Source organism: Coregonus lavaretus, assembly GCF_964263955.1.
Source record: "Coregonus lavaretus genome assembly, chromosome: 28".
NCBI classification, from domain to species: domain Eukaryota; kingdom Metazoa; phylum Chordata; class Actinopteri; order Salmoniformes; family Salmonidae; genus Coregonus; species Coregonus lavaretus.
This window is the reverse complement of record NC_140015.1, coordinates 23599710-23660524: the sequence shown is the minus strand read 5'-3', so window position 1 is coordinate 23660524 and position 60815 is coordinate 23599710. Positions and strand designations below refer to the sequence as shown.

The 60815-nt window shown below is 41.0% G+C and overlaps 4 protein-coding genes and 1 pseudogene across 8 annotated transcripts; 2 read left to right on the top strand and 3 right to left on the bottom strand.

Annotated features, from left to right (window-relative positions):
* Positions 1-7058: 7058 nt before the first annotated feature.
* LOC311103184 (myosin-3-like) lies at positions 7059-18288 on the bottom strand (annotated as a pseudogene). The gene is made up of 35 exons (XR_014615806.1): positions 18088-18288; positions 17404-17547; positions 17195-17260; positions 17049-17112; positions 16854-16952; positions 16255-16358; positions 15945-16083; positions 15722-15840; positions 15473-15622; positions 15214-15384; positions 14742-14999; positions 14583-14643; positions 14353-14440; positions 14152-14269; positions 13939-14062; positions 13665-13801; positions 13313-13569; positions 12462-12704; positions 12192-12368; positions 11948-12093; positions 11719-11809; positions 11249-11636; positions 10607-10733; positions 10158-10276; positions 9870-10066; positions 9567-9750; positions 9300-9465; positions 9063-9187; positions 8651-8959; positions 8344-8541; positions 8125-8250; positions 7863-8039; positions 7493-7592; positions 7314-7409; positions 7059-7203 (listed from the first exon to the last, which is right to left on the bottom strand). The product of XR_014615806.1 is annotated as a myosin-3-like (transcript).
* Positions 18289-21783: 3495 nt separating this feature from the next.
* Positions 21784-24994, bottom strand: LOC311104210 (protein SCO1 homolog, mitochondrial-like). The gene is made up of 7 exons (XM_084145945.1): positions 24611-24994; positions 24352-24471; positions 24034-24124; positions 23658-23855; positions 23360-23452; positions 23135-23250; positions 21784-23011 (listed from the first exon to the last, which is right to left on the bottom strand). Exons 1-7 carry the CDS (start codon positions 24770-24772, stop codon positions 22877-22879), a joined length of 915 nt encoding a protein of 304 aa, XP_084002071.1. The 5' UTR covers positions 24773-24994; the 3' UTR covers positions 21784-22876.
* A 543-nt stretch (positions 24995-25537) lies between these two features.
* tmem220 (transmembrane protein 220) lies at positions 25538-27126 on the bottom strand. Its single transcript, XM_084145946.1, has 6 exons — positions 26883-27126; positions 26642-26671; positions 26474-26534; positions 26125-26248; positions 25974-26033; positions 25538-25854 (listed from the first exon to the last, which is right to left on the bottom strand). The coding sequence occupies exons 1-6, from the start codon at positions 26991-26993 to the stop codon at positions 25725-25727; spliced, it is 516 nt and encodes a 171-aa protein (XP_084002072.1). The 5' UTR covers positions 26994-27126; the 3' UTR covers positions 25538-25724.
* A 680-nt stretch (positions 27127-27806) lies between these two features.
* Positions 27807-44415, top strand: LOC311103940 (dual specificity mitogen-activated protein kinase kinase 4-like). 3 transcript variants are annotated; one of them, XM_084145572.1, is made up of 13 exons: positions 27807-28165; positions 29413-29448; positions 32475-32507; positions 34450-34552; positions 35736-35907; positions 36314-36433; positions 36591-36710; positions 36811-36862; positions 37034-37161; positions 41893-41970; positions 42145-42293; positions 42631-42676; positions 42906-44415. In XM_084145572.1, the coding sequence occupies exons 1-13, from the start codon at positions 28021-28023 to the stop codon at positions 43017-43019; spliced, it is 1296 nt and encodes a 431-aa protein (XP_084001698.1). In that variant the 5' UTR covers positions 27807-28020; the 3' UTR covers positions 43020-44415. The 3 variants fall into 3 exon arrangements, with proteins under 3 accessions (XP_084001698.1, XP_084001699.1, XP_084001700.1); XM_084145573.1 differs by lacking the exon at positions 32475-32507; XM_084145574.1 differs by lacking the exons at positions 29413-29448; positions 32475-32507 and having other exon boundaries at positions 27927-28165.
* Positions 44416-45191: 776 nt separating this feature from the next.
* LOC311103690 (zinc phosphodiesterase ELAC protein 2-like) lies at positions 45192-54487 on the top strand. 2 transcript variants are annotated; one of them, XM_084145306.1, is made up of 23 exons: positions 45192-45700; positions 45827-45877; positions 45966-46036; positions 47801-47865; positions 47965-48091; positions 48263-48409; positions 48991-49046; positions 49123-49181; positions 49269-49341; positions 49457-49569; positions 49694-49792; positions 49912-50050; positions 50207-50292; positions 50521-50642; positions 50902-50998; positions 51124-51262; positions 51373-51411; positions 51494-51603; positions 51706-51805; positions 51937-52057; positions 52696-52774; positions 53424-53568; positions 53955-54487. In XM_084145306.1, exons 1-23 carry the CDS (start codon positions 45357-45359, stop codon positions 54198-54200), a joined length of 2628 nt encoding a protein of 875 aa, XP_084001432.1. In that variant the 5' UTR covers positions 45192-45356; the 3' UTR covers positions 54201-54487. The 2 variants fall into 2 exon arrangements, with proteins under 2 accessions (XP_084001432.1, XP_084001431.1); XM_084145305.1 differs by having other exon boundaries at positions 45312-45700; positions 50521-50663; positions 53955-54298.
* Positions 54488-60815: the final 6328 nt, after the last annotated feature.

Below are 60815 nucleotides of genomic sequence, written 5' to 3'. Positions count from 1 at the left end.
ACTTTGTTATTAGCAGTGTTGATTTGGAGGGTGAAGGTGTCATTGTGTGTATTTCTGGCTGTAAAAGGTGTACCTTATATCACCTAATCAACACTACCCACTGGGTACACACTGGTTGAATCAACATTGTTTCCACGTCACGTGAACCAACGTGGACTAGACAGTGAATTGACGTCTGTGCCCAGTGGGTAGTGACTTCAAAATCCCTCTTCACCTAGTTGTATATCCTTGAGGAACACATGACCTTTAGTCACCTTCACGTTCAGCGACTTGGATACATGTGGGTTCCTTCAGCAATTTCACAAAATGTTTATTAGTTTGAGCAAACTCAAATCGCTCAATCATCTGTGTCACTAATTAAATCAACTCATCTTTATTCAATTACATCTCATTTGTTTGCTAGTTTCCTTGTGCGTGTAAACTGTAGTGAACCTTTGTTTCGGCAGTGTCCTATGGCTTGAGAGGGGATTCCCACAAATCCTTCTCCATCAGCTGCTTCTGTTGGAGGGGGCAGATGTGGCCCCCAGCTGGTAGTTTCTGTGGCTGGTCACATCCAAACTGCCTCTCCAGACCAATATATCACTGTCAAAGCTCTCTTGACATAATGTCTAATTTTTGAATCGTGATAAGCTGGAAGAAGCTTGGTTTGACATTCTACATCTTCTGTGGAGGACACTGTAGGTTGTTTACTGCTACATATGTAGGATCTTAATTTGATCACCCTGTTGCAGGAGAACGTTCCTGCAATGCAGGAATCTTTAAACTTGTAGTGTATTTGAGGTTTAAAAAGGCTTCTTAAGTTTGTAATTTCCATGTAGAAAAATGTCCCTTACAAAAAATGTATTAAGCCCTACAAAAATGTAAGTTAATTATAATCCACATAAAACACTACATGACCAAAAGTATGTGGATACCTGCTCGTCGAACATCTCATTCCAAAATCATGGGCATTAATATGGAGTTTGTCCCTCCTTTGCTGCTATAACAGCCTCCACTCTTCCGGGAAGGCTTTCCACCAGATGTTGGAACGTTGCTGCGGGGACCTGCTTCCATTCAGCCACAAGAGCGTTAGTGAGGTCAGGCACTGATGTTGGGCGATTAGGCCTGGCTTGCAGTTGGTGTTCCAATTCATCCCAAAGGTGTTTGATGGGGTTGAGGTCAGGGCTCTGTGCAGGCCAGTCAAGTTCTTCCAAACCGATCTCAACAAACAATTTCTGTATGGACCTTACTTTGTGCACAGGGGCATTGTCATACTGAAACAGGAAAGGGCCTTCCCCAAACTGTTGCCACAAAGTTGGAAGCACAGAATCGTCTAGAATGTCATTGTATGCTGTAGCGTTAAGATTTCCCTTCACTGGAGCTGAGGGGCCTAGCCCGAACCATGAAAAACAGCCCCAGACCATTATTCCTCCTCCACCAAACTTTAAATTTGGCACTATGCATTGGGGCAGGTAGCATTCTCCTGGCATCCGCCAAACCAAGATTTGTCCGTTGGACTGCCAGATGGTGAAGCATGATTTATCACTCAAGAGAACGCGTTTCCACTGCTCCAGAGTCCAATGGCGGCGAGCTTTACACCACTCCAGCCAACGTTTGGCATTGCGCATGGTGATCTTAGGCTTGTGTGCGCTGCTCGGTCATTGAAACCCATTTCATGAAGCTCCCGACTAACAGTTCTTGTACTGACGTTGCTTCCAGAGGCAGTTTGGGACTCGGTAGTGTGTTGCAACCGAGGACCCTTTCTGTGAGCTTGTGTGGCCTACCACTTTGCGGCTGAGCCGTTGTTGCTTGTAGACGTTTCCACTTCACAATAACAGCACTTACAGTTGACCGTGGCATCTCTAGCAGGGCAGAAATTTGACGAACTGACTTGTTGGAAAGGTGGCATCCTATGACGGTGCCACATTGAAAGTCACTGAGCACTTCAGTAAGGCCATTCTACTGCCAATGTTTGTCTATGGAGTTGCATGGCTGTGTGCTCAATTTTATACACCTGTCAGCAACGGGTGTGGCTGAAATAGCCAAATCCACTAATTCGAAGGGGTGTCCACATACTTTTGTATATATAGTGTAATTCACATTTTCTGTTACTGCATGATTATTTTCCTGCTGTAGCAAGCTAGCTCAAATTAAGATCCTACATCTGTAGTCAAACAATTGATTTAGCTATGACATAAGCTTTCATATTTAGTGGATGTACCTCATAAATTGCAAGGTTACCAGTTTTGAAATCAAAGGTCCTGTAATGGTTCTCTAGCTGGTTTTCAGATTAACACATTATGGTATCAAGTTTCTAGATTTCCATATTCAAGGTTGCTGAGATACATGAAAGGAACATTTAGAACAAGCATGGGGAGTCTCACAGTGTTAAGTGAGGAGTGTGAAAGGCGGACTGAGGAGTGACAGTTTGAAAACACATAACAGCATTTAAAAAAAATGTAAGATGGTTGAATGATTACACACTCACAGTAGCTCTTTTGGGGTCAATTAGAAAGAGCCAGACCCATTACATGATGAGTTTGACCTTAGGTCCTTGTGGAGAAATATCACCTTGCTTATGTCTCGGGAGTGCTCCTGCTAACTAGTGGAACACGTTCACAGCATTCTGCTGAGGCCAGAGGGCAGGGTTGCACAACAACAGTCACAGAGGGCTGTGGTGTGTGATGGTTTTGGTCCTCATCTTTTGATCAGAGACAATTTTATATCTGGGCGGAGAGAGAGTTGTTCATCCCTTCCATTGACGTTCTATTAAATCAAGCCGGCTTAGGGCTAAAGTGTTTACACTGATTTAAGAAAGGATATCAATTATGTTTATGTAGCCTATAGTTTTCTAATATAAAATAAAATCCACTAACAGAAACCTTGAGTGCATTGTGTTATGTACTGTACTGTAATGAGACACTGCAGCTGTCATTTAATGCTGCTAAGCACCTGTCTGAACTGAGTGTCCAGTTCCTCAAGTACAGGGCTTCCCCATCATGTCCCCCCCATTGCCTTTAAGTGTTTATCGTCACACTTGTTGCCTCAGCCTGTGTCAATGTGACCCAGAGTGAAAGTCACACAGCAGTAATTAACTAACCCTTCCTCAACAGGGTCAAGGACAGCTACAAATGTCATGTAAATGACAGCTGCTGCCAATTAGTGGAACTGAACGTGATGAGGGCTGTTCAAAACCAAGCTTTCAATAATCCACGCGGTACCTCGTACCTACAATGCTCACAAAATGTTGCGGCGTCATCATCTGTGCGTTAGTTAGGTGCATCAGAGAGTTACTTTTCTGGTGAGTATTTCCTCTTGATTCTTCCTTATACAGTGAGGGAAAAAAGTATTTGATCCCCTGCTGATTTTGTACGTTTGCCCACTGACAAAGACATGATCAGTCTATAATTTTAATGGTAGGTTTATTTGAACAGTGAGAGACAGAATAACAACAACAAAAATCCAGAAAAACGTATGTCAAAAATGTTAGGAATTGATTTGCATTTTAATGAGGGAAATAAGTATTTGACCCCTCTGCAAAACATGACTTAGTACTTGGTGGCAAAACCCTTGTTGGCAATCACAGAGGTCAGACGTTTCTTGTAGTTGGCCACCAGGTTTGCACACATCTCAGGAGGGATTTTGTCCCACTCTTCTTTGCAGATCTTCTCCAAGTCATTAAGGTTTCGAGGCTGATGTTTGGCAACTCGAACCTTCAGCTCCCTCCACAGATGTTCTATGGGATTAAGGTCTGGAGACTGGCTAGGCCACTCCAGGACCTTAATGTGCTTCTTCTTGAGCCACTCCTTTGTTGCCTTGGCCGTGTGTTTTGGGTCGTTGTCATGCTGGAATACCCATCCACGACCCATTTTCAATGCCCTGGCTGAGGGAAGGAGGTTCTCACCCAAGATTTGACGGTACATGGCCCCGTCCATCGTCCCTTTGATGCGGTGAAGTTGTCCTGTCCCCTTAGCAGAAAAACACCCCCAAAGAATAATGTTTCCACCTCCATGTTTGACGGTGGGGATGGTGTTCTTGGGGTCATAGGCAGCATTCCTCCTCCTCCAAACACGGCGATTTGAGTTGATGCCAAAGAGCTCCATTTTGGTCTCATCTGACCACAACACTTTCACCCAGTTCTCCTCTGAATCATTCAGATGTTCATTGGCAAACTTCAGACGGGCATGTATATGTGCTTTCTTGAGCAGGGGGACCTTGTGGGCGCTGCAGGATTTCAGTCCTTCACGGCGTAGTGTGTTACCAATTGTTTTCTTGGTGACTATGGTCCCAGCTGCCTTGAGATCATTGACAAGATCCTCCCGTGTAGTTCTGGGCTGATTCCTCACCGTTCTCATGATCATTGCAACTCCACGAGGTGAGATCTTTTATGGAGCCCCAGGCCGAGGGAGATTGACAGTTATTTTGTGTTTCTTCCATTTGCGAATAATCGCACCAACTGTTGTCACCTTCTCACCAAGCTGCTTGGCGATGGTCTTGTAGCCCATTCCAGCCTTGTGTAGGTCTGCAATCTTGTCCCTGACATCCTTGGAGAGCTCTTTTGTCTTGGCCATGGTGGAGATTTTGGAATCTGATTGATTGATTGCTTTTGTGGACAGGTGTCTTTTTTACAGGTAACAAGCTGAGATTAGGAGCACTCCCTTTAAGAGTATGCTCCTAATCTCAGCTCGTTACCTGTATAAAAGACACCTGGGAGCCAGAAATCCTTCTGATTGAGAGGGGGTCAAATACTTATTTCCCTCATTAAAATGCTAATCAATTTATAACATTATTGACATGCGTTTTTCTGGATTTTTTTGTTGTTATTCTGTCTCTCACTGTTCAAATAAACCTACCATTAAAATTATAAACGGATCATTTCTTTGTCAGTGGGCAAACGTACAAAATCAGCAGGGGATCAAATACTTTTTTCCCTCACTGTAGGTGCACTGTGCAGCCGTTTACTTCTAATTTACATTTCTCAGTTTTTTTTTTAAGAATACAACTTAGCATTACAAATCTTAGTACTATGCTATAACACAATATAGGATCCTAATTCAAATAGGATTATAGGATGTCTATGGTTATTACCTTATCATAATCCAACAAAACCCATTTTTTGCAGGGATGTGAAGTAGTGTTGTATTGTTTTTGTTCAACTGCAGAGAATGAGAACCAACAGTGTAACAGGAAGACACTGTTTGTGTACACTGAAGTGGCTGGTTGACCAATCACCAGTAAATAGAGCACTTTATAGCTTCAAACCATCCTACAAAATTATATTTTTATTCCTCCACTGCTACATATATACATGATAAGTTATCTGCAGGTGTCACGATCGTTGAGAGACGGGTCAGACCAAGGTGCAGCGTGATATGCGTACATCTTTAATTATACGAATAAACACTTGACAAAATAACAAAACAACTAAAACGTGAAGTCCTATGGGCTATACACACAACAAGCCTAACAGGAACACAAACAAGATCCCACAACTAAGGTAGGCAACCAGGCTACTTAAGTATGATCCCCAATCAGAGACAACAAGCGACAGCTGCCTCTGATTGGGAATCACACCCGGCCAAACATAGAAATGCAATGACATAGAATGTCCACATAGAAATTCCCACACATAGAATATTCACACCCTGACTCACCAACTAGCCAACTCTATGTCAGGGCATGACAGCAGGTGAAACTGTTGTGTTAACTTGTAAGAATATTTGTGTGCAGCAATAGGATAGCAATGGGTAATAAGTTGGTGTGATTCAATTAAGCATGATTTTTGTTGCCTGCCACATTACAGAATAGCTTGATTATTGTAGCTTGATGTCACTTGTTTACGCATTCACTCATTCTCTCTCTCCCGCTGTGTGGGGATGTGTGTTGGGTGGGAGTGTTGAAGACAAAGGAAGTGTCTCCATCTGTTGGTCGTTGAACAATACTACATCAAGGGAGCCAATGCAAGCAGTGAGCAACTCTTTTTGCAATCATATGAATATCTGTCATGAGTTCCATCCTTAAGGATCTCATGTTAACAGCATGTATGTCAGATTAACAAGACAGTGTTCCTTGATCTCTGTGCTTCACACATTGTACCCATCAAAACCAATGTTTTTTTCTGTCGTTAGTAAGCTCTGAGTTTGGATGTTTTAACGAGATAGGATGCATTTTATGATTAGAGTGAGCTGGGGGAGAGGTTCAGGAATTCACACAGTGATTCTGGTATGCACAGTATCTATATGTGGAGAGTAAGTGGACAATGTGTTTGCATTCTCAACGTCCTAATATCTTTTCATCTTCTAAAGTCATTGCGTATTCATGATCGTTACTGATAAAAGCAGTGGATGATTTTGATGTACTGTAGCTTCTGACAGATGTCTCTTTGATAAATGAGAGATGAGTTATTGTTTGAAGTGGACACCTCTGACATAACTCTGTATGAGGGGAAGCTAATCTCCTGGAGTATAAGTGTATCTCCAAAGATGCCTGGCATTTTAATCAAATGCTTTTGGATTTTATTTTTCTGCACTGTCTTGCCTAGAATCAAGCTGTATGTCTCCTACAGTCTAGGTCAGCTGTTGTCCAATAACTATTCCTGGAATCAGCAAGTTGAGCTGTCAATATTCACTCAAAGTTGGATCCAGAGCTGTCTCCAACATACTACAGAATGTAATTTTGCTTTTAAACTATTGTTAAAATATAGTGTCTTAACATGTCCATCTATTTGAATATAAGATAACTAAAACCCATTTGCTATATCATCTATGCTAAAAGTGTTACCTCTAATGAAACAAAGATAATAGACCAGTATGATACTGCTTTGCAGTATTTAATTATAGTTTTATAAGTAAAATTGATTTGTACTGTATTTCATTGTAATGCCATTTTCTGCTTTTAAGCAGAACATCTAAGCATGGTGGTCAAACTATAGCACAGGGAATGCTAACATACAGGTACGTACAATAGTGTAAGCAGGCATGTATCTTTGCAACAATAATAATTACTGTATCTACATTCTATGCCTGAGTTATTGTAATTCTAAACATGAATTACAGCACCATCAGCAGAAGATGCCCATATCTCTATTCTTCTCTCTTGCCACCAACATCACGACTCTTAGCTCTTAATTTGTTAACTTGGGATTCTGCTATGTCTGCCCGCTGCCCGCTGCTATGTCTGCCCGCTGCTATGTCAATTGGCCAAATTGATACTGGTCTGCTCCTCCTGTAGTTCACAGAAAAATAAAGAGACAGATAAATTAGAAGTGGTGAACAGTTGTCCTATTTATCTAATAATAAAATGTACAGTCGTTGCCAATAATATATTGTACTCACCGCCTCCTCACACTGCCTTTTGTAAGCTTTCACCCTCAGCTGCAGCTTGTTGACCAAGTCCTGCAGTCTGTCTGCATTCTTCTTGTCTTCCTCACCCTACAAACCCAGAGTTATTCATTACTCTCATATTTTATCATGATTTGGTGCAATTCAGGAATAAGCAACCAAACATATTTTACCTGATATGCGAGCTCCTTGACCTTTCTCTCATATTTCCGCACACCCTTCATGGCTTCCACACCACGTTTCTGCTCTGCCTCCAGTTCATTCTACACCTCTCTAACCTTGAGTGTAAATAATTGATTAAGAATGAATCACAAACTAAGAGAGTGTGAACTGGAAATAAAACATTTATCTTTATCCTTACATTTACATTTTAGTCATTTAGCAGACGCTCTTATCCAGAGCGACTTACATGAGCAATTAGGGTTAAGTGCCTTGCTCAAGGTCACATCGACAGATTTTTCACCTAGTCGGCTCGGGGATTAGAACCAGCGACCTTTCGGTTACTGGCACAACGGTCTTAACCACTAAGCTACCTGCCGCTACCTTACCCTGGTCTCTAGTTTCTGGAGCTCTTTTTTTTCCACCTTTCATGGCTAACTGCTCAGTCTCATCCAGAAGCTGCTGCAAGTCTTTAACAGTGACCTCCAGGTTCTTCTTCATTCTCTCCATGTGAGCGCTGGTATCCTGCTCCTTCTTCAGCTCCTCAGCCATCATGGCAGCCTATCGATAAATCATTTGTAATCGATCGAGACATTGTTTGAACGGACTTCATTTGGACTGAGATTTACACTGAGTTCGGACTTACATCTATAATAGCCTTTTTAGCTTTCTCATCTGCATTTCTGGCTTCTTGGACTACATCTTCCACCTCTGATTGCAGCTGAGTTATGTCAGACTCCATCTTCTTTTTTGTGCTGATGAGACTAGTGCTCTGTTAAATGAGTAAAGAGAGAGGGTAACAGAATAAATTAAATTCATACATTTCACTTAAGGCCACATTTTTTATTTGCTTATGGGGCCTCACCTGAGAGTGCAACAGGTGCATCCTCTCGCTCACGTCGACCAGCTCCTGCTCGGCCAGTTTACGGCACCTCTCGGACTGCTCTAGTGCTGCCTTCATCTCCTCAATCTCTGCCATCATCAGTGTATTGCGGCGTTCTACAATGGCCAGCTGTTCCTTCAGGTCCTCCTGCCCATGGAGGGCATCGTCCAAATGAGAGTCCTGAAACAGAAAGGTCATGAATAAGTCCAATACCTACAGATTAGAACTTTGATAGAGATGGTGAGTGTTATGGTTTTTATAAAATGAGTTTCTGGAGTCAAACACTAACTTTGAGCTGGCCCTGGATGTTTCTGAGCTGCTTGGTAGCATCAGCTGCTTGGTGGTTGGCATGGCACAGCTGAATCTCCATCTCATTTAGGTCCCCTTCCATCTTCTTCTTGACTCTGATGGCATTGTTTCTGCTGTGGGTCTTAGAATCTAGAGCACTCTGCAGGGTGTCCACAGTCCTCTGATGGTTCCTCTTCAGCTGGTCTATTTCCTCATCTTTCTCTGCCACCTTTCTGTCAACCTCTGACATGATCTGGTTCAACTCCAGTTGAAGGTGGAGCATCTTGGCCTCTTCATGTTCAAGGGAGGACTAGAAGAAGACAGGTGCACAGAACAGAAACATTTGCGGTCATATTCAAATTTCAAATAATACATGTGGGGGAATGCACAATATGTGTGAGAAAAGGGCGAACCTCAGCTTTTTCAAGAGCTGTTTGGGTGTCCATCTTGTCCTGTTCAGCTTGTTTCGCTGCCTTTTCCAGTTCATGGAAGGTCTTTGCAGATTGTCCCACTTGTTCAGTGATATCTGTTATCTCCTCTGAAAATTGACAAAACAATATGTTTGTTACATGCAGGCCTATAAGCTAAAACACATCATATATTCTATGAGGATATGTTGTTTTGATTTTCAAGGGTGATGACTATCATACGTTGAAGGTTCTTATTCTCTCTCTTCATGTTCTCTAAGTGATCCAGGGATTCTTCAAATGAGTTTTTTATCTTGAATAGCTCTGTGCTCAGAGACCTGAACTCCCTTTGTGAGCCGTCCAGCTCAGACTGGGTCTCTTCATACTTCTGTTTCCATTCAGCAAGAACCTGATGTTAAAAAAGATCACATGAAAGTCAATCCAATTGTTGAGACTGAACCACACCACAGTCTTTAGTCATTGAGACACTAAATAAGTCAATAGGATTACTTTGTCAAAGATCCTCTGTTTCTTGTCCAGGGTGACAATGGCTGAATTGGACCTCTCCATCTCGACCATGAGGTCCTCCAGCTCTGCTTGTAGTCTCTGCTTGGTCTTCTCCAGTGAGGCACACTTTCCGTTCATTGCCTCTGTCTGCTCTTCAGAATCCTGGAGGCGCTGGGCAAGCTTCCTCCTTAAAAGGGAACACACAATAGTAAATCAATCAATTACTGTATGTTGCAAAATAATATATGTTTTACCCATCAGCGCACTTATGTGTTATTAGGATATATTTGCTGTGGTAGTTCTTACTTAGCATCCTCAAGTTCCTCAGTGCGCTGGATGGCATCAGTCTCATACTTGGTTCTCCACAGAGCTACCTCACTGATGGCCTTGGACATGCTCCTCTGCAGCTCAGCCTTGGACTCCTGCTCCTCTTCATACTGCTCCCGGAGCAGATCACAGTCATGGCGGGTTGATTATAAACCATGGGCCAGGGCATTCTTAGCCTAAAGCCAGAGACAATTCATAAATTTAGTCTTAGCTTATATTGTCATGGTGAAATTACCATGGCTTGTAATTGGCAAGAGTTTGTATAACCTTAACTTCCTCCTCCAAAAGTCTCTTTAGCTCTTCAATCTGTTGACTGCACACTAGTTTCACTCTGGTCAGCTGGGACACAGTTAACTCCTTCTCCTCAAGCTGGCGTGTGAGCTCACCTATTCAAGGTATACAGTAAATGTAGCACATTAGCAGCGTAGTTCTCAAACTATGTATTACATTTACATTTACATTTTAGTCATTTAGCAGACGCTCTTAACCAGAGCGACTTACAGGAGCAATTAGGGTTAAGTGCCTTGCTCAAGGGCACATTTACGTCATTTAGCAGACGCTCTTATCCAGAGCGACTCACAAATTGGTGCATTTACCCTATAGCCAGTGGGATAACCACTTTACAATTTTTTTGGGGGGGGGGGGGGGGGGGGGGGGGGGGGGGGGATCAAGTCCTTGGTGTCCTTCATGTACACAGGAATTTACCTGAAACTTACAATTTTCTGTTTGCAAGCGAGCATTCAGGGCAGTGTAATAATTTAGAGACTCATGGGCCTCGTCACATTTGTTCTTGTACTCATTACTTTGGTCTTCAAGAGTTCTGCACAGTTTCTCAAGGTTAGCCTAAAATATAAAAAATTAAAAGCTAATGTTAGCCACAACAAATTGGAATTCGTAACATATCACAATTCTAGGCTAGGGGTTAAGGTTAGGGTTAGGTTAAAGGGTTAAGGTTAGGGGAAGGGTTATCTATCATGCTAAGTAGTTGCAAAGTAGCTCAAAGGTTGCAGAGTTGCTAATTAGCAAAATGCAACCTTTGGATTGCTAGATGTTCGCATTATACGCCCACTCGCCCCCAACCACCCATCCACCCACCCACATAATCTACGGATTGCTAGACGTTCGCATTATACACCCACCCGCCCCGACCAACCACCCACCCAACCTACTTTTGTTTTTTGCCTTAAACAACCTTCTGTCTTATGTAACCATACCAATCGAAACATATCATCCTAATTTGAACGTCCCGGATTTACGTTTACTATATTACCGCTAGTCTATGAGACCAGGCTGGTGAATCGTGAATTAGTTTATTTTGTATGTTGAATATCAATATGGTCAACATATGTTGAACCTACCTTGCTTTTGAGGACACTCTCCACGTTGCTGGCCAAGTCATCAATTTCCATCTTGTATTCACTTTTCTCCTTCTCCAGTTTCTGCTTAACTCTGTGGAGGTTGTATATTTGTTCTCCCAGTTCTGCCACGCTATCTGCCTGATTCTTGCGGAGAGCAGCAGTGATTGACTCATGCTGCAGGGTTGACTCTTCGAGAGCACGACGCAGCCTCAAACTCACTTTTGCACTTCTTGTTTGCCTCAATCTGGGAAGCAGTGGCACCACCAGCTTCTTCCAGTCTCTCACTGATCTCCTCAAGTTCCCTGGAGAAATCAGACCTTTGCTTCTCTATCTTGGCCCGAGCAGAGCGCTCAGCTTCGATTTCCTCTTCGAGTTCCTCAATGCGAGCCTGTGGTAAAAATAATAATTCCATCAGAATTTTGACAAAAGTTACAATGTATGCATTTAATTTATTTTCACAAACCACATACCTGAAACTCCTTTATTTTCTTCTGAAGTTGAGTGCTCAGTATTTGTTCATCCTCAAATCTACCTTGCAGGTAACTGAACTCTAAATCCTTCCTGAATTTGATTATTCATTATATGAAAATTAGTTGATGCTCCATTGTTTGTGCTGTTTCTATCACTTTCAACTACTACTCTATAAAATGTGAATCAAGAGTTTAATCTCCATAAACTCAATGATCATTTCTAAATTACTTTTTTAATCGTTCATCCATTTGTTGTCTTTCATTCTCCAGGTCCATAACATTTTCCTGTGACAGCTTGAGATCTCCCTCAAGTTTTCTTTTGTCTCTTTCCAAATCCGCACGCACCTTCTTCTCCTGCTCTAGAGATCCCTCAAGCTGGAAGGAGATCATAGTCCAGAACAATCAATGACTGTGGGAAAATCTTGAAAGAATGCTAACAAAAGACAAAAGTGTATAAGTCACTCGATGCTTACATCATCAACCTGTTGCTCTAGCTTGACCTTTGTCTTAGTCAGAGTGTTGACTTTGTCCTCCTCTGCCTGGAGGTCATCCAGGGTCTGCTGATGCACCTCTTGCAATGCCTTGATCTCCTTTGAAGACTTCAGAAGATTTTCCTCTAATGTGGTCAACTCCTCTGTCAAATTTTTCACCTGTGTTAAAATAACGCACACAAAGTTACCGTCCATTCATTGTGGTTATGACATTTAAAGGCATGGGGTGATGTGCTTATCAGATGCCCTCACCTTATTTTCTGTGGCATATTTCTCCTTCTCAACCTTGGCAATAGTGAGCTCCAGGTCATCTATATCCCTTTTGAGCTCGGAGCATTCATCCTCCAGTTTCCTCTTCCTGGCAGTGATCTCTGCATTGATCTCCTCCTCTTCCTCAATTCTCTCAGAGAACTCCTTGGTTTTTGCCTCTAGGTGGATCTTGCTCTTGATCAACCCCTCACATCTCTCTTCTGCATCAGAGAGGTTCTCTCTTTCCTGTTGAAATATGAACAAGTAGCATACCTTAGACAATAAACCAATAGTAACAGGGTTGCTGCTACTGCTTATTATCTATAATGTTGCCTGGTCATTTTATCCTTACTATATGTACATATCTACCTCAATTACCTCGTACCCCTGCACATCGACTCGGTACTGGTACCCTGTGTGGTCCCGTGTAGCTCAGTTGGTAGAGCATGGCGCTTATAACGCCAGGGTTGTGGGTTCGATTCCCACGGCGGACCAGTATGAAAACATTTATGCACTCACTAACTGTAAGTCACTCTGGATAAGAGTGTCTGCTAAATGACTAAAATTTAAAAATTTAAATGTATATAGCCAAGTTATCGTTACTCATTGTGTATTTATTCCTTGTGTTATTATTTTGTAAGTAAGCATTTCACTGTTAGTCTACACCTGATGTTTACGAAGTATGGGACAGATACAATTTGATTTGAGTTCATTGGATTCAATTAAAGTTTGGTACTTCTTGAAATGTTAATATGTAATCCTCATAGAAAGTGCTATATATGTATAAGAACCATGCAACATCTACACACATATCTAATATAAAGCATGTTCTTAAAAACTTGATAGAAACCCACCTCTTGAATCTGGAGGTAAAGGTCCATTCTTCTCCTGAGCAAGGACCACCATCTTCTCCTCAAGTTCCTTCCTCCTGGCGTCTGACTTTGCAAACTCATCTTTGACCTTTGAGAACTCCTCTTTCATGTTCTGCATCTCCTTCTCAGCCTCTGCACTTCGCAACAGGGGCTTGATCTTGAAGTAGAGCCTCATCCAAGGCCAGTTCTTCACGTTCATGAATGACCGGATGTTATATTGAATTATGAAAATGGATTCCCTATGTAGTGGCAAAAGAAAGATCCCGTCATTTATTGAAGTTCATAGGACCTGTACTGTATGCATTTTTCAATTACAGAAATATGTTTTTTAGACCTTTTCTTTGACATCTCCTTGAACCTCTGCCTCGTGATGTAGCCCCTGGAGACAGCCTGGATGCGAGTCAATAACACTGCCAGGCGCTCATCTTTCATCTCCTCCAGCAGACCTAACAGGCCAGCTTTAAAGAACACCTAATATACACATACAAACACAAGCAATGCAAGTGTTATTCTGAGTTGGTGCACCACTGTCTGAATGTACACTACATATCACTCGATAACGTCATGCCTATAGGTCAGACCATAACATTGTTTTGCCTTCACAATACCTTAGTGTATCCAAATTTGTACTGGGCGTGGTCCACATCGATGGAGGACAGTAGCTTCTCTGATGCCTTTTTGCTGTCGATAAACTGCCCCTCGGAGATAGCACTGGCATTCAGGATTCTGTATCTGTTGGGGAAACAGTCCACATTTATCCTTGAGCTCATGTTTGTTGAATCATTTTTCTTATAGGTAACAGAGATCAATGAAGGATTTACCTCTGCTTGAAGTCAGCATATATAATCCTGCTTGGGAATCCCTTCCTGCAGATTCTGATACCCTCCAGCACACCGTTACAGCGCAGCTGATGCAAAACGAGGTAGTGTTCCATGGCCCCTACATGGAAAGGCATAATTCTGTCAGGTCAGGCAGCCTTGAGAGCAAACAACCAACATTACATGTTTCAAACTTTTATATACCTGGTGTTTTGGTCTCGTTTAGGATGATGCATCTCACAAAATGGGGATGTGTGGACCTCAGGTTAGACATCAGCTTCTTGAGATTTTCCTGAGGGAAGGTTATGAAGTGATAAAAGAGCATGAACAAGCAAAACAATGCTCACTGAATTGTGCATAGAAATGTTCTAAAGTCTACATACGATCATTAGATCGATATACATTTTCATAAGAGTAGGGGGAAACAGTTTTACCCTGAAAAGTGCAGAGACAGTCTGGAAAAAGGACCCCTTCTTTTTTGCTCCTTTTTGGTTTCTATCAGCTACAGAAAGAGAAAAATAAAACAATTGTATTTCTACTCAAGATAATTTTTCACTGATGTCTTAAAATGCTGATGTAAACTCACCATCAACTAAGACAACTGAGACAATAGCTTCAGGGCAGCTTTTTGGTACAGTTGTACCACAGTGTCATTCAGCGGGTCCTTGTTCTTCTCCAGCCAGCCACCGATGTTGTAGTCCACAGTGCCAGCGTAGTGAACCAGGGTGAAGTGGGCCTCTGCTTTGGCTGTTCTTCCCAAGATGCTGGTCATAGAGTTTGTTCTTGCAGGAGCAGTCTGTTGCCTTTGGAAACATGCACTCTTCTTCAAGGATGGAGAAAATACCCATTGGCTGTGGAAGATTTACAGTGTAAAATGTGTTTATAAGAACCAAGGTATAGAACTTCATTGTTTTGATCATGTCTGTCTACTGGATTTCAATATTATGCTTATAAACTTTTTAATTACTGTCAATAAATATGTTTTTCAACTCTGTCCTGTTGATCCTAACTTATTTAATCAATTTAACAGTTAGACTGTAAAGAGTGACTTAAAGGTCACAGTACCTTCTCAATAAGCTCAATGCAGGCAGCCAAGTCCATTCCAAAGTCAATGAACTCCCACTCTATCCCTTCCTTCTTGTATTCCTCTTGTTCCAACACAAACATGTGATGATTGAAAAACTGTTGCAGTTTCTCATTAGTGAAATTGATGCAGAGCTGTTCCAGGCTGTTTATCTGCATGGTTTACAAAATATAATTAAATAACATACAATAAAGGATTACATTGTTGTAAATGTGTTTCAAATGAGGAGTCCACTCATACCTCAAAGATCTCAAAGCCTGCTATGTGCAGAACGCCAATAAAATGCTGCCTGGGCAATTTGGTGTCTAGCTGCTGGTTTATTCTGGACACCATCCACAAGAACAGTTTTTCATACACTGCCTTAGACAGGGCACCCATGGAGTTATTCACCTGCAAATGAGACAAAACACATTTTAAGGACAATGAAAATTGGTGAGAGTTGGGCGAGGGTCACTCATGTCTGTACACACTCTAATGTAGTTTGCATACCTGCTGAACTGTCTGTCCTTTGGTGACATATTCATTCCCGACCTTCACTCTGGGATAGCACACAGCTTTCAGTAGATTAGCAGAGTTCAGGCCCATGAGGTAGGCAACTTTGTCAGCTACTATTGAATACATGAGACAAAAAAGATGATGAGTGGATTCTGGCTGTGGATAAGTGAAGATTTAATTAGAATTTCAAAATAAGTAAAAATCAAAGACTGCTCACCCTCAGTGCCATCAGGCTCTGCCTGTTCCTCACACTGCTTCTGCTTGAACTTCATGTTCCCATGATGCATCACAGCACCAGTCAGTTGGTAGATCCCAAGTTTTTCCTCTGCATTGAAGCCTAGGATATCAATGGCACTCTATTGGGACAGATATTGGAGCTCAGTCAAACATATATAAACATTTCATCAGTCCCTAAGACAATCTTATACAGTACAGTTGAGGGTTTTCTATTATGTTTTCGATGTATTTATTTTCCAATCTGTGTGGGTAATTTACACATATGAGATATAGGGTACAGGTGGACTCACATCTGTGGCCATGAGCTCTTCTGTGTCATTGATGCTTTGCACCTTTATTTCCCCCTGACTGATGAAAGGGTAGTGATATGGGTTGGTGGTGATGAGCAGCATCTCTGGTGAACATGATAGAGAAGGTGTATATTTACCAGTGGGGGGTTACATTGGTGTTGGAGGCTGAACTCACAGTACATCACTTTTTTTTTTTTTTGCAGTTCAAACAACAACAAAGTGGCAACCTACCACTGTTTTTGGTAAACAGTTGAGGGATGGGGCTGGAGAAATATAACCACTCTCAAATTCATAGACAGAGCTACGGATGTGAGGACTGACTAGGCTATACAGTTTTTATTTACAATTACATTGTTTACAAACAATGGAGTAAAACAATTTTATATTTGGGGTTCTGATGGGGTAAGACAGTTGACCTAAGCTCATGAGTCATTTATTCTTCAAGAACCAATGGGTACATATCATTAATTTTAAAGTACACAAATGGATGTAGCAATCTCAGATTGCCCCCTTAAAGTAACCAATACCTTTGTAGTCCAAAACTACAATTACTGTGTATGGCTTTATATAGATCCACCAGGCAGCATTACTCAACCTACCAATTAATTCAGGCTTCTTATTGGACATGATCTGATAGAAGATGTGATAACTCCTTTCTGCCAGGAGCTGAAACGTTACCCTGGATTTTTCCAGAAGGTCTAAAGAAGAAAATCAGAGAAATAATCAAATTACATTTTGTTCCAATCCACAGCAATGGCCTTGCATATTTAAAGAAAATAGACAAGCAAACTCACATGTCTCAATATCAGCTGAGGACAGCTTCCCCTTTGTGCCAAAGTGGATGCGGATGAATTTGCCCTGTAAGTTTTCCAAATATTACATTGTTTTTAAAAGGTCACATTTCAGCTAAGGTGTTTGGTTTATAATAGCCAGCCACCACCTCTGGGTTGTAGACTGGGAGCCACTTATAGGGGTTCACAGTCACACAGAACAGCCCAGAGTAGGTCTGCAATAGGGGAACAACTCAGGTTATGTCATTGATGATCTAATTGAACCCATGAAACTAGTTTGTAGATGTTTCACTGACAATGCAATTAGAAGATGTACGTATGACTGAGTTGAAATGTAATCTGATCTGTGTCTGCTTACATAGATCATCCAGGCAGTGTAGCGCTCCTTGAGGTTGAACAGCACGGCTGGCTCATGGAGATGGGTCAACATGGCCATGTCCTCGATCTTGTCAAATTTAGGAGGGTTCATGGGGCTGATGTCATCCGGATTCACCGTGACAACCTGCAACATAATCAAATAAAGGGGAGGGCAGTTAGGGGAGGCAAGTTTCCATTCAAATAAGGAACCAGTTGTATTGATTACATGCTAGAATAATAACTGGATGAAACTGCATTGAAATCATGCCACGGTGGCATAATGAACTTTTTATTTAGCATCCAAAAAGGCTTAGAAATGACATGCACTCTGAATTTCAGTCACTCTCATATAGTAAGTAAAATATATCATGCTTTCCCACTGGGCAAAAACTGGTTGAATGTTGTTTCCATGTCATTTCAACAAAAAACGTCAATGTGATGAAGTTGAATCAATGTGGAGAACTGATTGGATTTGAAAAAAGTAATCAACGTAAGTGATTATCGTTTTTTTTAACCCAACTTTTAACCATGGTGGAATGTTTTGTTGTTTTCACTTTGAATTCCCGTTAGCTGATAACTCAACCAAATGTAAATCAAAACTAGACGTTGAACTAACGTCTGTGTCCAGTGGGTTAGAACAGAGCTACTATGGTCAAACATTCTAGAACATTTTATATGTACTCACCCTCCCATCCTCAGTCTCCATTGTGACCTTGGAGATGTCTTGGCTCTTGATTTTGCCTTTCACATACTCTACCTTTAGATCTGCCACAAAGCAGGCCGTTTTGGCATCAAATGGTTTGACCTGTGCCGCAATCCTCTCCCGCTCCGGCTTGCGGAGGTACGAGGCAGCCACCCCAAATACTTCCATCTCAGCATCACTCATTTTCTAAAGCTGTGTAGCATGGAGACAATTGATTATACATCATATGCTTCATATTGATCTGTAGGTCATAGATTATACAATAAAAACAAATAATTGCAGAAATTCTCTATATTCCTTGAGAAGATCCAATGAACATCAAAGGCCTAAATATATGATTTGGTCCATTCTTACCTGAGTGTTGCAGCTACAGGGAAAAATCTATGATCACAGTAGGATGGCAGAGACTGTATTGATGCTATCTCTCTATGGATGCACCCTCTATTGTTGTTAAATGTTTGCTGTCTCAACAGTACGCCAAAGACATACCTCAAATGCCCTGCTATCATCACACTAAGAATACTTTTTATAAGGGATGTTTTTTTCTATTTGCTTGACAGCTTCTCTATATTTGGATAGAGATCAAATCTGGCTCAAACGCCACCGTGGAAAAGTCAAGTATGTCCATTTCGTATTTTCAACTGTCTATCTATAGCTGTATTGTGTCACATTTAAATGTTTTCAATTGTAATCCTGTAGCCTGTCCATTAAAAAGCAATGATGGCTGAGGACGGCAGCTTAGAGGGCTTTGGGTTCAGACACGACATTCCTCATTTTCTGGGATCAGTGAAGATTAGGTCTGTTAAGGCATTGCTCAAATTCTGGCATTGGCTGACTGGGATCACGGTCGATTAGGGCTCACTGGGAGGGCATGGTCCGATACAGGCTGGGGTTGACAGGCGGCAGTTAGTACGTTCCAGACAGACAGAGACAGGTCCGTCTGCTGTGTTCCATTGCCATTCAAATACCTGAGACGAAGAGATGTTATCAAAACCTTTTCAGTTTTGCTTTCAAGACTATTGACCCAATGCTAAACTGAGGTAATGTTACTCTATGAGATTGGATTCAGTCACAGGGACCAATACGTAAATGTGCCATAAAAAAAACATACCGACACAGCACATTTGACACAGTAATTCTGAACAAAAATTATCTACAACACTGATTACCAGAGGCCTTTGTCGGCCTTATAATGAAGCACGCTGAAGCAATAAAAGACTTCTCTGACAATACAAACATCTAAGCTGCTTCCAATTGTGATGATGTTACATGTAGTAAACCACTTTACAGATGACCTGAACACATCTCATACAAAAGCAGCCCATGTCTCATCATGTCTTCCAAAAAGTCAGGCCTCCGTTTATGCATGGCTGAGAGAGCATTCCAAATAACAGGGTTAACAATGAATCCCAAAAAGCCCTCCAGATCCATACAAAATCCTGAGTGGATTTCTATTAATGTTCCTCAGTTGCCCATGTCAATACAGCACAAGTATGTGTTTCAAGTGTACCATGCGATGCCAGTGCTGATAGAGGGCTTTGGCAGGGCTATATAATGTTATGTTGAAAAAGTCATCCATTTCATCTATACGGGTGCATTCCAAGAATGCAATGGCTAACAATATATTCTCAATGCATTCATAGCGCTGTAGATGTTTTTAATTGGTTTATGTTCCATTTATTCCTGTGTGTGGCAGTGTGCAAGAACAATTCTAAATTCTATTAAATAAAATGTAAACTGACTCAAATTAAAACTTATTTTGAAAACAAAATTGACTGATAAGCTGTGGTACATTTTGAGCACAACATTATCTCTGGTCCAGGGTGTTATTGTGCATTATTAAAGGAACGGTCACTAACGCCCTGGACCAGAGCTAGCACAAAATATAGGATCATGCCATCCCTTTTAGAGAGATCAGGTGTGTCAAACTCATTCCATGGAGAGGCTTTTGGTTTTTCCTTTCAATTAAGCCCTAGACAACCAGGTGTGGGGAGATCCTTACTAATTAGTGACCTTAATTCATCGATCAAGTACAAGGAAAGAGTGAAAACCCACAGATACTCGGCCCTCCGTGGAATGAGTTTGACACCTGTGGACTAGATAGCTCAATTGGTAGAGCATGGCGTTTGTAACGCCAGGGTAGTGGGTTCGATCCCCGGGACCACCCATACGTTTAAAAAAATGTATTCACACATGACTGTAAGTCACTTTGGATAAAAGTGTCTGCTAAATGGCATATATTATTATTATTATTATTATTATTATTATTATTATTATTATAGATGCTGCCTCATCATCATCAGGTAGTTTAGTTCAGACTGTTTGTCTGATATCATGCACTCCTTTGGACAAGCTCCTAACAGCACGTCAGTTAGAACGTAAACTGACTAGCATAGAAGTGCTGTGGTCATAATCATGACCCTCCACAGCTCCCTCTAAAACTCATGTGATGTCACATGCAGTCGACAATAGAACGGCAACGCCTGCATTCTTTCTTTCAAATTCCTTTATATCTATTGGTGAACTCAGCTGTGCACAATGCTAAACAATTTATTTAGACTTACATTCTATGCATGATCCTATTCCACCATATAAACATGTTACATATAACATTTATCTGTAAAATGTCCAATGAATGTGTGAACTGTCTCCAAGGAAAGAGTCAGTAGAGTTGTACTGTGTGTGGGCCATTCATTTTCATAAACTATGACACAAGCTGGCACTGCATCACATCCAACCTAATTGGTGTTGATTTAATATCCCATGAATGTAATTTGAAGGGCTGGCAACAGTTGTGGGTATAATTGGTCATGGGCAGGGCTTATGCTGACCTCTTCCGACACGTTATAGTAGAGTATGTACATTGACTGTGTACAAGACTGTGTCAAGGACACTGCGAGACTGTGGGAATTTGAAGTCACAGTACGAACGAGAGAAGAAGCAAGGAGACAATCCCCATTGGCTGGTTCTGTCTGAGGCAGACGGATGCCTGCCCCTGGTGGAAAATTGATCTGAGGACGGGTGCATCTGCCTGGGATTAGAGGGTCAACGGACAGGAGACAGGAGGCCACAAAATAAAAATGCCGATAAACACTGCTAGTCTGAAAGGACACCCAATTTTAGGGGGACTGTTTCAGACAGACAGTACATCCACAGGGAGACACTCGTTGTATCATCAAACTCAGTTCTCCAGGGAAGAAGTGTACAATGAATTATAAGGCACAAGGGAGTCCTGTCCAATGTTGTAAAGAGAAGGGCATGTACTGTCAGTGGGACACAACAAATCAAGATATGGAATGGTTCAGTGGGTGAATTCATAAGCATACAACATAAAAATCGGCGTAACCGAATTCTCATAAAGGATCATTTGTTACTCTGACAGCTGAAAGGTGATCTCTCATCTAGAAGAGTATTTCTTCCCAGTCATCACAAACCACCAACCGTCCAGGAATGAGTCGGGAGCTTTGCCGAAGAGTGCTGAACAACTTCTGTGCTCTCTCTAGTAATCAGGTTACCAAGGGGGAACTCAACAGGTGTTCTGGCCAAAGAGACGGTCAGTTTGCAAGGATATTGAGAATTCATTTATATGTATTATAAAAACAAATATTATAAATTATGAGTGTGTGTGTGTGTAAATTAATTGAAAATGACATGCTACTATGAGATAATCATGCATCTATGGCTATGACCAGATATAGAGGCTCCGGTGATGACCATTTATTTGCAGAACAATGGGCCCAGTCAAGACACTGGTCTGGCTGGCATATCAATAGCAACATGATTACAAATAAAGCTGTTAAAATTAATTATTTACGACAGTGCTCTACTCTTGACAACTCAAATGGCACCATATGAATAAGCTCAAACTTTGACCACCATGTGTTTTCTACTAGGAATAGGCTAGTCTACAATATGGTTGCACAAAGTGAAGCCCTGATACCTGCATGGTAGCCTACGACTACATGGGAAGCAAAAAAAAATGAACAGACATACAGTACATAACTGCAAGTTCAAGTTTAATCAATTAAACGTTACTTTGGAAATTCTGTTGAAATATGACTTTGATTTATGGATAGTACAAATTGAGTAACCAAATAGTTATTACAGTGCATAAATGTTTCTGGTGTCACTGAGAAGAGTCCAGGTATTGGGCCAGACTTAATAGCGAGGCTAAAAAGGAGAATTAGTGTAAACGAAGTAAAGCAGAGCTGTAACTGCACAACGACAACTATTCCTGTTCCTTTTCCATTAGGAGTGCCCAAGGGTAAACACTGGAAACCTTCAGTTCCTCAGTATTGATTTCCAAGGAATATGTGTATGTGACCAATAAAATGTGATTTGATTTCCAAGGAATACTTTCCACCTCCATTTTAGCATAGTTACATTTGTTGAGGTACTTGAAATCAAGTATTTCTGTTTGGCTCTCATATTTTACATCGAAACAATTGTATTTCACACCGATTGAAATAATGGGCAAAGCAGAAAAAAGAAACACTGAAGCGTTGTCCACCCCTATTTGCAAAAAATCCCTTTAAATCATCTTAGACATAAATATGATATTAGAGACCATGTTAAATGGTGAACAGCAAAAAGGGAATGGTAAGTCGTAGACATCTGAATTCCATTAAAAGCTGTACTCCAGATAATATTCCATGTCATTGACATAACATGGCAGTGTTCAGTCCTGCTGGGTCAGGGGCTGCTGGGCCAGAGGCTGCTGACAGTCTGAAGGCTTTGAGAGAGGCACACAAGTTCTCCTTCATCTTACCTCTTAATTCAACTTCTTGTACTTCCTCATGTGTGATGCAATGGAAGAGGAAATCTCAGCGCTCCTCTTGTTCTGTCCAAAATACTCCTTGAATTCTCCGTCTGGACCAACCAGGTACATGATGATTGTGTGATCAACCTGCAATCAAGAATAAAGGAGGTTTCGTTTAGATATCAATTCAGCTGGGAAAAGTGGGAATTCCTACTTTACTATGAACCAATGAGAGTTATGAATAAGGGAAGGATCAGACGATGAACTCACAATGTAGTCGTTGTCTTCATCCTTTGGTCCCTGGCTGTAGTAGACTCTGTAGGCTCGAGAGACCTGGTCAATTTGGGGCATTGTCCCAGTTAGGCCAATGAGCTTAGGGGAGAACTCTGGGGATAGAGGACAGAGGAGGAATGTTATTGTTCCACCAATGTGAGTCTAAGTCCCCCTTTTACCATAACATGGAAGCAACAGTAGTTAATGGCTTGTTCTCTTTACCTTTCACATATGTCCCCATGGCCTCAGGTGTGTCCCTGTCAGGATCAATGGTGATGAGGATGGGGGTCAGGTTTGGAAGAGACTGTATCCTGTCTGGGAAACATGGAAAGACATGGTGTTAATCACAACATATCTTCAGTACATCCCTGGGTTCTAGCATTAACATTATGCTTTGTGAAGACATTTGATATGAGTGACTGACTGGTTACTCACTCAACCATCTAATTGCCATGACATTCATAATAATTCACATGACATATGATGCATCATAAAAGATGTTTAAAATAAAACACTTTACCTATTTCATCCACCACCTCAATCATTTTCTCGATTTCATCAGGACAGATGTCAGGGCAGTGTGTAAAGCCAAAGTAGATAAGGACCCACTGGCCGAGGAAATCCTCACTTTTACAGGATTTATTATTCTGATCCACAAGAGAGAATGGACCGCCAAGCGCTGGTTTCCCCATTGACTTTGTCCTTTCTCTTTCAATCACTGCAGTGCACGTGTAAAAAAGACAACATGTAAAACAGATTGTTACCAACATGTACAGACACTGATGATTATCTCCAGGGGAACTTCAGTTCGGAACATTAATTAATTTGTGTAAATCCACTGTTGGATGTAGCCTACTGCATGATGGTGAGTGCACCGAGAGGTGAAATGTCCTTACATTCTTCTTTTTCCTTCTTGAAATATTTCATTCCGGCAAGGAGAACACCCCCAAATGCAAATGTTATTGCTAATGATTTCCAAGTCACTGGCTGCAGAGGATAGATGGATGGAGACAGGCAAAGCAACAAGGTTAAAGACAAAGCAAAAGGCTGTGTGCTTTGTTTTATCCATAGACATTAAAACCAGGTTTTATCAGGTGCCCCAGATGATTGTACATATCAATCCAATTTGTAAGTCGCTCTGGATAAGAGCGTCTGCTAAATGACGTAAATGTAAAAAAGTTAATCAATCAGAAATTAATTGATACATTACATACCCCTGTCTTTTTGGTTTTATCACCAGAAGGGGGCGGTGGAGGTAAAGACGAGAATGATCTTGAGTCGTGAAAAGACAACCACCGTGATGTCTTACAAATCCAACTCCCGCCTAGGTTTACCTGTGCAGCGCATGAATACACACAATATGTTAACATAATGGATAGGTACAAGGTACAACGATATCTGTCTTCAAGCTGTTAGTCATTCCGCGAACACATTTGATCATAGTCTGAGTGTTGTGAGCCGTGCATGACCTACCAGCCCGTGTACTGTCCGTGGTGAGAGATCTGTGTACGGAGAGACAGTCATTCTCGATAACGCGCGTGTAAAGCTGCATATTGTGCTCACACCTTGGTGCGAAATCATACGATTTAACAATCGACATCTCAAAGTCTGATACGATATTAGGCCCACTGCCATGATGTTGAGCTAGTTTGTCAAGAACTCAATGCGGAAGTGGTGGCAGAATTTTACACAACGTGAATCATGAAGGTAAAAACGCATACAAATTCCTGATCTTGGATCAGTATACTATGTACAACGATGCTCATTGACCGAGTGGCTCGCAATATCAACCATTTAAGCTGACCCTGGACCTGCCGGCGAACATAGTTATTTCTGGCTGTTAGAACCGGAAATTACGCACCCGAGTCCTTTTTTTTGTGTTATGTGGTCTCTGGGCGCTATTGACATCTAGCTATCGTAAAATACAGTACAGTACATTTACTTTTTTCATTGGCAGTAGCCTACTTCTGCTGCCAACTTTAACAAGTTAAGAGCACCAAACACAAAAGGAGTTTGATTTAGCTATAGCCTACATTACTTTTAAGGCATATCTCCTGTATCTATCGAGGCCCAGTGGTGCTAAATCAAAATACCAAATTATTTGGAGCCTTGAGTAGGCTACAGTACATGCATTTCTTTCAATTTAGATTTCTGATGCAAAAATAAAAAATTATACAAAAATTCCATTTAGATTTCTTATTAAATTGCTTTATTTTACTGTGATTCCACCAGATATCACCACAAGTGCAATGGGTTGCCTACAACAACAAAATGGTCAGAAAGAGAAACCTATGATTCCAGTAAAAAAGGAAAATGTGTCAATCATATACAATATATATTCTAATTTATGACATCTGGTCACTTATTTGGATGTCAAAAACACCGCTGCTAAACCATACGTGTCTTTTTAAACAATGCATCCGTGATTTCACTGACTGCCGGCATTGGCTTTTTATTTACAAATGTACACATTAGCAGTATTCCATACTGTAGAAGACTCTGTAGCTAGGTCATATCCTCTTGTAAATGTTCCATCACGCATGAGATGTTGCTCACTCGTCACTGGACTATCTTAATGAATGGATATCTACAGTGCAGTTTTACAATGCGAGGGCCAGCTGGTCCTCAGCTCCTTGTTAATGTAGTAGTACAGCCAGGCCACAAAGGGGAAGATTGTGATGGCAACAGCAGCAGACAGTCTGAAAGCCCCAATAGAACTAATAGAAAATAGTTACAGCAGTACAGATATCAGTGATGTACAACAGAGTGTGAGACTTTTTTAAAATAAGGTATTGCATGTTGGGATAAGGTCCAAATCTATGTCGAAAGTCCTTACCTTCCAGAGTGTTGACACAGGAGAAGCCAGACAAGTATCAACATGAGACCAGAGAATTCCCTGGGGATAGAGAGAAACAGGTGTGACCAAAAATAATAATTGAACACAATGCTCATCTAAACAGAAAACGATTGTGATTGTGAGACTATACCTTCCCTCCTCTTGCTGGAAGATATTTGTGATGCCCTCTTTATACAGAGTCCATCCCATCATGGAAACAACAGCAGTCGAAATAAGCACATGAAGTTGAGCAATTCTCCTCCAAAGTACTGTCTCTGAAAAACAGTCTCTCAACCGTTTAAACATTCAGAGGGAAGTGCATGCAGGCTCATGCATGAATATTTCTAGCTTTTAACTACACTGTCTTGATATAGCCACAATACACTAAACAGTCAATGGCCTTTTTCACTGGCCAAAATGTTAAAATGGAAATGTTATTTATTAGGAAAAGTAGTCAAAAGTAAATGATGGATCTCTATTAATCCATAATGTCCACATACCTGTTAAATGTGGTTTAATGCCAATCAATAAACACAGATTTGCTGGAATAGCATAGGCAACCTGGAGATAGAAAAGTGGATTACTGTATAAAAAAATTAAAAAAGCCCTTTGATAATAGTAATTCATTAAAAACATTAAACGAAAACAAAAAAAAAGCGTGATCCTACCATCCATAATACTGCATCCGGATCGTTAATCTGTGCCAATAAAAAACACAAAGGATAAAACATGGGATTTACTCAGTTGGGCCAAACATTCAGAGACATACACCATGTTCACGCATTAAATTACTCTGCTAAATCCATGAGTTATCAACAGAAGCAGATATGCCTACAGGTCATGCCAAATACAGTAGGCTATAGATACAAAGTATCTCAAACAATGTAACGAAATAAGGGAATCACTTGCCTGCACATAACTTGCTAGAGCAAAGAACAATGACATGCATACATTGCAAACTCTCCAAATTATCAGAGAAAAGTTCGTTTTTGTGCACTCAATTTCACTAGGTTCGTCCATTGTCACGGTCTATAACTACAGAACCAGTTTCTCGTAATCAGCAGTTCAACAGCAAACTTTCCTCATGGACGTTGAACCATAAACTTTGCGTTGAATCCTTTTCCGTTAATTTTTAGCGTGAGGTTTGGGATATGAAGTTTCGACAAGTGAACATTTATAGGCCCGATTGCGAAATCGCTAAGACTCGTTGTTTTCTTTTTCTTTTTCTGAAGACTGCTTTCTGAATATAGATGAATGGGGAAAACGATTGCAAGCTACCTATGTGTTACTGTTACATTAAATATTAATTTGGCTACTTTAAAATAAAATAAACTATGGACAGTATTACACACTACTTTAAGGTACGTAAACTGATTTTAATCTGTCATATTACTGTTTACTGTATGGTCATTTATAGCCTAATACAATTAGGCTAGAAATCGCCCCAACCCACTGATACACGATCAGATATTTGTCTTCCCCTAGTGCTTTAGGTTAAAACTGGCGGTATGGTAATCTGAGCCTAGATTTGTGTTCCTCGAACTCCGTCCACACACACACGCAGCAGCTTCGCGGTGGAAACTGTGGGTGTTCACGTTCGCAAGTGACATTTGGTCAGCTGACTGAGTCTTTACCAGAGACTGAAGAGGAAGCGAGACACCCCACTTGCTGTTTTGTCTGTTTTTTTTCTGGTTCAATGAAACTAAGTAGACCAGACCAAGCTGCTATTGCATTGGTGTCTATGACACACCCAGTTAAGTAAGCCGGAACTTACCTTTTTTTTCTCAATGGTAAAGTGCCAGACTGGACGGTCTTCATTTATCCACCATCTTTGGTCTCGACTCTAGGTGTGTAATGGAAAGGTGGTTACTGGACTGTCAAACACTGTCCCAATTTCTTGCTGCCTGTTGGTAGTTACAGTCTTGTTCGGTAGCGCTCTACATCCACCACGCGCCTTTGAGTCGAAGGAGTCTAGCCAGTTTGATTATTCTCTAGTCTAGTTTGGTACGGGTGAAGTTGCTCTCTGCATTGCAGCCTAGTGCTGCTGATGGAATTCAAACACATAACAATGGCGACTTCCAGCCCCAACAACACAACATCTACCAGCCACAACAGCAATAACGCAGGATCTACAGGCACACATCAACATCAATCCCAATCGCAACACATAACAACAATGAGCAGTATGCAAGGTAAGGATTGTAAAATACCAGCTTGTTAGCTAACGTTAGTGCTAGATCTTTTTTTGTGAGTGGTGTTAACGGGAGCAACCTAATGACTATGCTTACTAACTAGCTAGCTATATTGGCTAGCTAGCTCTCTACTAACTAACAGATAACTTGCTTCAGTTTTATTCACACACTACTACAAGTCAGTTAACTAGCTTGGTGTCTACAGTTAACTAGCTACCGTCAAAATCAGTTGCCCCCACACCCAAAACATTGTCTTCTAATCAAATAACGGGTTCTGATTTTGTTGTTGTTGAAATAAGTAACACCAAAACAACGTTAACTAGCCACATAGCTACCGTATGTTAGCTAGTGCATAGTTGTTAGCTAACGTTACCTAACTAGCGAGCTAAGGTTGGCTAACAAGCGGCATTGCTAACTGGCCTTCTTAAATAACGAGCTAGAATATAGGAAGGCTTGTCATGATTGATCTGGATGTGGTCATGTGTTGCTTACTGTCTTTCAATGTAAAGCCAGGTTACCTCTAACTAACTAATATTAGCTAGCTATAATATGTTGCAGTTCTAAAAACAAGATCATGTTGGGAGGTTTTTTCCCCCCTCCAGACTGTTCATGTAGTTCACTGTTAAAGGGATACTTAGGATCAATCCCTTTATCTACTTCCCCAGAGTCAGATCAACTCATGAATACCATTTTTGTCTCTGCATCCAGTATGAAATTGAAGGAAGTTGAGGTAGTTTCGCGAGGCAATGCTAACTAGCGTTGGTCGCAATGACAGGAAATTCATGGTATCTACTAGCATGCTACTGTAGCAGTTACCGCATAGAATTCCAGTCATTGCGCTAACATTTTACATTTTAGTCATTTAGCAGACGCTCTTATCCAGAGCGACATACAGTGAGTGCATACATTTTCATACTGCCCCCCCACAACCCTGGCGTTGCAAGCGCCATGCTCTACCAACTGAGCTACAGGGGACTAACGCTAGTTATCATTGGATGCAGGGACATACATTTACAAATTGTATCCATGAGTTGATCTGACTCTGGGGAAGTAGATACATGGCTTCATTACCAAAATCCCGAAGTTTCCTAGGCCAGGCAGCTACAGTAATGTTAGCTCAGTGAAACTTGTGCCTGAGCATCTCTTACATTTCAAATACATCCACCAGCAGAAATCTGTTCAATTTCCACCCAATGCATAATTAGCTAGCTATGTTTTTACAAACAATATTTTATTTTAATTTACAGAATCCAACACCTGCTGGAGATGTCAGAGTGAAACAGGTAGCTAACGTTACTGTCAATATTACAGATTTTATAAAGATAATATATATACATTTTTGTTGATGCTTTACCAATAACTGTCATAGGTCGTTAGTTACTTTTGGATCTGGTTCTATACTTTTGCATGCCACTCTGAATCCAGGTAATACATGAAAGAAACATCTGTTATGGTCCTCTTCTGTCAGTGTCAAAGTATTGAAATTACATTTGTGATATTTTTCTTCCCTTTCCATAATGCTACTAACTTCCCATAACCCTCCTGACTTGATGCTGATCGACGGTGAGCTGTCCCAAAAATAATTTATTCAATTGTCATTGTCTCTCCCTGCCAGGAACATTTTGTGGATGCATTTAATTTTCTCTCGCACCCCTCTATTTTTATTTCTCCATTTGTAGGTTGTTATTTTTATAGGTCTACCACGATTAGCTCCACTGAATCTAACTGATCTAGGCCAAGTCATACCAAAGTTCTCGTGGTTGTTTCTGGCTATATGTGTGTGCATGTAGATGCATTACCCCCCCCCCCCCCCCCCCCCCTGTTTACCAGTTCACTGATGCGAGGGCAAGTTATAAAAGTTCAGTAGTTCACTCAGCAGAAAATAATTTTAGTCTGTCATGAGGCCATAGCCACACTTGTTTACACAGACATTTCAAAGTGCAGTGTTACATTTGGCAGTTTCTTTAAAAGTATAACAGAACACGACCTTCCAGATTGTAGTAATAAATATGTTTTTAACTTTTCAGTTATTGGTTGGTTTCTCTTGTAAAAGTGCATACAACATGAATGCAATTGGGTCTGTGGAATGTACCATTATAGCCTAAAGCATACAGTGGGGGAAAAAAGTATTTAGTCAGCCACCAATTGTGCAAGTTCTCCCACTTAAAAAGATGAGAGGCATGTAATTTTCATCATAGGTACACATCAACTATGACAGACAAATTGAGGAGAAAAAATCCAGAAAATCACATTGTAGGATTTTTAATGAATTTATTTGCAAATTATGGTGGAAAATAAGTATTTGGTCACCTACAAACAAGCAAGATTTCTGGCTCTCACAGACCTGTAACTTCTTCTTTAAGAGGCTCCTGTGTCCTCCACTCGTTACCTGTATTAATGGCACCTGTTTGAACTTGTTATCAGTATAAAAGACACCTGTCCACAACCTCAAACAGTCACACTCCAAACTCCACTATGGCCAAGACCAAAGAGCTGTCAAAGGACACCAGAAACAAAATTGTAGACCTGCACCAGGCTGGGAAGACTGAATCTGCAATAGGTAAGCAGCTTGGTTTGAAGAAATCAACTGTGGGAGCAATTATTAGGAAATGGAAGACATACAAGACCACTGATAATTTCCCTCGATCTGGGGCTCCACGCAAGATCTCACCCCGTGGGGTCAAAATGATCACAAGAACGGTGAGCAAAAATCCCAGAACCACACGGGGGGACCTAGTGAATGACCTGCAGAGAGCTGGGACCAAAGTAACAAAGCCTACCATCAGTAACACACTACGCCGCCAGGGACTCAAATCCTGCAGTGCCAGACGTTTCCCCCTGCTTAAGCCAGTACATGTCCAGGCCCGTCTGAAGTTTGCTAGAGTGCATTTGGATGATCCAGAAGAGGATTGGGAGAATGTCATATGGTCAGATGAAACCAAAATATAACTTTTTGGTAAAAACTCAACTCATCGTGTTTGGAGGACAAAGAATGCTGAGTTGCATCCAAAGAACACCATACCTACTGTGAAGCATGGGGGTGGAAACATCATGCTTTGGGGCTGTTTTTCTGCAAAGTGACCAGGACGACTGATCCGTGTAAAGGAAAGAATGAATGGGGCCTTGTATCGTGTGATTTTGAGTGAAAACCTCCTTCCATCAACAAGGGCATTGAAGATGAAACGTTGCTGGGTCTTTCAGCATGACAATGATCCCAAACACACCGCCCGGGCAACGAAGGAGTGGCTTCGTAAGAAGCATTTCAAGGTCCTGGAGTGGCCTAGCCAGTCTCCAGATCTCAACCCCATAGAAAATCTTTGGAGGGAGTTGAAAGTCCGTGTTGCCCAGCGACAGCCCCAAAACATCACTGCTCTAGAGGAGATCTGCATGGAGGAATGGGCCAAAATACCAGCAACAGTGTGTGAAAACCTTGTGAAGACTTACAGAAAACGTTTGACCTGTGTCATTGCCAACAAAGGGTATATAACAAAGTATTGAGAAACTTTTGTTATTGACCAAATACTTATTTTCCACCATAATTTGCAAATAAATTCATTAAAAATCCTACAATGTGATTTTCTGGATTTTTTTCCCTAATTTTGTCTGTCATAGTTGACGTGTACCTATGATGAAAATTACAGGCCTCTCTCATCTTTTTAAGTGGGAGAACTTGCACAATTGGTGGCTGACTAAATACTTTTTTCCCCCACTGTAGATAAGACAAGTGCAAGTGAGGTAGTTAGCACCAGGGACTATTCAGCCAGTTGTCTGTTCAAATTGCATCATTTGGGGGGGCTTACGCAAAGGAGCTTTTACATCTTCAAACTAAGTACATTTATGATTATTAACTCTTAACATGCGATATTGATAACAAGGCTGCTGCCATTTCAGCTGATAACATCTGATAAGTAGCCTAATTCTTTAGTTAAGTATTGCATGTAGGTTAGGCCTAGATAAAATATTTATTCAATTGGCCTAGTTGGTCATGTTTTAGTGTGTGTAGTTGTTGTCCACCCTTGGTATCAAACTGTGATTCGTAGACTTTTCCAGGAATTAAGCCTCATTTAGCAAAATCAAGTTGATTGAGACTTAAAATAGTTGTCAGTCAAGGTGGTGACGGGTGTTGGGAAACAGTGCTGCATCGTTGCCTGGTCTAAAAACCGAAGCTGAGAAGAACAGTATTTGTTCACCAGGTTTCTTAATAGAACTTTGTTGTTTTTTGTTTATCCAAATGAATATATTAAGTCGGTCAAACAGTAGCCTAAAAAAGGTGAAATATGAAAAAGATATGTTCTCTTCTCACCTCTAGGGTTTCAGATAAACCTGTCTGGAGCTCCCCCAAGTAAGCCAAACCTCTTTTGCTACAGTACCAACAGTTCTCAACCCTTTGTTTCCACCTGACGGTCTGATATGGGGGAGTCTGTCCTCTTTTCTCAACTAATCCAAGTGAAGTGTTGTTGGGGTCTAGTAGGTTTGTGCCGGTTTTGACAGTTTAGGCTAATAGTTGAGGCTAAACATTGATTATCCTAGCTGAGTTAAAGAGTGCAGCTTGTGTTGGTCTGTGTTTTAAGACACTTGGTCATAATATTTTAGTGATGCAAAGCAAGTAAATGAGACTTGTCCAACTGTGAGTCGTATTGATTTCAGTTTTCAGTTGTTTCCAAAAAAACAATAGTTGGCGGTAACCATCCTATATGTTTTATCTTACTATTAGTTATCACCAAACAATTTAGTTTCATCATTTTCATTTACCAAGACGTTCCAATCCATATTCGGATCATCCATCATCGACACAAGCCTAGGGCTAAGAGCTGCCATTAGCATTGGTGTGTATAGATTCACACTTTGGCTTTCAACTGGTCTTCACCACTGTTCGGTTCGGCCTGAACCGATGACCTTCTACACAAAATAGCACTATGCTGGAACTTTATTTTATCTTGACAGAAGTGTAGTCCTTTTGCTTTTGTGTTTTTAATAAACATTGTAATGGAAGCTCTACATTTTTAGTTTTAGCACTTTTAGTCAGCTTGCTACTAACAAGCAAAACTAGCTAGTAATGCTTGTGGTTTTGTCACATTGTTTTTCAAACCAGTTTTGTTTTTGAACACGCCAGTGATTTTTGGCATGAGCTGTTCTTAAACAAACACTTGCCCATTGAGACATGGAGACACTAGTATAATTTCCAGTGGCGTATGCCATTTTATTGGAGTTTGAGTAAACACATTCGTGTGGTGTTTTGGATGGAGAGAACAGAATGCATCCTTCATTTCAAGGTGAACTCGGAACAGTTTTCCTTGGGAAGCTCCTTCTCCTCTGGCAAGATAGATTTTTCAGACTGCAGTGTAGGCTGTTTTACTCTTATGTATGGTTTAGAGCCACAAGTCACATTTTGTATTATCAAAGATCCAGTTCTGTCAGATCCATGCTTTTGTTGAGTCAGAATCTCATTACACAATGTTGTCCTGTTTCACAGTCTGACTCTGGGTAGTAGCCTAGTTGAAATAAAAAAACGAAGCAAGAAATTGTCTGGTTAATTGAAATTCTCACCTACTCCCTCATTATTGCTTAAATTACCAAGCAAAATCTACTAAAACATGATAGGTGAGTGTTGGATTGTAGGTAAGCCTCCATCCTGAATAGCCATGGTATGGGATGTGAGCTAGTACTAGGCTATGGTTTAGAGCAGGTGTCTACTGAGAAGTGTATGCCTCTGCATCAACTCCAGTGAACCGGTCAAATTATACCTACCATCTGCAATGAGTCACATGTATAACCAGGACATGCCTTGTAAAAATACCTCCAGGGGATTTCTGTTCCTGGCCACTGAGGCTTAGCATAAACATGGTTTGATTGAGTACCTGTTATTAGATCTACTTGTGATTCATTTGAATTCGGTCAAGACCCGATTGTTTTGTTGACTATCCCATATAGTTCAGTATAGGTAGTATCAGCTAAAATCCCAAACTCAGTATCTATAGAAGAAATCTATATTCTCGCAGAGAAATATAAAGAGGGATGCCTTTGGTAAGAAGCAGGTCATTACTCTTACAGGCTTCGTCCCTAGATTTGGATTGCATGACTTCAGTAAATTTACTTGAATAATCTTGATACATTTACCTGTCTCCCCATTGCTTTAATGGTCTCTCATTCTGTGGTATGATATCTATTTGTTTTCATGTTGTTTTTGAGTGTGTTGGTGTTGTTTTCTGGTCCTTGTCTGGCTCTACCCCTGCCATAGATGTCTTGTGTGCAATCTGACATAATATCTGCCTCTTCCCGATCAGGTAAACGCAAAGCACTGAAGTTAAATTTTGCCAATCCCCCGATCAAACCAACAACCAGATTCACTCTGAATACAGCAGGACCCCCATTCCAGAACCCGCACATGTAAGTTGACCTCCAAACTTTGCAATGGATGTGGTTTTCTGAAGATGTACAAGATGTACATGAAGCGGAATTTGCATTAGCCACAATGCAAACTCCTGCATAATGAATTGTTATGACTCTGCCCTCTAGTCTACAGTCTGCTGAGACTCTTCATCTCCAAAAGCCACACATTGTCAATGTAACATTCAGTACTGTATAGGTACCCAGGCAATCTGTCAAAGACAGGCTAAGTGAGGTTGGAATGATTTGCTGTTGTATTTCTATCTCCACCTGCTCATGGAAAACAGAGAGTAACTGAATGTAGCCTCAAGTACCTGTTTGGGCAACACCATTGTAGTGAATATGAATAAGCCCTGTGTCTTTGCCGTGTAATTAGATGATAAATAAAACATGAGCCTGCTAAGTTACCCTGGACAAGCAAATGACTGATGCTGGATAATGCAAACTGATCAAACGGATGCCAGCTAACCATCCTTTTTCAGGTGCAGTATTAGATATACTGAACAAAAATATAAACGCAACATGTAAAGTGTTGGTCCCATGTTTCATGAGCTGAAATGAGGAGTATTTCTGTCTGTAATAAAGCCCTTTTGTGGGGAAAAACTCATTGTGATTGGGTGGGCCTGGCTACTCAGTGGGTGGGCCTGGCTCTGCCCAGTCATGGGAATCCATAGATTAGGGCCTAATTTATTTATTTCAATTGACTGATTTTCCTTACATTTTTATTTTTATTTTTTAGTCATTTAGCAGACGCTCTTATCCAGAGCGACTTACAGTTAGTGAGTGCATACATTATTATTTTTTCATACTGGCCCCCCGTGGGAATCGAACCCACAACCCTGGCGTTGCAAACGCCATGCTTTACATCCCTGCCGGCCATTCCCTCCCCTACCCTGGACGACGCTGGGCCAATTGTGCGCCGCCCCATGGGTCTCCCGTTCGCGGCCGGCTACGACAGAGCCTGGATTCGAACCAGGATCTCTAGTGGCACAGCTAGCACTGCGATGCAGTGCCTTAGACCACTGCGCCACTCGGGAGACTCACATGAACTGTAACTCAGCAAAATCTTTGAAATTGTTGCATGTTGCGGTAACATTTTTGTTCAGTATATGATTGAGGTGAAATTAGCTCAACTAGCAAAGATTGTGTTTCTTATCTGTCTCCCACCTATTTCTGTGGCCAGAGAGAGGCTGCGGACGCATAGTATTGAGTCGTCAGGGAAGTTGAAGACCGCCGGCGGTGATTGTGACTTCACGGCTGAGGACCTCAAGGACCTGGGGGAGATTGGGCGGGGCGCTTACGGCTCTGTCAACAAGATGGTGCACAAGCCCAGCAACCAGATAATGGCTGTCAAGGTGACTGCCCTCACTGACCTCTTATTGACTAAACTACAGGAAGTGTTCAGGGCAAGATTTATACCGGCTCATCACTACTAAAGGCTATATTGTGAAATGAACACTGAGTAATCGTCATAATCACCAAAGGGTAACTGACTCCAATTGCAGGATATTGTAACATGTTGCTCATGGTAAACTTCCAACAGTGAAGGCTTTTGAGGGGAGGAAGGCTCGTAATAATGGCTGGAACAGAGTAAATGGAAACCATGTGTTTGATGTTGTTGATACCTTTCCACTTATTCCACCCCAACCATTACCATGTGCCCGTCCTCCCCAATTAAGGTGCCACCAACCTCCTGTGACTTCCAACCATGGTCACAATTGAAAGCAACATGCATCTGATTGCCATGTGTGTCTCCCACAGAGGATTAGGTCAACGGTTGATGAGAAAGAACAGAAGCAGCTGCTGATGGACCTGGATGTGGTCATGAGGAGTAGTGACTGTCTCTACATAGTCCAGTTTTACGGGGCTCTTTTCAGAGAGGTGACCGTGCAAGTTTTTCACTTCTTTGTTTTGTCGATTTGATTTCTCTATACAGTAAATGCATTGGATGTAAATCAGTCGTTCTGTGTAGTTAGCAATAAGCAGTTTATTGTCTTCACGTGGGTATGTTATGTCTTGTGATTCTTTTCTTTTTCAGGGGGACTGTTGGATATGTATGGAACTTATGTCTACCTCGTTCGACAAATTCTACAAATATGTATATTGTGCTTTAGATGATGTGATTCCAGAGGAAATATTAGGCAAAATAACATTAGCTGTAAGTTTATGCATTATCTCCTTACCTAATTTACACAGATTTGACAGGAATGGTACATATTTCTATGTATTAATTTAGTTGCTATGTGTTTTCATTACAGACTGTGAAAGCACTTAACCACTTAAAAGAATACTTGAAAATAATTCACAGAGGTAAGACGACTCCAGAATGGAGGCCTTGTTCTTTACTTCCTCATTTGAGATGTGTATTTCCGTTATTACCTCACAATGCTCTATTTACTGTACCACAACAGAAGTGGCACTTCCTTTATCCAGAACTCTTAGCCTAGCTTTGTTATCTCTTCTATACGTTTCTCCTCTCAGACATCAAGCCATCCAACATCCTCCTGGACAGGAATGGCAACATTAAGCTTTGTGATTTTGGCATCAGTGGCCAGCTGGTGGACTCCATCGCCAAAACCAGAGATGCAGGGTGCAGACCATACATGGCAGTAAGTGATATATGGGGATTTCGGTGCAATTTCATTAATGGCTGAAAGACATGTGCAAGATGTACAACTAAGGCTCTTTCTAAGAATACATTTCACTTTCACACCATCCAGTACATAATTAGCATTCAATTGTTTTCGTACTTAGAGTAACTGTTGGTGGTGATCGCCAGTTGTAAGGAGACAACACTACTGTTATTGAGGGGAGGCAGGTAGTCTAGCAGTTAAGAGTGTTGGGCCAGTAACCGAAAGGTCGCTGGTTCGAATTCCCGAGCCGGCAAGGTGGAAAAATCTGTCATTCTGCCCTTGAGCAAGGCAGTTAACCCCCAACAACAACTGCTCCCCGGGCGCCGATGACGTGGACTCAATTTAAGGCAGCCCCCGCACCTCTCTGATTCCCATTTCCCTATTGTTGATAGTGGCATTGTTAGTGATATAATTATGGTCGCTACTGATATCTGTGCTTGTTGTCTCGTTCCTATTCTGGACTAGCTGCAGAGTAACCTCATGCCGTGTGTGTGTGTGACATAGTTGAAGTCATCTAGTGGAATGAGCTCATCGTGTCGTCATCACAGGGTTTATTTTCTGCCGGGGGCGGGGGTATTGCTGATGGGAGAAGGGAGCCCCGGCCCCTCCAGTTTCCATTCTAAATTTGGCACACCTCTGCCACGTGTCTACCGGAAGGCCAAGGAAGGGCTGGGTTACTTCATTCATGTCTGTCAGAATAAAGCAGTTTGGGTTGGTGCTCCCACAGCTGTGAGCTCACAGTGCAGGAATCCAAGCCACATGGCTCCAGTTTCCTGTTTCCAATAGAAAAATGGCAGCCCTGCTGGGTGCTTCTTGGCCACCCCATTGCTAATTGCTTTAGCACAATTTTTGTCTCTGTTTGGTCTAGGTATTAGAGAGGGATTGATTTCACTTCAATAGAATATTATGTACTACACTACAATTAAGTAGGCTTGATTTGGTTCATGGTATGTGGTTTAGGTGACAGTCTGGCTCTGTTCCTCTCTGGTTGTTATGATTTAGTTCATTTAGCTGGCAAGTGGCCACATGTCTGGAATATTTATTATATTGGAATATGCTCACTAATACACTGTAGTCAGCTTACTGTTGCTACTACCATTATGTACCAAAGCAAACTGTCTCTTAAATCAGCAGTTCAGTTTTTTAAATTAGGAAATACTTTACATAATTGAAAGCAATTACACATCCAAATTAAATCTGCACCGATGTTGTTTTGAGTTGATAATATACACTGAGTGTACAAAACATTAAGAACACCTTCCTAATATTGAGTTGCACCCCCCCACCTTTTGCCCTCATAACAGCCTCAATTTGTCATGGCATGTACTCTACAAGGTGTCAAAAGCGTTCCACAGGGATGCTGGGTTTGCCCATGTTGACTCCAATGCTTCTCACAGTTGTCAAGTTGGCTGGATGACCTTTGGGTGGTGGACCATTCTTGATACACACTGTTAACTGTTGAGCGTGAAAAACCCAGCAGCGTTGCAATTCTTGACACAAACCGGCGCGCCTGCCACCTACTACCATACCCCGTTCAAAGACACTTAAATATTTTGTTTTTCCCATTCACCCTTTGAATGGCACACATACACAATCCATGTCTCAATTGTCTCAAGGCTTTAAAATCCTTCTTTAACCTGTCTCCTCCCCTTCATCTACACTGATTGAAGTGGATTTAACAAGTGACATCAATAAGGGATCATTGCTTTCACCTGGTCAGTCTCATGGAAAGAGCAGGTGTTCTTAATATTTTGTGCACTCAGTGTAGTAGGTCTGAGTAGCTGGGTTGTTTTGAGTTAATAACAGGTCTGAGGAGCTGTGAACTGTGTCCTAGGTGAGAGCTGGGCAGCCAGATGTTTTTCAGTCTTGGCAGATGTGAGCTGGTGCTGTAGCCACTATGCCATAAAACACATCAGTGCAGCAGTCAGAGCAGTCTGTCCCACTGCTGTGTGGGTGACATCATCATCTAATTCTGGTGCATGAATGAATGGGCCAGAGGAGAGGAGGTGCTCCCTCCACTCAGCAGCATGGCTGGTAGAAGTCTGCTGCTGATGACCTTGGCACTGTTTGGAACCACTGCATTGCCTTGTCTTGTTTATGTCTGGAGGTGAGGTCATACATGAAGTAACTGGCTGAGGTGGTTAGTATGTAAGGCATGTAGAACCAGGCAATGAGGACATGGACAGGGTTTTCAGTAGGGCTGTCCCAGACTAAAAAAGATCAGTCGACCAAGATTAGTATTTTATTTCGACCATTCTATTGGACTAAATTTGTTTGATTAAAATCAACTATATGTACTGAGCTTGTCTGGTGCTTTAAGCACAGTTTGATTAAATAATTAAGACACACAAATGACTAGAGGGAGCCAGTGATCAAGATGGCCTAACCAGAAGAACAAAACCTGTTCCCGACCCTCCTCCCGCTGCTGCTGGCCTTGGTGGATTCTGCGTGTGTAGCATAGGTGGTGAGCTCTGCAAACGTGTCCACTCTGACAATGAGAATGGTAAACAACTATAATTATAATAATATATTGAATACATTAACAGAAATTACCCTAACCAAACATAGTAGATTCGACATTATGGGAATTAATGGTAAATGTAGGCTACTACTGGTGATGTGTAATGGGGAATTGATAGACACTAATAATTAAAGGGCAAACAATTCACACAATTAAGTTATGAAACAATGAACACGCACGAAATGGTAGGAGGGCGCGCATTCTGGAGAGAGACGTGCCTTGTGCATCTTACTAAAGATTATGGATATACTGACAAGGTACAAAAAAAACGCACCTGCTGGCGGGAGACAGATTTTCCGCCGAGTTGGGCCTCTCTTCCTCTCTGATCGTAGCCACACTCCCCGGGGATTCTTCTAGGACCGTGTCAGCCCCGCGTCCTCCTCAATGGATTAGTCCACTCAGACAGGCGCAAATCATACAGGTGTGCCATAAAATAAATAAATACGTATTTGCGACTGCGCTACTAAAAACATCTTGGTCGACCAACAGCCTATCAACTAAACAATCGACCAGTTGACTAAATGGGGTCAGCCCTTATGTGTATGTTGTATTCTGTTGAATAGACAGAATTGAGTGCCTATGATAATTAATGCACTCAATAATACAGTCCTCACCATATGTATTTGGACAGTGAATCTATTCACTAGTGATGTTTAGGTTTGATACCGGAGCTCCGAGGCAAATCGCTAAGCAGCTAACTTCGAAGCAGTGTGCGGATGCGAGAAGTATGTCATCCATGATGTCCGAACATCGTTTGATCATGTGCTTTTTCAAACCGTGTGTCGCAAAATGCGAGATCCCACTGGGTTCCGGTGCTTTCTTCAAATCTAAGCTGCTTTCAAACACCGACTTCTACTGTACATCGTACTTCCAACTGTAGTTTTGTACATGTAGTTTCACCTTAAAGTAGCTTAGGAGGTAGAGTAGGGAAATATGGAACATACAGTGACGGGAGGGTATGAGGTCGAATACATTTACATTTTACATTTTAGTCATTTAGCAGACGCTCTTATCCAGAGCGACTTACAGTTAGTGAATACATATTTTTTTATACTGGCCCCCCGTGGGAATTGAACCCACAACCCTGGCGTTGCAAACGCCATGCTCTATCAACTGAGCTACATCCCTGCCGGCCATTCCCTCCCCTACCCTGGACGACGCTGGGCCAATTGTGCGCCGCCCATGAGTCTCCCGAATACCATTGAAGACACTATTTAGAAAATTATTTTATGTGAAATCACACTTTCTGCACTGTTGTTCAAATAATTTGTTTTATTTTGTATAATATAAGTTTCTGTCTTAAGCATCCCAAATAATGCCATAGATTCCGTTTTTGAAAAATTGTAAACTTGAAGGGCAATAAAGGGAAGTATGATGTAAGATGTGAACCTGGTATTCCAACTGATCATAGGCTACTAAATCCAACGATTTACCGTTGTGGCACAGAATTTTGATGAAAACAGTGGAGAAATAAATATTATCTGATAATCACACTGCTATTTATTGCAGACCAGCAGATGTCACTAATGAACATTGTGAACAGATAATGAAGCTCTGAGTAATGAACAGTTTTTCGGCACAATTTGGTGAGGGCACCGAAGCCTTCAGAAAGCCTTGGTTTCCCATCACTACTATTCACCATTCACTTACAATTGAACAAGACCTGACCTAAAAGTTAAAACACAACCAAAACAAACTGCAAATGCATCCAAAGCGTTTATAAAGTTACAAGCTTGATGCAGTTATTGTGTGAAAATGAAATGGAACCAAAAACGAACCTTTTTAGATTACTGTGAATTTGTCCAAATACTTGTGATTTCTTCAAATGGGGGAAGTAGATACATAAAGTGCTTTTATTTCTAAAGGATAAAACAGATACGTATGAAAATACACTCATATATGCTGTTATTTTATACCCTCGCTTCATAGTCATAATTTGATTCAAATCCAAAATACTGGAGTATAGAGCCAAAATAAGATGAGCTTCACTGTCCAAATGCATATGGTGAGGACTGTATACTGTATACACACTTGAGTGTCTCACAAGTCTCCATTTGGATTGTTTTGCCAAGTTGTCTATTTTGAACATTATTTTATTTGTACTTAATTTTAGTTTTTCTCTTTAAAGGCCCATATATGATATCACTATGATGAATTGTAAAATGTTTTCCATGTCTCGTCCACAGCCTGAGAGAATAGACCCCAGTGCCTCCAGACAAGGCTATGACGTCCGATCAGACGTATGGAGTTTGGGGATCACACTGGTGGGTCCTCAACCCTCTTGTCCACTTTGTCTTTAACATTCAAAAAGCTATTTGAAGATACACTGAATGTTAAAACCACAAGATAGTATATTCTTCTTAAAGTGTTTTTGTAATATTGTAAATCTTTCAAAGTAACTGTAGACTCACCATGTTGTCTTTGTGTTTTTTTTGCAGTATGAGCTGGCGACCGGACGGTTTCCCTACCCAAAGTGGAACAGTGTGTTTGACCAGTTGACACAGGTGGTGAAGGGAGAACCTCCACAGCTTACCAACTCAGAAGACAGGCAGTTCTCCCCCAAATTCATCAACTTTGTCAATCTGTGGTAAAGGACAAAGAGACAGCTTCTGCTGGCACTGCTTCAATGTTATTTTCATGGTGATATAATATAAGTTGAAGTACATTGAATCACTGCAGAGCAATATTGTCAATGTAAACTACTGCATGCTTTTGCAGTATTCACCAACAAATAACAAAAATATGGTGAATTACACAAGGTAATACCTCTGCATTTTTTGCATGAGACATCCTCTGGATTTGATGTCCCCCTGGTGGACAAAACATGTAATGTCTCAGTTTTAAGCGTCTCAAAGAGAACCATGATGTAGTTTAGTGTATTGCAGAGCAGAATTGTAATTATTTATTCGCTTTCCCCCCTTTAGCCTTACAAAGGATGAGTCAAAAAGGCCAAAGTACAAAGAGCTTCTGGTAAGTATGTACATCCTGTGTGACTCAGTTGGTAGAGAATGGCACTTGCAGTTCTAGGTTCAATTCCCACGGTACGGGGGGAAGGTATGAAAATGTATGCATACGAGCGTCTGCTAAATGACTAAATATTAATTAATGTAATTGTATTACATGCAGAGATATACTTATCACCTCTACATATTATTACATGTTAAAACATGCTCCTTCTGTTTCTGTCTCTTCAATACAGAAACATGCTTTCATACTGATGTATGAGGAGCGCTCAGTGGATGTTGCCAGTTACGTCTGCAGAATCCTGGATCAGATGCCTACTTCTCCCAGCTCCCCCATGTACGTCGACTGACTGTAGAACAAGTAGAAACGGAAGCCTGGAACAACAACAACAAAACAATGGCCTAAAGATTTTCTTCATCCCATACTGCAGTGTTAAACTAAGACAGGAAATGGACAAACTAAAACACCACGTGTACTAAGACTGGTGTTCAGTCACGTCTGTATGATATCAACATTCACACACTTCTCTATCTCTCCTACACAAACACACTTACATGTAAGTACACTAGTAACTGAATGAATATACCATGGTCTTGGTTCATCTCGATGTGAGACGTCATCTCTAATGTGGATACAGTACGGTGATTTAAAATCTGGAAATGTATTTATAGTGTTTAATCACATGTGGAATATATGATTTGGAGATACTGGAATCATGCTCTTTGTGAATCTTCCCACCTCTTCCATGTATGTGACTTTAAGCATTGTGTTTGGTATCTTAAATGAAACATTGCTTCTTAGGGTGTAAAGCAATTTAAAAGGTAACAGCATTGATGGACAGGATCATGTGGCCTCCATCCAATGTTGTGAGGGTGCTGCCGTCACTGAGCAATGGTCTTTGTGCTGATATATAAATAAAAAGAGAGAAATAAATAATTGTGCTTTGAGAGACATTTAGTTACTCTGCATCTATGTGAGCTCAGGTTAATCCATTCTGATGTAGGAAGGCAAGCATCCACACAAACAAACACACTCACTGGCTCTCTCAGCCATGGCATATGCAACACTTTCTCTTTAAAAGCTAAGCTGTATGTATGTATGGTGCTGTTGATCTGTAATTATTCATAATGCCATCTTGTATCCCTGTATAGAGCCACACATTTATCTGTAATGAAATTGCCTACTGTTCTGATTACAGCTGGATGTTGCTACCGTTCTAATGCACCTGACCGGCCCCTAATGATTTCAGCTGATATGCCAGTATTTGTTTCTTAAATGCATTGCACCTGAACGGTGTTCTGACTGTGATTGATTGACTCCTATAATATTCACAATGTACACAGAATCTAGAGGTTTCATACACAGTGTAGTTCACTTTTTTGGGGGGGATTACTGGATATAATGGAAACTTAGTTGACTGCTGGTAAAATACTGGTACAGTAGTAAACTATTTATTTATTATTAAATTGGCTGGATATCATTGCATACAACATGCATTCAAATGTTTGCAGTTTTACTGTAGAACATTACAATTAGAATATCTTGCTGGGCAGAATGTGTAAAATCTTTAATGACCTGAGGATATTAAAATAAGCTTATGAAATATAAGGATGATGATTTAATTTTAATGATGTATCACATTTTTTATTTTATCTTTCATCTATCTGAAAATAAGAGTGTACATTTTGAGCTTGGTGTCACAGAAAAATGTAAGAACTATCCAACAAATAAAACATGTACAGGGATTTGCCTTATTAGTGTTCATGCAGAGTAACTCTGGCAAGTGGCAATGGAGCATTTTGAAACACATTATGTAAGACCTTATTTACTAGTTTGCTCTATCGCTTTTGTAATCAATGATTTAGTCCATTCCTTCAGGTCAGGATAATTGCTGCACAATAAGGGAAAGTGATGGCCTGTAAGTCTGAAAGCACAATATGAAGAAACATTTAAATATGAAAAAGATTGATATGCAAAGAAATAGCAATGTCAATATTGCATTAATTAATAGCTTATTTCAGGGGTCATGGGGTACGAGCTAGCAGGATAAATGGTCAAATAAGACAAATAGCCCAAAATGGTGTCCCTCTCTTTTCACAAGCCAGCGTGAAGAGTCTGTAGCCCTAGAAATACGACTCCAAATTCATGAAATCAATAATGAACATTTACATTTGGATATTGTATTTTAAATTAATTATATATATATATATATATATATATATATATATAACTATCCAGATGTAAATGTTTAGTATTAACATCATGAATTTGCCATACAATTTATAGGGCTACCTGGCCTGCTACATATGAGGCTATTGATAAGCTCTGTTATATTACTGAAGGGAACATTGTCAGATATTATTTGCTTTTATCAAAAATGCTCCAGTTTATTTATTGGTTGTTTTATTGCTATATTGCATATCAATGCATAAGAACAGTGAGACCTCCCACATGAGTTAACACACCAATGATCGAGAGTGTGATGAAGACGTCATCATTCTACGCCGGAAGAAACACAGTTGAGCGTCAAATCACATGTCTCAACCTCTGAAGTCCTGACTGAATGTTTATATTTCAATGATACGTGTGCTGATAGGTACAATTATATTTTCATAAATATTATGCAATGATTATTGATAAGTGTGCTGTCTTGTACGACGAGCAGAACTAGTTTCCATTAAACCGAATGTTTAGTATGACAAAAGTGTCTCTACACTGTAAGTTTATTGGGTGGCTATTTGTGAGACACACATCTACGGGTCGCCTACAAAGCATCGCATGCAGTGAACATCGTTTTCCCCGGACTATTTTCCAGTTTCTGCGGACAATGTCTACGAACACAACAGACAACCAAAATTGGGGACCAAAGAAACCCAGAGTACCCAAAGAAACATTGCGACATGTGAAGTCTAGAGAACAGAGGAAACGTGGAGTGGATGTGCATGGACCAGCCACTGTCTACGCGCAGGTCGTCGGGGCAGGGAGCCGAGATAATGGCGCATCACTTTATGTCTTCTCTGAGTTCAATAGGTAACTAAACCTGAGAACATGAGTGTCTGACAATTTGTTGTAACGTTGCCAAATATATTTGTATAGTGGGTATCAGAAAGGCACTTGGCTGCAGCATATTTGTTTACCCTTTTTCCTCTCTGGAAGGTACCTATTCAACTGTGGTGAGGGAACACAGAGGCTGATGCAAGAGCACAAGTAAGTTGAATTGCCTCCTGTCAATGTTCCACTAAAATCCATCATTCAGTCTCAGCTCAATAAATCTCAACAATGTTCCTCTTGTCAGGTTAAAAGCTGCTCGCTTGGACAATATTTTCCTCACTAGAATGAGTTGGGAGAATGTTGGTGGTCTATCAGGTAAGTTGCTTGTTATTCTATCCACTTTACATCAAGTCAGTCATCTGTCAACCTGGAAACAACTGTGCATAGATAATAGACATAGATCAAAGCTTATTAGCCGATGTCTCCATGTACAGTCATGTGAAAAAGTAAGTACACCATGGAAAGTGGTCTTTATTTTTATTTTTTACATATTTGGACACAGATATTTGAGCTAAATTCCAACCACATTCATTGATAAAGGTAACCCAATTTAACAAATCAAGTTATTTTACACTGCATGAGTCAACACATCCACTCCATTTTTTTTTTTACATTTCAATTTCCTTATGCAGAAAAAGTTAGTACACCCCTACCATCACATAAAATGGCTAAAATTAGAATCAGGTACACCAAAGCAGGTGCAAATCATTAGAGAGTAACCTGGGAGGGTCCAGCCTTCCATAAAGATTAGAAACTTGGTCTGGTTTGGCCTTAACCATATGGGTGTGTGGTAAAACATCATGCCAAGATCAAAAGGCCTATTCGAGGCCCTCAGAAGAAATATTATTGATGCCCATGAGTCTGGGAGGGGTTACAAATCCAATTCCAAGCAATTCGAAGTACATCATTCCACTGTCCGACGGATCATCTACAAATGGAGAAAATTCCAGACCACTGGCAATCTACCTAGGACAGGTTGTCCCTCCAAAATCAGCCCAAGAGCCGACTGAAAGATGCTCACAGAAGTCTCTATGAACCAGGGTAACATCAATGGGTCTACAGGCCACTCTTGCCACAATCAATGTCGAAGTGCATGAGTCAACTGTCAGAAAGAGACTGCACAAACTTGGCCTACATGGAAGGTCAGGAAGGAAGAAGCCTCTGCTCTCAAAAAAGAATATCAAGACACGACTGACGTTTGCCAGACAACACCTGGGTAAAGACCAAAACTACTGGAACAATGTGCTCTGGACAGATGAGTCAAAGGTAGAGTTGTTTGGCCGCAATGCCAGACACCATGTTTGGCTAAAACGAAACACTGCCTTTGAACAGAAGAACCTCATACCAACCGTAAAGCCTCAGTGCCTAGCCAATTTGCCATTATTGAGTCAACCATGAATTCAATATTGTACCAGAGAATTCTTGAGGAGAATGTGAGGCCATCTGTCAAAAAGCTGAAGCTAAACTGAACATGGATCTTGCAACAGGACAATGATCCAAAACACACAAGCAAAGCTTCAACAGAATGGCTCAAAAATAAGAAATGGAGGGTTATGGAATGGCAGAGTCAAAGCCCAGATCTCAATCCTGTCAAAATGCAGTGGGGGGACTTGAAGCGGGCTGTGCATGCAAGAAAGCCCTCGAACATGACACAGTTGAAGCAGTACTGTAAAGAAGAGTGGGCAAAAATTCCTCCTCCCAGTCGATGTAAGAGACTGATAGACAGTTACAAGAAACGGCTACTAGTTATTTATTGGGGTCAATTGAAGCTAGGGGTGTACTTATTTTTTCTGCACTATGAAATTGCATTTCTGTTGATTTTTGATGAATAAATGATTGCAAAGTATAATCTTTCAGTGTCATTTGTTAAATTAGGTTACCTTTATCTGTCAATAGTGTTGAAGTGAAGATTAAATATCCATCTGTCCAAATATGTACAAAATAAAAGGCCACTTTCCAGGGGGTGTACTTACTTTTTCACATGACTGTAGATATACATAGGTCAAAGCTTATTGCATGATTAGCCTATGTCTCCGCGTATGTCCTTAGGTGTGGTAAACTGTGTACTCTCTGGTTTAGGGATGATATTGACACTGAAAGACACTGGTGTCCCTGAGGTTGTTCTCTCTGGACCACCACAACTGGTGAGTGGACATTGTAGCAGTATAAAATATTGTCTGTAATAAGTCAATTGTTTTTGTGGTATCCTGAGTCTAATATGTCATTGCCTCCTCTTGATCTAGGAGAAATATGTGAATGCCATCAGAGTATTTTCTGGACCACTGGAAGAAATCAAGCTAGCTGTTCGACCATACACTGAGAAACAATACACAGATGACACAATGACAGTTAGTCAAATACCAATATTTGGTGAGTACTAGAAAACCCCTTTGTATTTAAAAAAAAATCATTGAGTAATTGACTGTTACTCATACTCTTTATCTTAAAGCATATTAGTTTATGACGGGTAAAATAGTGAATATTTGTGTTCTCATGCTGAAGAGTTGGTAGTTGACACTCTCTTAACACCAATTGTACCAGCCCAGCTCAGAGAGGACGGGCCAAAGTGCTCCCCTAACTCAGGGAGGAGCAGCCCCTCCAGTAGTCCCCAGAGGAGGGAGCTGTGGCGGCCAGATGACTCTGAGGACACCAGCACAGACAGCAGGAGGGAGAGAGCAACCAGCCCAGGTAAGACTAGGAGCATGTAGGCTCGGAAGCCCAGGCTTCTCACGCTCTGACTGTTATAAAGCCTGAGGAAGTTCTCATGAAGACGATAAAAAGGGGTGAAGTACGGTGGAGTCTAGATGGAAACTAGTGACACTTATCAAACCAATCAAGTATTTCGCAAGGATGGAGCTCCAAACAGGTTGTGTTTCTGACTTGCAAAAAGCTAGCTAGCATAAAATACAAAACAGTAACGCCCCATAGGCTGCTAAAACTTTGTACGACACAGTAGGAAAAGAGATATGGACGAACAAACAAGGAAAAATAAAAAATAAACACAAGGAAATGCCTCTCCTAAATGAAAATATAATTTATACTCTGAGCCAATCAAATGCAGGTGTTAACCCAGCCAGCGCTCCTGTTCAAACGCAAAATTCAATACTAAAGTTATACAGACTTCCAATAGTCAAGTCAACGGGAAGAGATTGGGAAGGATGACCCACGAGACTAAAGGAGCATGCAGCGCTATCAGGGGCATCGCTGCCCAAGTTCAAGGATGTTGAGCTCCAAAGAGAACCATTTCTCACATTGCATTTTCCTCTCAGGTGGAAAAGCAAGAGCAACAAGGGATCCGTCTTTAGTTGTGGCATTCATTTGTAAGGTAAGAAACACAATCTCATTGTCTCCGTGACATACTGAATGATTGCATTTTGTCACATTTTATCCTTGACTTGCAGCTTCATCCTAAGAAGGGGAATTTCTTGGTTGCTCAAGCAAAAGACCTTGGATTACCAGTGTAAGTTGATATTTCAATACAAATTCAGTTTTGCCTGCTCAACAAACTTGTGCCGATAATTATTTTTTTCATTCACTTTCTCCACAGAGGCACTGCAGCTATTGGTCCTCTCATTGCAGCTCTGAAGGATGGGAAAAGTGTGACCTACGAAGGAAGAGAGGTACTTCAAATATATTTGGTTGATTGTTAGGGCTCTGGAATTTTGGATTAGCTATTGTAAATGTTAGATACATTTCATCTTGTTGTCTGAAGATATCCTGATGGTTGTCCTACAGATCCATCCTGAAGAGGTGTGCACTCCCACTGATCCAGGACCAGCCTTCATTGTTGTGGAGTGTCCCTCTGAGGAGTTTGTTCAACCAATCTGCATCAATCAGCAGCTGAGCAGGTAATGGCCTGAGCGAAGTTGGCCAAATGTGTCAGTCTGCTTCTGCATCCTGCGTTATTACTCCTCAGGCCTTCTTTAGGAGATAGTAGTTAGTTAAGTTCTGAGTTATTTGTCTCATCTGCAGATACCAAAGTGGAGGAACAGAGGACCCTGCTGCCTTAGTGGTCCACATGACCCCAGAGTCTGTGCTGAAAACAGATGAATACAAGCAATGGATGGAAAGGTACAAAATCAGCCATATGTAATACTCAGTTTCAGACTGTTTACATATTCCATATTCTGCTATTGTCTTCTCTCTGTGTTTTATGTTGGTCTTTCTACATGTTTGGTTTTGTATTTTAGGTTTCCATCCACCACTGAGCACCTGATCCTGAATGAACAAGTTTGCACTGTTCACAACGTTAGGAGCCACAAGATTCAGACTCAGCTCAATCTGATTCATCCAGAGATATTTCCAGAGCTCAAGCACTATAAAACAAAGGTAAGGCTAGAACTTTAATTATTCACCATTGTAACCTGCTGCTACACAGAGATAAGCGTGTTCATTTGGAAACCTTTTGTAGCTTGCATTGTGTTGTGCTAATCTGTTTCTACTCTTGTTTTTGTAAAACTTCTGACTGTTGTTGTTCTTCTCAAGGAGACCCAGGCTGCCCTGCATGTCCCCAATGTCAGAGCCGAGTGTCTGCTGAAGTTCCAACTCAGACCCAAGATTGAATGGCAAAGGTGAGTCTGTCCTTCAGGCCACAATTTATCAGACATTAGTCTGCACTTACAAAGGGCTGCTTTGTCAAAGAAAACCATTTCAGATGAAACACTACTTTCAAGCATGGCTTACTGTTTCTTCTCTGATCTTGTAAATGCCAAAACAGTCAAAGTCAAATGAGAGCGTCCCTGCCCCTCTCAGCAGTATGTGATGAGTGGTGTGTGTGTTCTACTGTTCTTATTCATTAGAGATGCAATCCCCTCTTGTGACACTGAAGAGTTTGTGAAAGAGGCTGCGGAGGCCCCTAACTTCCTCCAAGAAGTGGAGGAGTGCAAGCGGTTCCGTGCGACTGATGCTGCAGTGCTGTCTGGTGAGCCCTGCTCTGGGACAGGTCAGGCTAGAAGCCCAGGAGGAGATGTTACAAGGCTCAGTCCAACAAAGCTCCATCGATTTCTCTTTACTCCTCTTGAGTGGAGTTGCAAACATTTCACACTGGGCATTTAAAAAAGTAACTGAGTTTAGTTTCCTGTAGTATTTTTGTCTTATAGAGTATCATAGTTTTACATCTCAAATTTCAGTGGCATAGAAAAATGATGTTGTACAGTATGATAATGTGTTGTTTCTTGCAGGGCGGGCAGAAAAATACCCAGAGGTGGTCTTTTTAGGAACTGGATCGGCTCTTCCAATGAAGATCAGGAATGTCAGTGGCAACTTGGTCAACATTAGGTAATGGCCCTCAGTTAGGCTCATATAAAAATAAAATAATTCCCTTAAAGATATTTCTGTGTGAGGTAGCCAGTATAACTGTCTGTCTGTCTCTCTGTGTTTATGATATATCCCATCTCCTTCAGTGCCACTCAGTCAGTGCTGCTGGACTGTGGAGAGGGCACCTTTGGCCAGCTGTGCCGACACTATGGGGACAGTGTGGACGAGACTCTTGCAAAGATCTCAACAGTCTTCATCTCTCACATGCACGCGGACCATCACACAGTAAGGGTTATTTTTCCCAGAAATATATGTTTATTATAGAGTTATAGCATATATTCTGGCATACATTTTATTTCCAAAGAATTTAAAAATAATTTCACTTTATTTTCCAGGGATTGTTGAGTTTGCTGTTTCAAAGGGAGAGAGCCTTGGTCAGTAAAGAGTTTCCCTTTTTCAGATTTTAAGATGAGTCATGCAAAATGGAATATATGTCCTTATCTCTTTACTGTTCAGACAACTCTTGGGAAAGCCTTCAGCCCCATCTATCTGGTAGCCCCTGTCCAGATGATGACCTGGCTCAACCAGTACCATGACCACTGTGAGGAGATCCTCAGCCATGTCAAGTATGTCAGGAAAGACACGTCTTACTCTATTGAATTGATGCTTTCAGACCTGATATGATGTCCATCGTCTCTAATATTGATGTATTCTTTACTATGTTACAGCATTGTCCCTAGCAAAGTCATGTGTGAGGGGGCTGAGGTGTCCAAGTTCAAAACCAAGTCATTCATCCAAGCACTGCTGAAGAAATCTGATTTAGAAAAGGTATGTAGAGACTTGAACAGGCTGCTTCGTGGTTCAATAAGACTCAAAACACTCTTATTAGGTTCAATGACTGTTTATTGAGGCTATCATCAAAGTTTAAATACATACTGTATATTCTGTTTCTCTTATAGTTCCAGACTTGTCCGGTGCGTCACTGTAAGAATGCCTTTGCCTGCAGCATCACTCACCAGTCTGGCTGGCAGCTGGTCTTCTCTGGGGACACAATGCCCTGCGATGCCCTCGCACATATGGGTCAGTACCAACAGTTCTCGACCCCAATTGTGATGTTTGTACAGCTCCCAGAATTTGTGTGATGTGAAAAGATTTACACACTCTGTGAACCACACTTGTGACGTCCGGATCAAATGGTAAATACTCACAAATGCCATTTGATTTGCCGTTACGTGCATTCCACAGAACCATGCTGGAATTTTGGACCCAGAGTGTATTCTATAACTTCTACACAGTTGATGGTGGTATGATATACATATAGATCAGTGTTAATGGACTAGACATCTACAGTAGCCAGTCTGATCTGAACCTGTCATCCATGCTGTATTCCACACTAGCTGTCTGGCAGCATTTACCAGATATTTCTTAATGCTATCGATCGGTTCCAAAGTTCGCTATGAATCACAAGGTCTCCCACTTCATTGACTCTTTTTAAATTGTTCGACTTGATATGATCCAGTTGAAGCCTCCCAGAGAGAGCCGGGGTATATCCCATGCCTGTTCATTATAGAGGCCTGGGTGTGCCAGACAAACAGGGCTGGCTGATGGTTTATTACACAGAGCTGTGTGATTGATTTCCTCTGGGAGAGGAAGAGAGGCTGGAAGTGCTGCGCCATGCAGCAGTTGTGTGATTCATGTTTGTCATTGTGTTTTCAAAGGAAAGAATGCAACTTTACTTATTCATGAAGCCACGTTGGAAGACGGATTGGAGGACGAGGCTGTGGAGAAGAGACATAGGTTAGTAGATGGATCTAGTACGGTGCTTCTCTTCAGAGGTGTTATTCTATTAGGAAACTAGCTTTCTTGGGCTGGATTCAATCCGTATCGCGGAAGATCTGCGTAAAAAATGTAAAGGTAATTTCCAATTCAGCCGACATATGCAGCGTTTACCATGAATGCAGTCTCCGCGAACATGGAGATATTGCCTTTAAATTTCAATCGAGATATAATGCATATCTTCTGTGAAATGGATTGAATCCAGCCCGAAGTGTGGAAATATGACATGCATTGAAGGAGGTAAACAGAAATAGACAAGTGCCATTTTTCAACTGACAAAGAAACTCAATGAGCTCTTGAAAAGCCAGTCATTTTTAGAGGGCATTGTAACTGGCTGCATTCTTCTCTGAGATTGGCATTGATTTTTGGAACTCTGTATTGGAGGCAATGGGCGCTTCTGCCTTCTAGCTGGAATTTCAGTGACTTTGGTTAAAGAGCTCCCTCTCGCATTGAAAACGACTTGAAATAATGACTTTAGAGAAAGTCATTGAGCTGAACTATTGAACTGAACGAACTCTGTATAGTTTACCATGGGGTTAAGTCTGGTAATCACTGTTAAAATAGTAGCAGAGTAGTATCATGCTTCTCTGCTTGCCTCCCAAAATGACAGTACCACCTCCCAGGCCATCGGTATTGGCATGAAGATGAATGCCGAGTTCATCATGCTGAACCACTTCAGCCAGCGCTATGCCAAGATCCCCCTCTTCAGTGAGGACTTCAACGACAGAGTGGGGATATCTTTTGACCACATGAGGGTAAGTGAGTGTTGAATTATGTACTTTAGTCCACTTGTTATGCATAGCAACATTGAAATGATTATGCAGGTTCTGTACATCTGAAATGTACTTTTCCACTGGATATGTGTAACCTCAGAGTGAATTAGGACCATTATTCACTACAATATGAGCAGACCAGTGCCCCTAGTCCAGGTAGAATACTCTCGGATAAGATGCCTCGGACAACTTCAATTTAAATCTAGATGTACCATTTTAAGGTAACATTCAGAATGTGTTAGACTCCCATCAGAGATACATCTCCAGCTGCCTCAGAGGAGGCTGGGTATTTTGAAAGACCCACTTTGAGTGAGTGAGGGACCGTTTTTAGGCAGCCCTGGTGATCTCTCTTCCCCGTCTCTCCTCAGATCCGGTTTGGAGACTTTAGAATCCTCCCCAGACTTATCCCGCCCCTCAAAGCCCTGTTTGCCGAGGAGATCGGAGAGATGGAGGAGAGGAGAGGGAGGAGGGAGCTTAAACAGATGAAAGGAGTCATTGCTGAAAGCAACGAAGAGCAGAGAACACCCAATGCAGGCAAGACGGGAAAAGGTTCCAAACGAGAGCCAGAGGACCCAACACAGGACGTGGGAAGTAAGAGACTCAAAACAAACTAAGACCCTGACCATAGCTTTGGGTTACACCAGAGATTAGTGGAAATCAAATTACTGTTATTTTACTGAAACAAATCTGAGTTTGCTTTATTTAAATTAATTACATGACAAACTTGCATGAGGGATACACTGTAAAATAAGAGTTTTTCATTTGGCTGAACTGGCTGCCTTCATCGCTTGTGAATGAAGCATATCTATTTTTCCCTGTCATTACCATTGCTTTGTGTATAGCACATGTAATTAACATGGTCTTTGATTTTGCATTTAAAAGTAAAGCAATGTCAATCATGCTCCATGGTATTGGCCTGTTGTTTTCCAGCAACAAATTGTGAAGAACAACTCATACAAAGTTTCTCCTATTAAACTACACCTTTAAAAGTTGCATCCAAACAAATTAATTTAGTGAAGTTGTCACATATAGATGAGTAGTATTTTTTATTTATTTTTATTTGTTTTAGGGGGTAGATCAGCTTAATATTGCATATAGATTGTAACTTCCATCAATGTAATTGTCTGCATCACTTCCAATCCCCCATGTTTTTATTTATATATATATATATATATATATATATATATGAAGCACGGGGGTGGCAGCATCATGCTGTGGGGGTGCTTTGCTGCAGGAGGGACTGGTACACTTCACAAAATAGAAGGCATCATGAGGAAGGAAAATTATGTGGATATATTGAAGCAACATCTCAAGACATCAGTCAGGAAGTTAAAGCTTGGTTGCAAATGGGTCTTCCAAATGGACAATGACCCCAAGCATACTTCCAAAGTTGTGGCAAAATGGCTTAAGGACAACAAAGTCAAGGTATTGGAGTGGCAATCACAAAGCCCTGACCTCAATCCTATAGAAAATGTGTGGGCAGAACTGAAAAAGTGTGTGCGAGCAAGGAGGCCTACAAACCTGACTGGCCAAAATTCACCCAACTTATTGTGGGAAGCTTGTGGAAGGCTACCCGAAATGTTTGACCCAAGTTAAACAATTTAAAGGCAATGCTACCAAATACTAATTGAGTGTATGTAAACTTATGACCCACTGGGAATATGATGAAATAAATAAAAGCTGAAATAAATCACTCTCTACTATTTATTCTGACATTTCACATTCTTAAAATAAAGTGGTGATCCTAACTGACCTAAGACAGGGAATATTTACTAGGATTAAATGTCAGGAATTGTGAAAAACTGAGTTTAAATGAATTTGGCTAAGGTGTATGTAAACTTCCGACTTCAACTGTACATACATATACACATATACAGTGGGGAAAACAAGTATTTGATACACTGCCGATTTTGCAGGTTTTCCTACTTACAAAGCATGTGAGGTCTGTAATTTTTATCATGGGTACACTGTGAGAGACGGAATCTAAAACAAAAATCCAGAAAATCACATGATTTTTAAGTAATAAATCTGCATTTTATTGCATGACATAAGTATTTGATCACCTACCAACCAGTAAGAATTCCGGCTCTCAGAAGCCCTCCTGTTCTCCACTCATTACCTGTATTAACTGCACCTGTTTGAACTCGTTAGCTGTATAAAAGACACCTGTCCACACACTCAATCAAACAGACTCCAACCTCTCCACAATGGCCAAGACCAGAGAGCTGTGTAAGGACATCAGGGATAAAATTGTAGACCTGCACAAGGCTGGGATGGGCTACAGGACAATCGGCAAGCAGCTTGGTGAGAAGGCAACAACTGTTGGCGCAATTATTAGAAAATGGAAGAAGTTCAAGATGACGGTCAATCACCCTCAGTCTGGGGCTCCATGCAAGATCTCACCCCGTGGGGCATCAATGATCATGAGGAAGGTGAGGGATCAGCCCAGAACTACACGGCAGGACCTGGTCAATGACCTGAAGAGAGCTGGGACCACAGTCTCAAAGAAAACCATTAGTAACACACTACGCCGTCATGGATTAAAATCCTGCAGCGCACGCATGGTCCCCCTGCTCAAGCCAGCGCATGTCCAGGCCCGTCTGAAGTTTGCCAATGACCATCTGGACGATCCAGAGGAGGAATGGGAGAAGGTCATGTGGTCTGATGAGACAAAAATAGAGCTTTTTGGTCTAAACTCCACTCGCCGTGTTTGGAGGAAGAAGAAGGATGAGTACAACCCCAAGAACACCATCCTAACCGTGAAGCATGGAGGTGGAAACATCATTCTTTGGGGATGATTTTCTGCAAAGGGGACAGGACGACTGCACCGTATTGAGGGGAGGATGGATGGGGCCATGTATCGCGAGATCTTGGCCAACAACCTCCTTCCCTCAGTAAGATCATTGAAGATGGGTCGTGGCTGGGTCTTCCAGCATGACAACGACCCGAAACACACAGCCAGGGCAACTAAGGAGTGGCTCCGTAAGAAGCATCTCAAGGTCCTGGAGTGGCCTAGCCAGTCTCCAGACCTGAACCCAATAGAAAATCTTTGGAGGGAGCTGAAAGTCTGTATTGCCCAGCGAGAGCCCCGAAACCTGAAGGATCTGGAGAACGTCTGTATGGAGGAGTGGGCCACCTGCTGCAGTGTGTGCATACCTGGTCAAGACCTACAGGAAATGTATGATCTCTGTAATTGCAAACAAAGGTTTCTGTACCAAATATTAAGTTCTGCTTTTCTGATGTATCAAATACTTATGTCATGCAATAAAATGCAAATTAATTACTTAGATATCATACAATGTGATTTTCTGGATTTTTGTTTTATATTCCATCTCACAGTTGAAGTGTACCTATGATACAAATGACAGACCTCTACATGCTTTGTAAGTAGGAAAACCTGCAAAATCGGCAGTGTATCAAATACTTGTTCTCCCCACTGTACATACATACATACCTACATACACATACATATCCTTTAAAAAAAATATTTTCCCCTTTATTACTTTCCAACCCCACGACCCGTTCCCTAATTGGAATAAACTAGTGAACAACAATGCTTAGGCCTCTACTTCCAGCTTATACTTACTATATACAGTGGGGGGGAAAAGTATTTAGTCAGCCACCAATTGTGCAAGTTCTCCCACTTAAAAAGATGAGATGCCTGTAATTTTCATCATAGGTACACGTCAACTATGACAGACAAATTGAGAAGAAAAAAATCCAGAAAATCACATTGTAGGATTTTTAATGAATTGATTTGCAAATTATGGTGGAAAATAAGTATTTGGTCACCTACAAACAAGCAAGATTTTTGGCTCTCACAGACCTGTAACTTCTTCTTTAAGAGGCTCATCTGTCCTCCACTCGTTACCTGTATTAATGGCACCTGTTTGAACTTGTTATCAGTATAAAAGACACCTGTCCACAACCTCAAACAGTCACTCTCCAAACTCCACTATGGCCAAGACCAAAGAGCTGTCAAAGGACACCAGAAACAAAATTGTAGACCTGCACCAGGCTGGGAAGACTGAATCTGCAATAGGTAAGCAGCTTGGTTTGAATAAATCAACTGTGGGATCAATTATTAGGAAATGGAAGACATACAAGACCACTGATAATTTCCCTCGATCTGGGGCTCCACGCAAGATCTCACCCCGTGGGGTCAAAATGATCACAAGAACGGTGAGCAAAAATCCCAGAACCACACGGGGGGACCTAGTGAATGACCTGCAGAGAGCTGGGACCAAAGTAACAAAGCCTACCATCAGTAACACACTACGCCGCCAGGGACTCAAATCCTGCAGTGCCAGACGTGTCCCCCTGCCTAAGCCAGTACATGTCCAGGCCCGTCTGAAGTTTGCTAGAGTGCATTTGGATGATCCAGAAGAGGATTGGGAGAATGTCATATGGTCAGATGAAACCAAAATATAACTTTTTGGTAAAAACTCATCTCGTCGTGTTTGGAGGACAAAGAATGCTGAGTTGCATCCAAAGAACACTATACCTACTGTGAAGCATGGGGGTGGAAACATCATGCTTTGGGGCTGTTTTTCTGCAAAGGGACCAGGACGACTGATCCGTGTAAAGGAAAGAATGAATGGGGCCATGTATCGTGAGATTTTGAGTGAAAACCTCCTTCCATCAGCAAGGGCATTGAAGATGAAACGTGGCTGGGTCTTTCAGCATGACAATGATCCCAAACACAACGCCCGGGCAACGAAGGAGTGGCTTCGTAAGAAGCATTTCAAGGTCCTGGAGTGGCCTAGCCTGTCTCCAGATCTCAACCCCATAGAAAATCTTTGGAGGGAGTTGAAAGTCCGTGTTGCCCAGCGACAGCCCCAAAACATCACTGCTCTAGAGGAGATCTGCATGGAGGAATGGGCCAAAATACCAGCAACAGTGTGTGAACCTTGTGAAGACTTACAGAAAACGTTTGACCTGTGTCATTGCCAACAAAGGGTATATAACAAAGTATTGAGAAACTTTTGTTATTGACCAAATACTTATTTTCCACCATAATTTGCAAATAAATTCATTAAAAATCCTACAATTATTTTTTTTCTCTCATTTTGTCTGTCATAGTTGACGTGTACCTATGATGAAAATTACAGGCCTCTCTCATCTTTTTAAATGGGAGAACTTGCACAATTGGTGGCTGACTAAATACTTTTTTTCCCCACTGTACATTAATTATATTTTGTTTGTTTTTTCTCCTGAACTTCTTCTACTCTCAACCGCTCCGATCATTTTCATGATTTTCAACTGTGCTCTTTCACAAAAGCTCCCAACCTACAACCTATATACCTATTATGGACACAGTATGCTTACATTATTAGTTATCTTGTTATTAGATGTTGTTATTAGTCCCATCCTTCAACTCCATACAACACCACCCATCTATCTCTTAACACCATCCATATAGGATTTCTATTTGCCATATTTTTCAACTGTACTGTGATGTTTTACAAAAGTTCTGAACCTTTCTATTCTCATTGTTTCTACAGATAAATTGAAAATAAACATTTTTGCTAAAAGTATTATTATATTATTGATTGATTGACTATGACTTTTCAGATCACCCAGTAATGCTATCTGCAAGGTTAGCTCCAGGTAAATATTGCAATCCTTTAGCCATTCCTGGACCTGTGTCCAAAAACAAGCTACAAATGGACAGTACCAAAACAAATGATCTAATGATTCTGTCTCTTCGCAGCAAAATCTGCAGAGCTGGGAAGATTGTATCCCCCATATAAATAACATTCTATTGGTAGCAAGAATTATATATAATAATTTAAATTGAAAGATTCTAAGTTTTGAATCCGGTGTCGTTTTGCGTATCAGTTCATAAACACTATGCCATGGGATCGGTACGTCACAAATCTCTTCCCAACTATTTTGCAATCTATATGGGACTGCTGTCAATCCGTTGGTCCTTAAATTAAACTGGTATACTTTTTTATTTATCACAGTTTTCTTTAACCAATTATGTTCTTTAATGCAAGGCCGACAGACAAGTTCCTTACTTTCTCCCCCTTCCACTTTCCTCTTCCATTTTTGCGGTAAGGCTGCAATTATTTGGTTGTAATTTTGGGTAGAGCAGACATTTCCATATGTTTTTGTTAGCTGCATGTGCGACAACTTCACCAGTCCTACCGATGATATCATTTACGAAGATTATACCCTTTTTATTTTTTTATTTTGAAAAAAAAAAGAGTTTTTTTGTCAATTAGTATATTTGAGTTTAACCACAATATTTGTTGCATTATTTGTTCTGTAGTTTCTGGAGGATTAAATTGAAATTGCAACCAACTTTCTATGGCTTGTTTTAGAAATAGTGACATTTGGGAGATTATTTCCTTTTCAAATAACTGAAAGTGAGAGGTTGTAATCTGAATAAAGGGAAAAAGGCCATTCTTGAACATTGGGTGAGACAATCTTACTAATTTGCTAGAGAACCAGTTCGGATTTAAGTATAACTTTTGTATGACTGAAGCTTTTAGTGATAGGTCTAATGCTTTAATATTTAATAATTTCTGTCCTCCAATTTCATATTCATTATATAAATAGGCCCGTTTAATTTTGTCTGGCTTGCCGTTCCAAATAAAATGGAATATTTTTTTCTCATATAATTTAAAAAATTGTTCGCTAGGCGTAGGCAAGACCATAAGCAAATAGGTAAACTGGGATAATACTAAAGAGTTAATCAGGGTAAATTTTCCACAAATTGACAGGTATTTACCTTTCTATGGTAGCAAGATCTTATCTATTTTTGCTAACTTTCTATTAAAATGTATTGGAGTGAGATCATTTATTTCCTTTGGGATATGTATTCCGAGTATATCCACATCACCATCAGACCATTTTATTGGTAAACTACATGGTAATGTAAAAATTGTATTTTTTAGTGTTCCAATACGTAATATAGTACATTTGTCATAATTTGGTTGTAATCCAGAGAGGTTAGAAAATGTATCTAGATCCTCTATGAGTGTCACGCCCTGGCTCTGGGGACTCTTAAATGTTGAGCCAGGGTGTGGATTTTCCTATGTTTAGTTGTTCCATGTTTTCATTCTAGATCGTTTAGATCTATGTTGGCCAGGGTTGTTCCCAATCAGAGGCAGCTGTAGCTCGTTGTCTCTGATTGGGAACCATACTTAGGCAGCCTGTTTTCACTAGTCATTGTGGGATCTTGTTCCGTAAGGTTTTGTGTTATTAACCTAGGACTTCAC

Excerpts from the sequence above, each read along its gene's own strand:
- LOC311104210 (XM_084145945.1), bottom strand. The coding sequence starts at position 24,772 with ATGGCAGTGGGCCTAATATCGTATCAGACTTTGAGATGTCGATTGTTA. Across the intron at positions 23,856-24,033 it reads CAAGAAGGAAAAAGAAGAAT|TGATTGAAAGAGAAAGGACA; the intron begins GTAAGGACATTT and ends CGTGCACTGCAG. Across the intron at positions 23,453-23,657 it reads TGAGGTGGTGGATGAAATAG|ACAGGATACAGTCTCTTCCA; the intron begins GTAAAGTGTTTT and ends CATGTTTCCCAG.
- tmem220 (XM_084145946.1), bottom strand. The coding sequence starts at position 26,993 with ATGGACGAACCTAGTGAAATTGAGTGCACAAAAACGAACTTTTCTCTG. Across the intron at positions 26,672-26,882 it reads CTCTAGCAAGTTATGTGCAG|ATTAACGATCCGGATGCAGT; the intron begins GCAAGTGATTCC and ends TTATTGGCACAG. Across the intron at positions 26,535-26,641 it reads CGGATGCAGTATTATGGATG|GTTGCCTATGCTATTCCAGC; the intron begins GTAGGATCACGC and ends TTCTATCTCCAG.
- LOC311103940 (XM_084145572.1), top strand. The coding sequence starts at position 28,021 with ATGGAATTCAAACACATAACAATGGCGACTTCCAGCCCCAACAACACA. Across the intron at positions 29,449-32,474 it reads GAGATGTCAGAGTGAAACAG|GGTTTCAGATAAACCTGTCT; the intron begins GTAGCTAACGTT and ends TCTCACCTCTAG. Across the intron at positions 42,677-42,905 it reads CAAAGTACAAAGAGCTTCTG|AAACATGCTTTCATACTGAT; the intron begins GTAAGTATGTAC and ends TCTTCAATACAG.
- LOC311103690 (XM_084145305.1), top strand. The coding sequence starts at position 45,357 with ATGTTTAGTATGACAAAAGTGTCTCTACACTGTAAGTTTATTGGGTGG. Across the intron at positions 47,866-47,964 it reads TCTCTGGACCACCACAACTG|GAGAAATATGTGAATGCCAT; the intron begins GTGAGTGGACAT and ends CTCTTGATCTAG. Across the intron at positions 51,806-51,936 it reads AGAAATCTGATTTAGAAAAG|TTCCAGACTTGTCCGGTGCG; the intron begins GTATGTAGAGAC and ends TTTCTCTTATAG.